The following is a 53378-nucleotide window of genomic DNA, read 5'->3' on the forward strand; positions in this document are numbered from 1 at the left end:
AAATTGTCACCGAAAACCAAAATGAAGCCTCGGGTTCGAACACTCGCGGGGAGAGTGGCCCGGGTCGTCTAGAAAGGTCATCGCCCGTCTCGAACGGGAGGTAACTTCTTGATCACCCACGAATCTCCTGTCAGTGGGTAATTGTGTGTTTTTGTGTGCCTAATTGCTTTGATCGGACTATTTAGTATAAGCATTCTAGTAAGGACAATAACCCAATTAAAGGATAGGTGACGGATTTCACCACCGTTCTCTTGCGCAAATAGGTAACGACATTCACGATCCTAAACCTCACCCAAAAACTAAAATCTGATTTAGACATTAGCCCCTAAGATTTCGAGCTCATAGGATCTTTGAAACAATTCAGGGACTCGATTTTTATTTGGGCATTCCTAAAAGGAAAATGTCACTCAATTCTTTAATAGGCCGCCTCGAGAAGAGGAAACGTTGCCGAAGGTAGGACGGTAATCACAACGTTCATCGTTGGCTGTCTCCAAGAATTGTTTGACCATAGTACTTTGACGGAGTAACCCTCATAACAGTCATAGTTCAAGCTTTGTAACGAAGTAGGAGCTGTCTAGATTTTAGGTGAATCTGACTAACTCATTCACTAAAACTAAGCCTAAATCAACTTGTTGCTAGATTTTGTTTAGGTTGCTTGGTGGAGTCAGCTTGATTGTGTTTGCTTTCCTCTAGGGTCTTCGTAGTGATTCTTATGGTTTTGAAAAAAAAAAAATTTGTTCAAGAGTTTCTTTGGTCATTGGGCTCTAGTTTATGCCCGATAGATATCGTGATAAGAGAGGTCGTTTCATTAGTAGAGAAACTCATCTACGTAATCTTCTAGCAAATTTCTCTTTCAGTGACAGTATGGGTGAAAATCAGAACCAAACCAGGGATGGAAATCCACCTATGACACTCAGGGATTAGAATCCTACTAGAACATGTCAACCATCAAGCATACGATTACCCCACTCCACGACTCACTTCGAGTTGACGCCGAGCATTATTCAAATGCTCCCGATGATGAGACATGAAAATGTCCCATCTGACTCTCTTAACTCGGGTTAGTTAGTCCAGTTCGAGCGGTTACTCTGATGATTTGTTTGATTTTCCTTCTCAGGTCTCATTTACGGAGTTCGATGCCAAAACATCGTGATAAAGACATACTTGAGGGGCATTTTGGTCATTTTAATGACAAGGGTATTCTGGTCAATATTAGTTCTCATGTGAAAGTAGAGTCCAATACGAATCCAACGGCGAAAGTGGAAGTGAAATCGGAGTCCGAGTGCGAAAATTATATCGAGTCAAAGTTTTGGTCAAGTTGGAGCTTTTCAGTGCCACGTGGCGGCACGCCTGACGATGAGGGATAAAATTCTCTGTACATCGGTGGGCACAATGGGTGATAATCGGGACCACTTCTAAGTTCTCATACTGTGTGACGCGACGCAAGATATTTGAATACTCCTGCGCTCCCAGTGCAACAACGGATGGACTGTGCATGACGGGCGAATGGATCAGCTAGATCAGCCGGTTGTCTCATCTCATTTGGCTACACCGTAATGCACATTATCATCCCTTATTGAGAACAAGAACACAACTGATTGGGCACCAAAGTTTTGGTAACTTCATCCCTCTAATTTCTTTCTATCTCTCAGCTTCATGCTAAAACAGGGACTTGCTAAAAACAGTGAAAGGAGATAGAAACCGAGAGAAGGAAAGATATGGGAAGTGAAGATAATATATTTCTTTGGAAATGGATAGAAACCGAGAAGGATACATTAGCTAGAGAGGGAAAGTTTAGAACCGAGAAGGAAAGAATCAGAAGAGATGGAAACAAATTTTAAAACCGAAAGACAGAGATGGTAAATTCGGTTGAAAATGGAAGTTAGAGAGAGAAGAGATCCTCAGATTAGACAATACAAAAAAAATTCAGAGAGCTATGGAATGGGATCTCCTCGACGGTTAAAGAAGAAGAAAAAGGTTTAGAGAGAGAGAGAAGGAGCTCGGCCATTAAAGAGTTAAAGCCGAGAGCTAGAGAGAGAGGGAAAGTGTAAGAGTTTCTGTTTCTGTTCTTCTTCTTCTCTTTGTGAAAGAGAGAAGATTGGATAGAAAGAGTTAAGAGAGAGAGAGAGAGATACTGTAGAGAGAGAGATATTTTTGAATTAATAAAACCGATCCTTAAAATCTCTTTATTTCTTTACAGTTTTGATTAGAGAGAGAAAGGGAGAGTTATATTACTTTTTTAGAGAGAGAAATAGAAAGTTTAGAGAGAGAAAGAAGGAGAAAACAATAGAGAGAGATAGAAAAACCAGGTGAGGAAAATAATTTTCCCACAGAGAAGTATTTTTCGAGCAGACGAGAAAATTATTTTCCCTAAGGGTCTGTTTGGCTGCACAGAGTGAAATTTCGTGAAAAAAGGTTGTTTCTTTGCCGATTCTTTCTCCCTCTCTTATTTTATTAATTTTTATTTATCCCACCATGATTATGATCTCTTTAGTGATGAGTAGCTAAGTTCTTTTAGTCTAGGGTTCGATGAAGTTAACATTTTACATGAATATTGACTTATTATCTTAATAGTTTGAAGGATAAATTCAATTGATAAATTTTCGAAATTATTCATAACTTCTTCGTCGTTTATATTTCTGATTTGATTAGTCATGTTTAGGTATATCTTTAATGACTAATGCTTCTTAGTTAATAGGCAAATGTTGAAAGTGTGTTTGAATCTTTCATTACCTATACTTCATACATCTTGATTCGTCATATTTAGGTTAGATTCTTTAATGACGAATACTTGATAGTTGATAGGCAATAGTTAGAATCGTAGAGAATCAATTGAGGTGAGACAAGAAAAATAAGATTTGAGTGAATATTTGTGTTTGATTGTAACGGATTCAAAACCCTAGGCTACTTCTCCCATAAATTCATTTACCATTATTATTTGTCTTTGTTAGTATTATTGTTTGAATTGCAAGAAAATCAAAATCGGAAAAATAATCCAAGTTAGTTTTAGGTTTAAGAGTGAGTTTGACTTGGTCTCCGCGGATCGACTCCGGTCTTACCGGGTTTACACTTGACACCCGTATACTTGCGGGTGGTGACCTTTTTAGGAAACTTTCTAGGCCCATCACCCGACCCTCCGTGGGGTTGAGAACGAGAACCCCTACCACCATGTTAGGGATTTTGAAGAAATCTGTGGGACTATGAATCTCCCCAATATGCCTGATAAAATTTTGAGACTTAGGTTATTCCCTTTCTCTTTGAAAGAGAAAGCAAAATCTTGGTTATATGCCTTACAACCTCATTCCATCACTACATGGGAAGAATCGAGCAGTTCGTTCCTTATAAAATTCTTTCTCAAGCACAAAATTACCTCTTTATGGCAAAGTCTTAACAATTTTGTGCAACAAGAAGGAGAATCTCTCTCTAAATATCTTGAGAGATTTAAAGAACTGGAACTACAATGTCCACACCATGGTTATGAAAAAAGCAATCTAGTCCAGATTCTTTATGATGGACTAGACTAGTCCAAACTTGCCGCCATGGTTAGAAGGATAGAAGCCATAGAGCTTGGTCAGCCTAAAGCATTTAGGGAGGATCCCACTCAGGTCATGAGTGTTGTAAATGAATCCACCTCTTATCCGTGCTCCGTCTGTGGAGACCCTTCTCATACGGGGCACAAGTGTACCTTCTTATTTGGTTTTGATGAAAAAGAGCAGGCTAATTTTCTGTATCACACCTCTAGGCCAATCGTCAGAAGTATAATCTGTATTCTAACACGTATAATCCAGGTTGTAGAAATCATCCCAACTTCTCTTGGTCCCAGTGTCAAAACCAGAGTCAACCTAGCAGTTCAATGAACCCTCCTGAGTTTAATGCCTCTAGGAACCCCTATGCTCAGCCTAGTGCACAATATCTTCCGGAGAACAAGAACTCTCTAGAGGAGGCCTTCATTAAACTAGCTAAAAGGCAAGTAGAGACCAACCAATCCTTGAATAGTCTGAAAATCCAGGTAGGTCAACTTTCAGAAGCCCTTAGCCAGATAGAAAAGGGTATGTTTCCTAGTCAAACTGAGCAAAACCCAAAAGGTACACTAGGTAAACAACCAATGGATCAAGCCAATGCAGTAACCACCCTTAGAAGTGGTAGGGTAATTGATAATAGGGTAGGAGTTCCCGACGATAGTGAAATATATCATGAACCCTCTTCTTTGCCAACTAGTGTCCTTCTTCTGACGATTGTCTTGCCTAGAGTTTTGGTAAAGAACATTAGCTTATTCTTTTTCAGTTGAACCAAAGAATAGGGTACACTTGTTTCTTGTTTGAGATGAGTCTCCACAGACGGAGCACAGATAAGAGATGGATTCATTTCCAACACTCATGACATTAGTGAGATCCTCCATGAATGTTTTAGGCTGACCAAGCTCCAGGGCTTCTATCCGTCTAGTCATGGCAGCAAATTTAACTTCTGAATCGTCAGCTCTATAAATGGCACCTCTATTCAGAGTAGGATTTGCCTTAGTAGGAGGTCCTTTAGAAGTTTCCCATTGCTGGGATTTTCCAGCTAGAACTTTTAGAAATGCCATGCAATCATCGACGGATTTATAAGCAAATTTAATTTCTTTTAATTTTTTTTAAATGATTTTTTTGAGGTCTTTAATTGTTTTGACCTATTTTTTTTTCCTTTTTTTTGTGTTTATCTTTTTGAAATTATCTCTCTCGAATGATATTACATTTTTATTCTGTATCGAAAACTAATAATTCATAGTCGAAAACTGAAATCAAAATTTCGCACACGTAATTCGCGCACGTACTTATTTAGATTTGGGAGCCCGACGTTGGTATTGAGAAAAGCCGGGGGCTCCCAAAATTGGGAGCCCGAGCCCCACGTTGGACTTGCTCTTAAGAAGTGATTTATCCACAAAAAATAATTTGAGTTTCATAGCAATAACTGCTTCTTTACAGTCTTCAATATTTTGTTATGAAAATTCTTAACTATTTTGAACATCTCTTATAAAATTATTAGATTTTGTTAAACGGGTGCATCAAAACCTCTTCAACGACGAGATTACTCATTCAAATTTGGTGTTTCTGGTAGAACCGGTTTAGATGTTGACAATGAGATCGATAACATGGAGATAAAAACATTGTTTAGAAGATGTTTCATTTCTTCATCAAAATGTTTTTATGTCATATATAGTAAGTACTATTAGGGGTTGAAATTGTTGCTTATTTCAATGTTGGCATTTGGGTTCTCCTCCGTCACAGTTAGAAATAACAACTTCCAAGAATGGAGTTAAGGGTTTATTTGACTATATTTATTCAATGCTATGATTAATAGTAAATCTTGAAAAATTGAAGTGAAACAATTTCATCAACGTTAGAGAGTGAAACAATTGAAGTGGATAATATAAAATCTTGAAAAATTATTCAAAAGACTGGAGTGACATGTTGAAAAGGCTTATTCTGACAACAAAGAAGGGTAATGTGGGAATATAAAATCTAACGTTAACGGACTTGTAATGGAAAAGTGGATAATGAGGTCATCTGGATATTTTTTATAAATTAGGGTCTAGGAGGGAAGCTGCCCTTAAACCAGGAGGCCTTTTGGAAAATATCTCTTGTTTTTTCTTACAAGCGAGTACCGGCCGGGTCAGGGTTTACCGTTCAATTGACCCGATATACCACCATCTGACCGCGTTTATTGTGTTGGAATCCAATGGTTCACGAAGAAGAAAATCGCAAACCCTAGAATTCAAGGGGAGGATTCAAATCTTATCAACACTATAAAATGAAAACCCTAATCACCATTGTCTAGTCTCTAACCACATTTTCAGAGAGAGGGAGGATTCGCAGAGAAGGTAAGCGAAAATGAAATTCAACCCTAGGGTTTCCAGTTCGAGGAGGAAGAGCAGGAAGGCTCATTTCACGGCGCCATCAAGTGTTCGTCGAGTTCTGATGAGTGCTCCTCTTTCCTCCGATCTTCGAACCAAATACAACGTCCGGTCAGTACCAGTTCGCAAAGACGATGAAGTTCAAGTCGTTCGAGGAACTTTCAAAGGAAGAGAAGGGAAAGTTGTTCAAGTTTACCGTCGCAAATGGATTATCCACATTGAAAGAATCACCAGAGAGAAAGTTAATGGATCAACTGTTAATGTCGGAATAAATCCATCAAAGGTCGTCGTCACCAAACTCAGACTTGACAAAGATCGTAAAGATCTTCTTGAACGCAAAGCAAAAGGAAGGGCAGCTGCTGATAAAGATAAGGGAACTAAGTTCACTACTGAAGATATCATGCAAAACGTCGATTAGTCGATAAGTTTTCTTCATCCTTTTTATCTTTAGAATGATTAAGTTCGAATTTTGAAACTTTTTTGGAATACGTAATGTTAGGGTTTGATCTTATTTGGGTAATTTTGATTTTGGTACTCTCTTATGTTTATGGAATCGAAATGGTTTTCTTTACTGATGGTATATTGTTATTTTGATGAATGGGTAGTTCTCTTTTATCTGATTTGATGTTTAATTTTGATATGTAATTATGTTTTTATATCTGCATATATGAATGAGGTTATGAAACTTGATTGATGTTTATTAGATTAGGGTTAATATAGATAGGTTCCGGTTTTGAGGATAAATTCAAGTTAGAATTGAACTCTAATTAGCTTATAATTGTGAAAATTTTGTCAAGTTGCTAATGATTTATGGTGAAAATGAAAATTTGTACTTCAAGTTATGGAAAAGGCTACAAAAGTAGACCTACCGTGATCCTAGATAGGAATCAACCTTCGGGAAAAAAAATCCATCTAGAAGGAGAGAGAGAGAGAGAGAGTTCACTCGAAAATGGAGACTGTTGATTTTGTATTGGTCTGGACTAGGCTTTGAGTTTATGGTGTTTGTAGAAGGAAATTGTATGGAACCACTATTTGTGTTGTTTGGTTAATTGTTCACAATATCGTTTCTTGCTAAGAAGTTGAGCCGGCCACTTAATGCAGAACGAGATATTCGCTTACTCCCCCCCTGCAGCCCTGCCCCCCCCTGGAACCATATTTTCAACATCTAAGAGGATTGAGATGGATTCGGTTAGGGTATACAAGATAAAGAGTATAAGTGGAAGAAGAATTTGTTGCCATTTACAGTAAGTACTGATTTTTGATTGTGAGAGGTAATCCTTCTTGGTAGTTGAAGATTAGAAGTAGAATATAAGAGTGCAGTGCTTGATATATGGGGAGAAATGTGAATTATGTTTAGGAATAGAAGTGTTCCAAGGCTCCGCAGTTGGGGGTGGAATTCGAAACATGATTTACTTGCGTGAATAGGCGGATCCTAATTAAATTTTTGGAGATTACTTTCATTGGAAAATCGTATGGATTGTATTGGTTTGACTTTGCTTATATTCCTATGGTAAATTTGATCTTCATTATCTTATATTTCTGTTGTTAGTTTATACTTATTTTCATCTTTTATATGCAAAGCTACTACTTAGGTTAAGAGTTCTACTATTATGGACATAACACGATTAAGTTTTGTTGTTGAAATGATTTACTGATTAGATATTGTCTGTTACAAATATTCTTGAATGAACACACCATCAAGAATTATAGTATGATCTTAAATATGATTTGCTGTATTCTCTCTGCTGTTCTGTTTACTTTCGAGGCCAGTGCTCTAAATTTCTTTCTGTGAAATCTCTCTGCAAGAAAGGCTAGTGGATCACCTCATTACAATTTTTTTTTCGAGAAATCGAATACGATCTACGTTAGTTGTTACAAGGCATTGATACATCTTGAAGATGTGATACGCCTAATTTAAACGATAATAAGAGAGGCCTAAAGCCCAACAACATGAAAGAGGCCTAAAGCCCAATAACATGAAAGAGGCCTATGACTCGATAAATTATTACATTATTTATTTTATTTATTGCCTAAATTACATGAGATAGATCTTGACGGCAAATTGCTTTGACGGAGATTCGATCTCACAACTTCATGGGCTTAAGAGGGGGTGTCGATTTGAAGGACTAAGGTTCTCTCTCTCTGCCTGTGTTTAGCTATGGCTCATGCTTTTAAACAGAAAGCTAAACATGCGGCATCTTTTGGGTATCCAAGATTTTCTCGAAAAAATCACCTGTTCACTACAAAATTTCAGTTTCAGTTTAGCCTCAAAAGTTCAGGTCCAGCCCTAGCCTTTACTAAGCTGAAAATTTGAATTTGTCCCAATTTACTTGATAAGGTCGATTAAACAACATTGATTACAACTAATAATTGATTGAAAATTTAAATCCACTTAAATACGACTAAACAACAATAAAAAAAATTAAAGGAAGGGTTTCTTGGGTCTCGTGGTTGATTAAATAAGCGTCTCGCGCTGCCTTAAGCATTCGTGCACCATATTCGTCGAGAGACTTAGCATCAACAAAAAAAAAAAAAAAACATCAATCATCATTAAGTTAATCCCATATTTTCGGTTATTGTATTCTCTATCTGATTGTAGAGCCTCTTGTTGAAACTGTATAGCATCTTGTTGAATCTGTATAGCTTCCTCCGTTGTTGTTGTTTTTCGTTGGGATTCTTCTACTCTCTGTTCCCAATATCCCTCCATCAGAGCTCTTGAAGAACTATTTTCTTTTTTGTTTTTAGCAGTAAAATGTATGGAATTTTCTCAAACTCTTGCATTTGCTTTGGCTTGTTTGCGGCTAGTTGGTCTTTCCTCTGACGAATTGGTACTAGAATCTTTTTTGCGTGATGTTGACTCTCCTGGCATGTCTAACATACACTTGTTGTGTGTCATCAAAATCTTGTAAATATGTTGGAATCTAAAACCTTTTCATTGGTGATTTTTTATACATTTCAAGTGCTCTTTCTAACTGAAATAAACAAAATTTATGTTAAGTTTATATTATGAAGTGAAAAGATAGAAATAAAGGAATTGAAAGTTTTAATAGTTACACAGTCATAATCGTTTTCCCTATTTTTTGGAATTATATTTACTAGCTTCAAAGTATAGATAAAACTTTGACATTTCAAGTGCGTTGATACTTTGCATGCGCGCTATATTCATCCGCTATTTTTTGCCAAAATACTTTATATTTTTGACAATTTTCGACAACCGCATTAAATGTGATTTTCAAATAACAATTAGCAAGTAAAATATTTTGATCTGGCTTATACGGTTCTCGTCTAGTTATCTTCGTTGAAGTCGTCCCTTCTTGCCCAGAAAATTCATCAAATACTTCATCATCATCAACCCCTAATTGAGGCGACGGAAAAGCAGAAGTAGGAGACAACGTTTCCATAAAACTTTAGCCGAATAATTCGTTAGTATCTAGTGGATCCATTATAGGAAGATCAAATGGGAAATATGGAAAGTAATTGAAAAAGATTAGAGAGAAAGAAATTGAAAGAGATTAAAAAGAGAAATTGAGAGAGATAGAGAGAAGTTGAGAGAAATGAGATGAATGAATGGGTTCAACCCCAATTTATAAGGGTTGAACCCATTTCTAGCTGTTGGAGCAAATCCAACGACTAGGATGGACCCCAACATAACCGTTGAGTCCCAACTCTCATGTTGGGGAGATTTCAGTCGTTGTATTATGTCGGACTCCAAAAATACAATTTTGAGCAATAAAAATCAACTTATAAATTTCACAAACAGAAATGAGATTGTATAAAGTGTTAGCAGACACTTGCAGTGACGAAATAACGACTATGAATTATATATTCTTTATATAAATCATGGATATCATCGCATATATAATTCAAACTGGCTATCGAAGATGGGAATCCCATTTGCAAACGAACCTTCATAATTTTGGTTATGGAAGGGTTGTACAATAATTAAGAGAGGTGTCTGTCTATCACAACCCTGATAGGGTGACTCCTCCTGACAAAGTGTATTTTAATCTTTTTATAGTCCAAAAAGACTGCAAAAAAAAAATATCTCTTTTCTTATTAATCCAATTCAACACTGAAATATGACAGGAGTACAAGAAAAATTCTCCTGTCATTTTTGTATTTACTATGCAATCACGAAGTTGTGTACATTTCAAGGGTAGTCATTGCCACCCTTGGTCCTTTGCCCTCCATATCCATCATTATTGATCTGCTAGTCAATTACTATATTTAGTATACTTGGGGTTCAGAAGTGTATTTCAATGGTCTAATCAACATTTTTATTTTTTGTTGAAAAGGCCTAATCAACATTTTTTTTTTGTTGCAAGAAGGCCTAATCAACATGGAATGGTAAATTCTTTCAACAAAAATAAGATTTTTCACTTGTTTGTTAATTATTTTAAGGAAACATAAATTTTCTATCACGTGATTGAACTTTCCCAATTTTCCACAAAATAAGGGAAAGTTGTTACTCTCCTCTACCTTAAGAATCTCTTTCCCAACCCAAAATCCTTCAAAAATATCTCAATTTTCTCCCCTTCAACCGTATTTCCAATCTTCTCTCCCTGAATCTACTCTTTTCACCCACTACACTATCTTCTTCAACCGACTAACATAAAGATCACAACAATATTATATTTGGTTTCACAATCTCTCTCTAAATAGGAGCTAAATAAGAGCAACAGGTTGAAGAAAACAAAAGCAAGACCAAGATAAGATTTAGGACTTTGATTAATTTATCATCAATAAATTTCAGAAATCAATTTTCATATATTTCCATCTTCCATCATCATCATCTCCACTTATGATGGTGATGAAGTAAACCCATGCATGAAATTATAAGCATTTTGATTAATTTGGATAGTTTGGTGTTGTATGAGACATTGATTTATTGTTGACGAAGTAACAATGGTGGTTGTAGGAGTCGGGATAGTTTCATCTTCCATCATCATCATCTTCACTGATGATGGTGATGAAGTAAACCCATGCATGGAATTATAACTGTTTTGGATAAGCAGTTGAAGTCCCATAAAAAAGAATGGTCGCAATAGAGCTACTCCCTTCTCCATTAATTAAAAGAATCAAATAATAGGAGTTTGGATTATAATAATAGTTTGGGTTGATAAGATTAAGAACACTAAGCATACAAGTAAAAACCCCACAAAAAGAAGAAAACACAACTTAATTTTCCTTTGCTAAACCAAATAGTAGAAACTTTGAAAATGTTTCATAGGAATCATTTTCTAGGAGAAATTGTTACTCCGAGAATTACTTTCCCATTTTTTTTTCCTTTCCCTAACTTAGAATCAAACACAACCTTACTTCATGTAAGAACTTTTATTGAAAATCTATGTTAATTTTAAGAGCACCATGCTTACTCTCGATATACACTTCAATCTATATAAAAAAGCAGAAGTATTTTATGTCTTCTGGGACAAACATTTTTTTTATTAAGAATATTATTTAGAAGTCCTTGAACATTTACAATATGGTCTTTTTCAATTTTAACTTCGGGTTTGATGGTCGAGATTAATTGGAACTGACTTAGAATATTTTGCAATTATGGGCAAGTATCAATTAGCATATCTTCGTCCATTAATCATATCCGTTCAACATATCATCCCAATCTTAATCATGTGTTTCTTTTTCCGCTCTTTCTTAAATTAGGTTTGATTAACGTCCTCTCACCCAAGCGTGAAGGACATTGATCTAAAGAGGGTTATGGTTATTCCTCACCTCATCTTCTTAAAGATTCCGGTTACAAATTCTTCTATCCCTAAAAGGACTCTTACAATTTAAGTCTTTATCCCTCTCTCTCTCTACAATCCTAAATCTTAGGTTATAATTAGATTTCGGTTTACAATTTCTAGAAAAGAAATCATTTATTAGAATATTGAATACAATGGTCACTACAAAGGCATTGATACACCGACACGATGTGATAAGGCCACAAAAATTACTTTATTTATACTCAAGTTCAATATCTTGGATTTACACTTCCATGGGATCGCACTCGGGACCTCCGCATTGCGAGTAGATGCACTTACCAACTTTCCTACCAGTTGTTGGTGCCTTCAATTACTTATTTTGATGTATTGCTTTTAAGGTTTTAGTTTCATCTTATTTTGATCAAATATTAATTGTTAATTGATTTTTGGTGTTTCTTCTACCATCCAGAACGCAGTATGATTGGTTTCTCAGATTTGATTGTCTTCAACAATTTGTATTTAAATTTCAAGTGGGTTTGATAGTCGATAAATCAATTAGATATTTTCTCAACAGTTGATGCAGTTTCTGTAATTGAATTTGTGTAGTTTCATTCCCATTCATCGGTTCCTTTCTGCCTATGAATTTCATGAAACCAAATTAACTCTCTTTTGTCTTTCATATTCTATTTTATTTTTCAGTTTTATTCTAAATAACTATAGAGAGGTAAAGTTCAGATTACCCAATCACTAGATGTAAATCATAAGTTGTTTTTCCTTTTAATGGTTAAGATTTTAATTAGGATTGAATATGATACTCAATTTCATTTTGAATATCAATGATCATGTCGGTATTAGTTGCATAATTCATGATCACAAAGCCAAATTCGTTTCTGCAAAAGCTTCTTCCATTAGAGCCAGAAATGCTGAAGAAAGCAAAAACATTGCAATCTTAGAAGGAATACCATGGGCAGCAAGTTGTAATCTCAAATTCATTCATATTGAAAGTGACAACCTGACAATCATAAAACATCTCCAAAACCCAACTCACGTGATCTGATGGCACCCAGAGATTCATGTTACGAAGATTAGGAAACTAATTCCAAACTTCTTTGGTGTCAAGTTCTCCTTCATCCCGCGGAAAGTTAACACTCCAACGGTTAGTCTCGCAAAATGCGTTAGAACCAATAAATGTGTTTGATTTAGTAATAGATTCAGTACTTGTAACAAAAAAAGAATCTCGAATGGATTTAATGCGATTCCCTAATTTAAAAACATCAAAACCACATTTTAGTCACTAATCTTTTTATATATAAAAACAGGTCAGCCGTTTATTTTGAATAAGTTTGACCGTCCATTTTTTCTGGGAGTTTGATAGAGATCAAATCCGACGGATGATATAAAATACTTATTATGTAAATAGACAAAAAAAGAAGGGTATTAGTGTCAAAATTGGTTATGATCTATTCCCTCATTTCTCTCCGCAATAGAAAAAAAAAAGATTAACAATATCTTCATCTTCTCCCTTTTGAATAGCGTCTGCCTCGTCCGTCGTCCGTAGGACGTGCGGACGTGGCTGAAACCTAGTCAATTATAATAAAATAGATTAGTCGGTTACATGACATATTTCTCTCGCTCCCTATATATATATATATATATATATATATATATATATATATATATATATATATATTTCTTCTCTGCAACTCTCTCTTGTTTATTAATTTTGAAATCCAATATATGAAGATTAGTGTTATATGACCTATGCCTACTCCCAGGGTGATAGTAAAATTGAAGCAGGAAAGGTGGAATATTTGCGTGTTGAGAGAGAAACGGTATCGAATTGTTTTTATCCAGAGTAGAGAGAGAGAGAGAGAGAGAGGGGAATCTACAAGTATTCCAAACACTTGCAGACAAATCAGTTTGATAAGTAGAAAAGTAATGTTGCTTTCGTGACCATAATAACCATAAGTCTAGGAAGTTGCGTGGTTAATGACCCATCTTTATCTGTCACTCCTCTCTCTCTCTCTCTCCCCTGCCTGCAACTCTTCTTGTTATTCTCTCTCTCTCTCTCTCTCTCTCTCTCTCTCTCTCTCTCTATATAGATATATATACTACTAAATAGTAGTGGTATTGGTGGTGAGGATGGTCAAACTCAATGAAACCCCCACATGTTTTGAGCAACCAAGCTACCCTTTTGTTTGTATTCTTTCTCTCTCATCATCACTTACATTCCCATTCAAAACGGAAACCAATTTTAGCACAACATTTGGTGAGTTTAGGAACTCAAAAGTAGGCAGTTGAGGTGAGGATGGAACTTGGAAGGAGCTAGGGGGTTTTTTCATGATCACCTTCTCTCTCTCTATTACTCTATATGTTTGTTTCATTTGCCAACTCAAAAGCTACCCTTCTCTCTTAGGCCTTAGCTGTTAGAGTTTGGTTGTTTTCTCAAACCAAAAGTATGGTATTTATTTGTGGTTTGTGTAATTGGGTCATGCACCCACTGGTTTAGTTATTGGATCACTTTTAAGTATGCGTATATATATATATATACACCCTACTAGTAGCCCCCATTTTATCATATCATCTGGACTTCAAATACTACTCTGTTGATATTGTAGAGCAGTATTTGTAGTCATATCCCCTATCTTCCTATCTCTTCTTCTACTACTTTTTTTTTTTTTGCTTTCTCTAGTTTCACTCTCTAGAACTCCAAGTATCCCTAATATTAATGTTATTTTCAATTATCACCAGTAGTTCTTAATGTGTATTGATGATATGTAGTGATGATGCCGATCGAAATTAAGATGTTGATGATAATGAGCATATATATACATGCGCAAAATGGTAAATGAATGGACATGTTTGGCAAAGCCGAGCTTAGTTGGGGTAATGTGTTTATCTTTTCACTAGATATATAGAGATGCCACAATTCGAATGTTACCATTACAAAAAAAAAAAAAATAGATATGCCTGGCTCCCTGTATGCCATTTCCAAAGTTTCATCAGGATGAGATGGTCTTCGAATATGGCATATGTGGAGCCAAGCATATAATTTATATGCATATCATTGTTATATGAATAAAGCTAGGCAGCCTGTCTTGGGCAAACTTCCACTTGAACCGTCTTGTCCACTACAACCTTGTAAAGCTGAAGTCTGCTTTTTAACTCATCCCCATATTAGTCATTATTTTATTCATTTTAATTATTATTTTATTTACCTCCTAATTAATTATTCTTTTAAATTCATGCCCATCTCCACTTAATACTATTTTATTCATCCCCAAATCTAGAACGTTTTTGGTCTGATATGGAGAACAGAAGTCCACTAATCTTATTTAACCCTAGTTTTGTTTCTCTGTTAAATTGAAGTCACTTAATTTCTCAGCAAAATAGTGCATTGAAAGTTCAAAGAAACCCAACCATACTAATTTCAAACAAGGTCAAAATACTAAATATTCAGAAAAATATCTCTCTATATAATCCAAATGCATCAAAATACAGACATCAAAAATAAGAAATTCTCCCTGTTAAATTGAGAGATGTAGAGAGACACAAGATCAGAGAAGTATGAATTCAAAGGTGAATTGTATTGACTTGAATATGAAGTATTTATAGGCTTTACATAGGTCCTATTTACATAATTAGAAGTGCAAATATGTTACATAAATATTGATAAATACAAAGTATTGGAAAGCTAAATATATGCAAGTATTGGTGATCCTTGGATCCTGACACATGATCCGTTTGATAGTCCTCAATCCTTTGAGATGATCTTCCTTCCCAATTGTGCTTTATTCAATATATTATTTCAATAGATATTGTAATAATATACAAATACAATGTATGTGTATATATGATTTGTATATTATTCCAATATTCTTTATATCATATATTATAATATGATGGGAATATTATCCCAATAGTATTGGTATATTCTCCAATATAATATAATGAATATATTATTCCAATACCCCCCCCCCCCCCCCCCCCCCCCCCCCCCCCCGCAAGTTGGAGCAGGTGAAGAAATTTGAGACAAGCCCAACTTGGATGCTAACCGGTGAAACTGGTCTGAACCAAGCGGCTTTGTGAAAATGTCAGCTACTTGTTCGGAAGAGCGGATGTGGGTCGTCTTAATAAGACCGGACTCAAGTTTCTCACGAACAAAGTGACAATCGAGCTCGATATGTTTAGTTCGTTCGTGAAAAACAGGATTTGTCGCAATGTGTATTGCCGCCATATTGTCGCAATAAACCTGAAATGGTTCAGGAATTGGAATGCGTAAGTCCTGAAATAGATATTTCAACCATTGAAGTTCTGCTGTTAGAGAAGCAAGGGCTCGATATTCTGCTTCTGCGGAGGAGCGAGAAACAGTCGGTTGTTTCTTGGATTTCCAAGATAATGGGATTGCACCTAACATAGTGAAGTAGCCGGTGGTAGAACGCCGAGTAATAGGACAACTGGCCCAATCAGAATCAGTGAAGGCAGAAATGGTGAGAGAGCTGGACGATGAAAGGAGAATCCCATGATCTAGGGTACCTTTTAAGTATCGTAGAACTCGAGTCGCTGCATCCATATGGGTAGTGCGGGGGTGTTGCATAAATTGACTAAGGTAGTTGACCGAAAATGCAATGTCAGGTCGCGTAACAGTGACATAAAGAAGTCGACCAATCAGACGACGAAATTGTGTGGGGTCATCTAAAGGTGTACCGTCTGTCGGTAGCAATTTCAAATGTTGTTCCATTGGGAATGAAACAGGTTTGGCTCCGAGGAGACCAGAGTCTCGAAGAATGTCTAAGGTGTACTTTCGTTGGCAGAGAAAGATACCCTTGGGCGAACGAGAAACTTCAATTCCAAGAAAGTATTGGAGGCGTCCTAGATTTTTAAGGGAAAATCGTTGTTCAAGACGCTGCCGAAGAGATTGAATCGCCTTGTCATTATTGCCCGTGAGGATGATATCATCAACATAGACAAGAATGTAAATTACAGTCGAACCATGAAAATAACAGAAAAGAGAATGGTCGGAGGAAGATTGGTTGAACCCTTCGGCCTTTAGACCGGTAGAAAATTTAGCAAACCATTGTCTGGAGGCTTGTTTCAAACCATAGAGAGATTTGTTCAAGCGACATACTTGATTATTGCCTGGTTTGCCAAAACCAGGTGGGATGTTCATGTACACCTCTTCATTTAAGTCACCTTGAAGAAATGCATTGTTGACATCCAATTGATGGAGTGGCCATCCTCGGATGGCAGCAAGAGAGAGTAAGACACGAACAGTGACCAATTTGGTGACTTGGGCGAAGGTGTCGTGATAGTCGATGCCCTCAACTTGGGTATAACCCTTGGCAACGAGTCGCGTTTTATGACGTTCAATTGAACCATCAGAGCGGTATTTTATTTTGTAAATCCACTTACAACCAATGGGTTTCTTCCCAGGTAGTAAAGGGGTCAGATCCCACGTGTTGTTCTGTTCGAGGGCTGAGATTTCTTTAGCCATAGCGTCACGCCATTCTGGAATTTCTTTGGCGGCCGTATAAGATTTTGGTTCTTCTGTAGCGATGATCGAAGTAAAAAATGCCTTATGAGAAGGGCTAAAACGCTCGAAACCAATGTAGTCTGTTAATGGATATGGTGTGTAGGAGGTCGGTGTAACAGTACACGAACAAAGATAGTCAGCTAAGTAAGGTGGCGGATTTCGGGTACGAAGTGGTCGAGAAGGAAGTGGTTGTTCATCCTCTGGTTGTGTCACTGGCGGAGAGCCGATGTCAGAGTGCGGAAGCGGTGAAGTAGTTGTGGGTTCAAGATTTTGATTAGTCGAAGAAGGCTCAATCGAAGGGGAAGATAAGGATGGTGAAGGGTCGTTCCCATCGTTGAGGTTTGGGTCGGAGGTAATCGGGGTGTAAGAAGTTGATGGAGATTCCACCATAGGGGAAATGGTGGAAGGAGTAGTGGCATTATAGGAAACCAGAGGCTCCATCCAAGATGGTGACTGATATTCGTCTTGACATGGTGAAAATATAGGCGTCGTTGGATGGAGGGTGTAATCGTCCAATTTAAAAGGAGGGAGAATCGAAGAGTCAGTAGACGAATGAACATTGTCCTTTATCATAAAGGGAAATTTGTCTTCAAAGAAGGTTACATTTCGGGAGTCGTAGAGTAATTTGGACTCTAGGTCGTAGATTGTGTATCCTTTCTTACCTAGAGGATAACCGACGAAAACACCTGGTTTTGCTCTAGGATCAAACTTATTTTTTATGTTGACATTGTGGCCAAAGCAGATGCAACCAAAAACGCGGAGGTTATTGTAATCTGGAATTGTCTCATATAAAATTTCATGAGGCGATTTATATGACAAAATGGGAGTTGGCATCTTATTAATCAAATAAGTTGCTGTTTTTAAACACTCACCCCAAAATGTGAGTGGAACATGTGCTTGAAAACGAAGAGCACGTGCCACATAAAGTAAGTGTCGGTGCTTGCGTTCAACTACCCCATTTTGTTGAGGAGTCGAGACACAACTACGATGGTGGATAATACCGTTTGAGTGAAACCAAGATTGTAAATCCTTACTAAGGAACTCGGTTCCATTATCAGAACGAAAAATTTCAATCGGACTTGAAGACATTGTAGTCTGATTGCAAGAAATAGACTTGATAGTCTTGTGATATTGTTTGGTACTGAATTTAAAAAAGAAATCTAAGTATTTCTTAGTTTCAGACTTGGATTCCATAAGAAATGTATCTGGAGAAATCGTCAACAAGGGTGAGAAAATACCGTTTGTTGGTTAAAGATGGGACAGAAAAGGGTCCCCAAATATCGGCATGGAATAATTGAAAACAAAATTTACTCAATGAAGTACTTTTATTAAATGGTAACTTTTGTTGCTTTGCCATAGGGCATACAAAACATTCATGCGATTTCTCATAAGAAATAAAATTAAATTGTTCAGCTAAAAATTTAAGGCGTCCTAAACTAGGGTGCCCAAGTCGACGATGCCAAATGTCGAGCGGCTTATTGAAAGCGAGTACTGAAAAATTTCTACGAAGGATGTAGAGGCCATCAATTTCATCAGCCAGACCAATCTGCCGAGTCGTCAAGTGTTCCTGGAAAACACAATGAGTTGGAGAAAAATTGACATCCAAATGTAAAGATTTACTTATTTGGCTAACAGAAATCAAGTTAAATTTAAAACTTGGAATGTAATAAACATTATCAATTGTGAGAGTGTTTGAAAAAACTACTCTGCCAATGTGTTTCACCAAATAGGTGGTCCCATAAGGTATTTGTACATAACATGATGGGGGGGCCAAGTTGTAAGAGCTGAAGGCACTTAGGGAAAAACTAACGTGGTTAGAGGCACCACTATCTACAATCCAAGAAGAAGGGTTAGACATTAAAATTGTACCTGACATTAAAGTCGCCTTAGAACCAGGGGCAGCACTGGCTTCGAGAAGTGTGATAAGTCGATCATAATGCTCTTGACTTAAGATCGGAGTTGCAGACGTGTTGTTGGTGGATGAACTGGATACAGCTAGAGTGCGGTGGGGAATGTTTTTACGTTCTGGATAGCCGTGTAGTTGGAAGCATTGTTCTTTTGTATGCCCTGGTTTGTGGCAATGATCACATAGTACACCCTTGTTGCAATTTTCAGTGGAGTGCCCGTGCATTTTGCAAGTACTACAATAAGGGCGTGGTCGTTTACCTCTTTGAGAATTCTGAGTATGTTGTTTGGCAGCAGCCGCGATCTTAGTAGTGAGAGCAGAATAGTCAAAGGGTGAACCAGCAGCAATATATTGTTGTTGCTCCTCTTGAGTAACCATATTATAAATTTTGGCCAAAGAGGGCAAGGGGTCCATAAGTAGGATCTGACTACGAATGGGTGAAAATCGTTCATGCAGTCCCATTAAAAATTCCATCGTACGGACAGAGTGATGGTACTCAATGGTTGCCTTCCCAATAACACAAGCGCATGATTGGGGAGGGAGGAGGGAATCTAACTCGTCCCAGTAAGTTTTCAGTTGGGAAAAGTAAGCAGAAATAGTCAAAGCTTCTTGACGAAGGGAAGCAATGGATTTTCGCAACTGATACATGTAAGGAGAGTTGGATTTGGCATACTTTTCTTTTAAACTTTTCCAAACTTCAAAAGCTGAAGTCGAATGCATAATGCTACTGCGGATGTCAGGGCTGACGGAGTTGAGGATCCAACTCTTAACCATTGTGTCACAGCGGATCCAAGCATGGAGATGGGTGGAATCCGTGGGTTTGGGCAAAGAGCCATCGATGAATCCTTGTTTGTTTTTAATGACAATGGCGTTGTGCATGCCATGAGCCCAAGTCGCGTAGTCATGTCCAGTGAGAGCCGGAGATTGGACAACGGAAGTACCAGTATCTGAAGGATGCACATAATATTCATCGCAAACTGGGTTAACAGTGCGTGATGTGTCAGAGGTGTTCATAGGACTCTGGGTAGTCGTGTCGAAGACATCGTTATTCGCCATTGTGGGGTTGTCAGTGGCCATGAAGGAACTGTGAAGAAAGAAAAAATAAGCTATTTGAAATTAATTTGTTTGCTTATTATATTGTTTTTTTTTTTTTTATAAGGAAATAAATATTATATTAAAGGTGACGGTAATTACCGTCAGAATATAACTCAGAGACGGTTGGGAACAGTCGCGATAGGTACGTCAGGAATACTTAGAACTACGGTTTCTGCCGCCGAAAAGAGAAAATCGACGACGAAAAAAAAACGTAGAAAACAACAAAGGGTTGGTCGGTCGTGGTTTTTAGATCATTTATAGTCTGATTTGGGAGACTAATTAGATTAGTACTAACCGATTATTGTTGATTTCTAGAGAGAGAAACAAATTTGAAACTCTCTGTAAAGTCGTTTTTTTGGATCCCAAATAAGCACCGAAATCATGTAATTAACTCATTAATATGTGATAAACACCTATAGATTGTTAACTAGTGCGATTAGAATTGAAAAAAAATGTCGGAAATTGGCCGGAGTGGTTGTTCTCGTCGGAGAAGAGAAGTTCTCCTGTGATGAGGTCGGGAACCAATTTGAGATTTTGGTTCTGGGTTTGTCCGTAAGTCTATCCTGGTATTAGAAGAAACCGGGATGGTGTTGTCTAGTTTTTAAAAAAATTGGATAAGGCTATTCCGGGTTTGAAAAACAAAACCGGGACAAAGTTATTCTAGTCTGGATGGGTTAGAACTCATTCTGGGTTAGGTTTAGTTAATTCCAGAACAGGGTGAAATTGATTTTCTGGCTTAATAAAAGCCTAATAAACCGAAAAAAAATCGAAAAAAAAAATAAAATGAAAAAAAATCAGTTTTTTTTTTTTTTTTTTGAATTTGTTACTGACCTTTGAGTGGTAATGAGTGAGTATAAAAAAGTGATAATCCTTTGCTTGATCGTAAGACAATCGAACCGAACAATAATGGAACTCCTTATAACTTGAGAGTAATATCCCACTAATAACCTTGCTCTTATACCATGTTAAATTGAGAGATGTAGAGAGACACAAGAGAGAAGTATGAATTCAAAGGTGAATTGTATTGACTTGAATATGAAGTATTTATAGGCTTTACATAGGTCCTATTTACATAATTAGAAGTGCAAATATGTTACATAAATATTGATAAATACAAAGTATTGGAAAGCTAAATATATGCAAGTATTGGTGATCGTTGGATCCTGACACACGATCCGTTTGATAGTCCTCAATCCTTTGAGATGATCTTCCTTCCCAATTGTGCTTTATTCAATATATTATTTCAATAGATATTGTAATAATATACAAATACAATATATGTGTATATATGATTTGTATATTATTCCAATATTCTTTATATCATATATTATAATATGATGGGAATATTATCCCAATAGTATTGGTATATTCTCCAATATAATATAATGAATATATTATTCCAATACTCCCTCAAACACCCTATTTGAGTGTCATGAACAATAGATTCAATTTTGCACTTGAAGATCCTTCAGTTTCTTCCTCTTAACATTCTTCAATCTAGTATCTGTTCTATAAAAAAAATGATTCAACTCATGACAAAAAGAACCAAAATGTGATATCTAATGATTCAAAACATAACAAAAGAATCTAGAGCTTTTGTCTTTTCTATTTAGGTTCCATTTGTTTTAGCAATGCTCCAAAATTGTAAGAAGGTGCTGCATACGACCCATTCTCATGTTGTTGACTGATATCATGATTCCCATTCATGTTCATCTGCATCAATTGCAACCCAACATATTAAATTAAAAACAACTTAAAAACTAAAGGTAATGAAAAAAATACGTACACTTCCATAACCGTAATCATAGTAATTATATGAATGACTTTCTTGAGTAGTATTGAACCCCACATCTTGTTGATCATAATGACGACTTTCTTGAGAAACAATGAATCCTACATCTCGTGGACCATCATAACGAGGGATTTCTTGTGTAGCATGAAATTCTGCATCATGTGATGATTCGCCCTCCTAAAACAAGTTTATTTTAATATACGGAGATGTTAAAAATACTTAACAATAATGAAAAAAAAGAGAGTCATATATATACAATAACTAACCTTGTTTTTCTTCTTACTTGACACATCATTTTTCTTCGATTTGGTAAAAAGTGTAGACTGTAACCGTTTCGTACGAGGTCGTCCCTTACGCTTAACACAATTTGGATCGAGCAAGGTTTCTTCATTAACATCAACACTTAAATGACTATCTATATTGGCTCTTGACATAGGAGGTGGATTACCATTTTTTTTAAACAAAGGTATAGATTTTTTCTCATTCTCTACTCACTCAATGTATTGTTCACAACGTCTATCATCATCACATGACAAATCTGCAAGTTCAGTAAAGTGGTAGGCCCAAAATAGGTCTATTCCCGCAAGTATACGGGGTCAAGTTATAGTATTTATAATAAGATCGTGAATCGTCCCAAGGGATAGGTAGGTAACTTCGGATATTGACGGCGAGTTTAGCCCAATAATCAAAATGTCAATAGCTAACTTAGACTAACACACACACACCACTCATAAATTTGATAATTGATTTTTAAGAAATAAGAAAACGAATAAATCTAAATAAACTATCTAAGAGAGAGGTGAGAGGATACCTAAGGTTATAAAATCCACCGCATAATTTCACTTTATAAACAAACACTTAATTACTTAAATCTCTTTTGTATTTACTCGGGATCCAATATAATGAACTATTTGGATTCCGGATGATGTTCTAGATAAAACAATTTTATAATTACTAATTCTAATTGTCTTCCTTATATAGATTCGGATCACTTAACTATTATTCATCATCTAAAAAGCATACTCCATCTAACAACTTAACGAAAGTATGAAATATCTAATTATGAGGCATGCGCAATGGAAAGAAAATCCAATCCATATAGATAAACAATCAATAGACATTAAAGCACATCAAAGGATTTAATTAATCAAGAACAAGTATTATAAAGATCCAAAATGGGTTTCATTTACAACCTTAGATGACTAAATTAACTATACATGGAATCTAGAATAACATTCATTGACATTGTAAAATAAATGAAAATACTAAGAAATTAATGGAAAGAAATCACCAAGAATGTCCAATTCCATATCCCCATGTATCTCCATTTTATCCAAGATTTGCTCCATTTATGTTCAAGAATTTTACTCCAAGAAATCCAAGTAATAACTATTTTATTGCCACCCAAATAAGAAAAAGAAAGAGAAGGAAGAAATTAGATGTAGAAAGAAGTTAGAAAGAAGAGATGAAAGGGGATAAAGATGATAGAAGAATATGGAAGAAAGAAGGAGATGACTATTAATGGAAGAATAATAGTGGTAGAGAAGAAGTAGTAGTGGTAGTAGAGAAAGATAGAAAAAGAATGGAAAAGATGGATTAGGTTGGAGAAAGAAATAGGTAATAGAGAAGAGGGATTAGGTAAGAAGAGGTGGTATGGGAATAGAGAAGAGGGATGAGAGGGTTTGCAAGTCTAGCTTCTAATGGAGGAGAAATGGATTTATTTATAGGGTTTGGGTTTTGGTTGGGTTAAATGGTAAAAAGATTTAAAAGATAGGGTCATTTTGGGAATTAATGGGTTAAATATGAAGAAAGGACAATTCTGGGCGGCTAGGGTTAGTTGTGGGAATTTCGGCTGATTTGGTGTAGCCGGAATTATAGTGTTAAGTTGAAAGAGATACAGCAGCCGTCGGATGAAGAAAACGCAGGATCTGGGAAGACAGGAAAGTGACACGCGTCCGGGATCACGTTAATAAACAGCTTCGGGTAACACGGGAATGGGATAAAGGAGCAAACCATCCGAAGCCGTCAGATCTTGAAAACGCGGAAGCGAGAGGTTAAGATTAAAACGTGGGATTGGGTGCACGGAGTTAAGTTGCAACGGGCTACACACAAGCATTAGATTGAGAAGGACGCTCAGCAACCGTCGATCTGGGACACGCGGAGAAGAACGGTCAAGATTAAAACGTTGAAGTGGTACTACCGTATCAACTTGCAACGCGCTACACCAGATCAGGCCTATAGGGGTCATTTCAATGTTAAGCGAAAACACGGGAATTAGATACAATGACCTCCGGAGCGCGCCACGTGTTCTTTGGTGTACCGCGGCCCAAATTAATGCCCGACATTGTACCGAAAGCTGACCAAATGTTGACCTGACTTTGACTTTGCATTTTTCACTCATCCGGACTCCGAATTGACTTCCGTTTTCTCCTACGGACTCGTCTCGACCTCTACTTTTCAACCACGCACTGACCTTGGCCAAATTACCAGATTGTCCTTGACTCCAAATGACCAAAATACCCTTCATGCGTCTTTTCCTCGTTTTTAACCGTTTTTCACATCTAACTCCGCAAAAGACACCTAATCAAGAAAACCAACCATTTTATTATAATAAAGACTCGAAACCGAGTAACTTGGCTAAATTAAACGACTTAGATGGGACATTTTCATGACCCATCATAAAGGCTCGACAAAGTCGATCATAAATACGAAGGTTTTCACTTAATGTCCAGTCATCGTATCCAATAGGCACCTTTGTATGTGCTCTCGTCACATCATTTCTCCATCTACGAAGAATGTATTTCTCAGGAATGAAGTCAATACCAAGATCAAGCAGCACTAATATAGAATGCCTACACAATAAACCCTTGGACTCAAACATAAAACAACTACAATGTATAGTACCACCTGTTTGATTGCAATAGACCTTATAAACCATTCTTTTCTTTACACCGTCTCCAATGATAATATCAGCTCGTACATCATGTACGGTAAGCATGCCGTCTCGGTGGGTATGAATTTCTTTGCAATATAACAATTCAACCAACTCATTTTGAAATACTTTAAATTTTTCAGTAGTGTACACTTGTTGGGCTTGTTTTTCCATGGAAAATCTAGTCACACAAGGTATTTTGTGTGCATATGACCTAAAGTCTGCCTCTGCTTCTTTTTCTGCTTTATCTCTTAGTGCACGACCATATTGTTCAACAAATTGCTTTAGAGTTGTTTTGTGATGAACATAACCATCAAAAAAGGCATTCAAACTTTCACTTCGTTGTGTAGTTGACATGCCTGCCCAAAAGCTGGTTTTAAGGTAAATTGGAACCCAACGATGTCTATCTTCGTATAATTTATTCAACCACTTATGTTGTTGCAAACCATACTTGTCAATCATTTCAATCCAACCTTCTTCGAACTCTCTAGGGTTTTGAGAATCATAAACCAAACATTGCAATCTCGAGCTGATTTGATCTCTTTGTTTATTAATACCAAACTTTAAAGGCAATTTCTTGAGAACATGCCATAAACACCATCTATGCCTAGTATTAGGAAAGACTTTTGCAATGGCATTTTGCATTGCCTTACATTGGTCCGTGATGATTCCTTGAGGATGACAATTATCCATGCAAGCGAGCCATGCCTGAAACAACCAAACAAATGTGTCTGTGTCTTCATTTGAAATGAGACCACACCCAAGTAATATTGTGTGACCATGATGATTTACCCCGACAAACGGAGCAAACGGCATTTCGTACTTATTAGTCAAGTAAGTGGTGTCAAACGTGACAACATCTCCAAATTCTCTATAAGATTTCCTACTCCTTCCATCTGCCCAAAACAAATTTTTCAATCTACCTTTTTCATCATGGTCCATACAATAGAAAAAATCTGCATTTTTTTATTGCATCTTCAAGAAATAACGTTGAACTGCAACTACATCACCTTCACCGAGGCGTAGTCGCCTAACTTTAGCTAGGTAATTCTGACAATCTTTTCGCGTTGAAGTTAAGTTTTCATAGCCATGCGCATCTTCAACAATCGTTCCAAAATTCTTACACACTCGAATTCCCGCTCTATCATTCAATTCTAAAGCTCTCTTTACTGATGGCTTGATATTTCTATTGCATTTATAAAATCTAGACTTGCTCGGACTGAGAGGATGGTTATGGTCAAGAAATGAAGACGTTACTTTCCATTTCTCATCGCCTTCAAGTGTTATTCTTATCTTAACTAAACAACTTGTCCTGGACGATGGTTTCGGATTTAAGCAATTAGAAGAAGTACTTTTAGGTCTTCCTTCTCTACCACATGAAAAAGTAACCCATCGAAGCAAACCACTATGATCTTTTTTACTAGTCCTTTTCTTTGCGGGAAATCCTGATAAAACAACATATCTCTTGAAAAGTTCAAACACAAATTCAACACTATCGTGTACTGTCCCTACCTTCTGTAATTCCAATAATTCTAATTTATTATATCTCGAACCATCGACATCCTCTTTACTTTCAACACATTCTTCGAGTCCACAATCATTTTCTTCAACAACATTCTCAGAACTAAGATCTTCATCAGAATCTACATCGATAAATTTTCCTTCCATATATGCTTTAAACAGAACAGTAAAAAAGTAAGAACAAAAGATCAAGACAAAGGCAAAACCAAATTATAATGCAAAAAAAAAACACAATGGTGATTGGTTGAGTTCTTCTAGTTTCTATAGTTTGATTCTTATAGTTTAAGTTCTTCTAGTTATAATTCTAAAGGCAAAATTCCTAACATCATACATTAGGGTTTCAAAAAAAAAAACAAGCATCTCATAAAATTCTTACCTTATAGTGAAATCTTGTGAGAGAAAAAAATCTGATGAGGGTGAATCGCAGTGAGAACTTTGGATGGGAGAAGAAGTTAATAGTCTAATTGATGAAGGTGAATGGCATTCATTAATTTCCCCTGCCTAGCTTTGAAGAGATGATACTTCTTCTTCAGCCTAGGGCACGAGTGGTGATGCTCTCAATTTGGGGATGATTAAAAGAATAATTGATTGGGAGATAAATAAAATAATAATTAACAGGGAATGAATAAAATAATGACTAACCTGGGCATGAGTTAAAAAAAGGCAAACTTCAGCTTTAGGAGTAAAGCTAGGCACTTCCACTTTGTCGTCTTGTCCAAGTGGACAAGACGGTTCAAGTGGAAGTTTGCCCAAGACGGGCTGCCTAGCTTTATTGTTGTTATATAGGTATGTTGTGTTAGGCAGCCTAATCCTTTAAAATAGTTGATTCCACTTCCTCTGTCTAAATCTCTGATGCAAGACACAAATGCATTACCGTTATACACATAGACAATGCGAATATACGTACGATTCTCATAAAAGTTCAGGTACATATTTTACTTTGGAATAGAAAACAGGTATTCATATATCGTCTTATTGGTTCAGAGAATGTTTCTTTTGTTCGTCGTTTTAAATTGTTCAATGCAAGGAATGAAACTTCGAAAAATTTCGGCCGACATGACCGAAATTTTTTTATTTTTCACCCTACCGAAGTGAAAATACACCTAAATGTTTTTCGTGTCAGATTTCGACCGAAATCTGACCGAAATTTCGAAAATTGAAAAAAACCCAGAAACCCTAGTGGATCTACTGTTCCCTTTAAAGAAAAGCAGAAATTATTGAGAGAACAACAGCCAAGAGATAAGATTCAAATTTATATTGTCGGGGTTGAGGATTGAGTTCTATTTATAAAGAAACTAACAGATTAGCAAGTTCAACTCATACCCTTAGTTTTTTCTTCTTCATCTTCTCTAGTTTTTACTTGTTCTTGATTTCTTCATTTAGTTCTTCATTTGGTTGATTGGAGGAAAATCTAGAGAGAGAGGAAAAAGGTCTCAAATTGCTTCTACACTAGGGTTAAATACTGATTCCTACACGAGCACCTCACATGCTGAAAATGTTAATCGTTTTTTTTTTTTTTTTAGAGGAAAATGTTAATCGTTTGATGGACACAAGTTCGTCAAGTACTAATTCACCTTCTAGGTCGTCAAGAGATAGTGGAAACGGGGATAGCAGACAGAATAATGAGAGTAACGATGTTGAGGAAGATAGTAACGAGAGAAATGAAGGATATGCCCCTTTCACGGAGGAACACAATCATGCAACGCAAGATCATGATCACGGAGTCCCACCGAGACCAGCTGAACCTGTATCATATTCTTGTCGAAGGAAAAACCAGTTGACTAGTATGAATGTCGCAGATACTTCTTGGGGCAATAATGTTGACGATGTTACAGATACTTTTAGTAGTATGGGTATCGACAATAGCTCCTATGGTATGATAGTTCATCTGCATCAGTTGGATATAACTACCCAAGTCATATTTCTTGGAACACTAGTGAAGATGAACGACCATCAATGTTTGTACCTCAACAACCAAGTTTTCATGTTTACCATCAATATCCCCTAATTGGACCACTATGCGGGATTCGTCAAGAGCAATACATGACACACATTGAACAATATCGGAATTGGTTCCGAAGCCGAATGTCATGGGATGAATATTGCAATGCTATGAGAAATGAATCTCATGTACGTCCAAACGACGGTGATGAAGGGGGTAGGAGATCATTTTGGTTTTAATGTCTTATCTATATAATAAGGGAGGAGGGTATCTTTGCCACTCCTCCCAATGGCCCAGATTTATCCTCATGAAGTTATATCAAGTGGTTCAGATTTGTTTTTTGATGGGCCTAAAAGGTTACCCTAAATAGGTCTCCACCCACAAGTATACGGGCGTCAAGTAATAACCCGGTAAGACCGGGATCGATCCTCAAGGATAGAGAGGTAATTCGGATATCGAGAGAGTCTAGCCACCGGTCTAGGTGTCACTCACTATCTTAGACTAAAATAAAAGGTGATAATTTGATTTTTGGATTGATTTATAAGAAACAATGAAAAATAAACTAAACTATATAAAAAGAGATGAGACAGATTCGGGAAAAAGGGTCGAGCAAGAATAAAGTGAGGGGGATACTTCGATCCACAAAATCGATAGGGACTAGTACTAATGATCTATAAGCATGAAAAGTTAGTTAACTTCACCCATTTACTTGGATTGGTCAACAAACTCTTGGTTTAACTCAGATTCCAGTCCATGAACGATCTAAAAATCCGGAAGATTTTATCATTAAAAGCAATAAAACTCTTGTCACATCAAAACATGTATCACGAGTATCCGACTACAAAAGCTAGCTAGACATGACGATACAAATAATAAAAGTAAGAAGATAAAGTAAGACAAAATTAAGATTGAAATCCCCCTTTTTCGATGATGGCGCGAGGCTAGGATAGTTGGAAAATATGAATATGTATGTGCTGCCTTTTTCGATGATGGCGCGACTTTTTGAAGAAGGTAAACAGTGAACTAACATGACGAATAAAAAAAATAGCTCGATTTTAATTTATGATCATTCCTATAGTTTACTCGATCTATAATGTGTTCGAAAAAACTATTTGTGTCCCATCTTTATGCACATTCACATAGTTTACCCGATATGTCTCAAGGTTTATTCACTGTAGTTTGCTCACTGTAGTTTTATCTTTTACTTTAATAGTTTTATCTTCTACTTTAACTTCCGTCCAGTGAAACTGAATATAAGTCGAAGTTTGCTCACTGTAGTTTTATCTTCGTAATGCCGATAGGTTAAATGCAATGGAAACAATATATAAGAAATCTTTTGTCTATTTTAATGCAATGCAACAATCTGTGAAGCCTAAACGACTTCATGTTTATAAATTCATGAAACATCCCCACGCTAAAACTTACGAAGTTGATGTCTGCATTGAAGGTTAAAGGTGTTTAAAGTTTTTGAAGTTAAAAAAATTTCACTTCCTGCAAGTGTTTCACTTCCATTTAGAATAGCTCTTCATACTTTATTTGTTTGTTTGATTTAAATGAGCTTGAGTTGATGAATGGAGAGCTAAGGTAATAATATTTTGTGACCGATGTGACATGTGCTTGAAAGAATTGTTGTAATCGATTGGTTGTTGATCTTGCTTAATATTTGTTGTTGTCCATCTTCCTCATTATATTATGCTCACATAATCTTACATTTTCTTTCTTAGGGTCTTCTAGATTTGGGATTAGGTTTTGTTTGGACAAACTTTAAACTTACGTTTTGTTCGAGAAATCCTAAGCTTTAAACAAATCCCTTAACTTACTGAATCTTGCTTTTGTGACCAGGTTCCTTTACTCAGCAGCTCAACTTGGGGTTAGTTCAAACAATTATTGAATGGATATATCAAACAAAGCACCTCCGGCAAAAGTACTCTTTGAAGTTCGAAGTCTAAGGAAGTTCGACAACTAAATATCTACACAAATATATCCACAAGGGTAAAGATCGTACAACCAAGGTTGCGGAAGGAATCAGAGAAGAAATGTCACATGAAAGTCAAGCAATAGATTTATCAAAGAAAGAACCTCCAGCAAAAGATCGTACAACTGTGGTTGTGGAAGCGACAAATGATATTCAGAAGAGTTCTGAATTCCGATATGGATGTTTGAACTTATGTTAAGAAAAGAGTTTGTAAAATCGTTTTTTGTTACACTAAGATCGACTTATTCTAATATGTTGACTTAATATTCTAAGTCAAATCTATTTTCTCATATGCACTTTACTTAACGCACATGACAAAACTGTCCGTGCTCGGCGGGCAAGGGTTATACCCTCGTGTAACAACATGGAAGTAATTTACAATTCTACATTATAAACTATTGTTCAAATGAAGATTACATCTTTTTATGCTTAGTTATGGTTAAAGAGACTTGTTATATACAATTTCATCATATTTCTAACGTTTCGGCAAAATTGTAAAATTTCCACACATACCGAAACGTTTTCATGAAACGTTTCCACATTTGGACCCACCGAAACTTTCACCGAAACCGAAGTTTCATTCCTTGGTTCATTGGACATCGTACAATTTTTATTTGGGCTAATGTTCTACAAACACGACTCCCTCTGCTCATACGAGGTATATGCACACACACATGGGACTCTAGATCGTTACAACCCATTCTTCATTCTGGACGGCGCTTTATGCTCACCGGTATTTATTAAACTCCCGAAATGGCTTGAAAAATGAGTTCTTCAAGAAATGTTGGGCTTTTTTCTCATGGAGGTACATAAATTCAATACCGCTGCTGGAGCTCTATATTGACTAACAATATTTTCATCTCCTTTATCCCCAAAAACCAATAGTCTCCCCGTACCAAAGAGTTCCACCAAAACAGTTTGATGAATGGAATTCTAAAAATGTTTTCTAAAGCTCTAACTAACATACTCAAACCTTCATAAAAAAAAATAACCTCGGCTTTGGCTATTGTTATTCATGATCACACAGGAACAGAAATCGGAAAGGAATCACTCCTCACCACCTCAAGATCAGTAAATGAGGGTGAAGGAAAGGCAGCCGAGCTAGGTTTTTTGTGGGCTCAGAAGTATGGGTTTAGGAAACTCATTTCAGAGGGAGATTCGATTAATGTCAACAACTTTTTGAATGGATTATCAAGCTCGGTGCATTGGACTGCCAAGCATGTACTAAGGAAAATCAAGCAATCCTTTTCCTCTTTTGACTTGTTACACTTTTTGTATGTACATAGAAACTTAAATGGGAAAGCTAACTCTTTAGCTGTTAGTACTAGGAAGAGTAGATCTAATGTTACTGGTTGTATCCCTACTCTCTTGCCTTCTCTTCGCAGCAACAATGTAACTCACTTTCATATGAATGAATAGTTGCTACGACTGTTATAATAAAAAAAAAACATACTCAAACCCATTATATTTTTTTTTATCATTTCCAAATCTCAAGGTGCATTGCTGTAGAAAGAAGATTAATTGATATCTTTTGGTGAAAAGTTTGTTCCAGAAAAATGTTTGATGAAGAAGTGTATTTCCTTACATGTATTTACGGACAACTAACTCAAAGAGTTATTAAATTCATTACATTGCGGTGATCATATCTTGACGCTATATTAATGTGCAATGTGAAGACTGGATGAACACATTTACCACCATAAATTGAAGCCTAAAGAATAACATTAAAAAAGTCTAGAGTCCGACAAATATATTACATTATTTATACCTTTAACAATCTAAATTCAATAAATCATGGATTTCATCTCCTCTGGATATCCAACCTGGGACCTCCAAAGTTTTGGAGTTTATGTCAACATGATATACGACTGTATATCATCCATTGGTTATTTTCTATTCATAAAAACGTGAAGTGCTAAAAATTAGTAGGCTATGGCTGAAAATGTATATACACCCCGTGAAATTGTATATGCTCCATAAATGACATATATGAATACCTCTTACAAGCATTTATTCACATTAGTGTATGATTTGCAGCAAAGTGCGAAACAAACTTCTTGAAGTTTTACTCAAAATCATAGTAAGAAGATTGATTGAACAAACCTTCCCATTATTTAATGAAAATTCTATGACACCACATCATTGTTCGTCCAAGACAAACATGAACGAAATAAACTCTAGCAAAAAGAAGCACTATTTGAATTTTGAAGAGATATGGTTTTCTTTGACCCTTATCGTTAAAGCATATGTTATTAAAATATTCAATGGCCCTAGATGTCTTGGGACCTCTGGGTGTACTAATTATTGTCTTTTCAAGGTTATTAAACTGAAACTGATATTGAAATAAGAAGGAAAGCATCTCAAGTGGGATTGCTTCTTTTATATTCAATGGTCATCAATATAGCCATGGCTCATTCCCTCACCTTCATCATTTTCAAAGGAATAAATTCTGTTTTGGTCTGTTTTTAGTGGTGTCTTTAAGCTAACACTACTAAAAAGGAAGTGGAAAAATTAAATAATCCCATTGGTACAAACATTCACACACAATGTATTTGCATACTCATAATGGAACATGTTCTTGCTCTCTACATTTACAAAAAGAAGATGGGAATATTGATATTCGACCCACTGAATACTCATTAATTGACTTTTTTCATATAGCACCATTTGCAGTTTGTTCTTAAAAGAAAGTCACTGTATGTCCTTTTTCTTTTTGTAAATTGCTTCTATACACTCTAATTTGTGATAGTTTTATCCTTCAATCTAGTGTTTAAAAGATTTTAGAAATGTTCGTACCATTGAAAACTGTTTATTGCCTGTTTTGGGTTGATTTCAGGTGTTTTTTTGAACCATTTGCAAGTCGTAATGACATTCTCCTATCTGAAACAGAACCGCTCCAAGACCAGTGCAAACCATCTTGGACTAGACCAGTTGGGGGGAACTTGCATACCCTTTCGAACGGTCTAGTCCAAAGGTGGTAGTGCCTAGAGAGAGGGCTAGTCAAACGCTGAGTGACTGCCAATGACTCAAACGGAGCGCCTACCGCAAGTAAGTTGTGCGCCTATAGACCTAGCTTGTAGTGATCCACTTCACCTCAATTATATTGTACATTATAGACCTAGCTTGTAGTGATCCACTTCACCTCAATTATATTTTTTTTTGCTGAAAGCACCTCAATTATATTGTACATTATACTCTCTGTCTCTTAAAAAAGTTTTTAGCCAAGTACCAAACCAGTCCTACCTGGCTTGTTGTGGGTCCTTAAAATGGGTGAAATCAATGATGAGGATGATGACTAGTTAGTTCGCGTGAAATGGGAAAGTGGTTCATTTTAGACAATAACGCCTTCTCGCCATTGTTAGTGGGAGTCTCGGAGATATACTTGTTTTTCCCTCCAGCCAAACTATTTCATATTCCCTCCAATCCCCTCAATCAATCCACTTCTTAAACCCTAATTCTATCTCTCTCTCACACAGAAGTGAAGAAGAACATCACAGCAAGGTTAATGTTTTCTCTTTTCCGTCTGAACTTTGATCAATTCTTACGTTATCGAATTGAATTAGTACTTAATTTTGATTTATACAAAACCAAGTGAATTCTACTTTCAAAGTTGGGTCTTGAAGGAATTTAATTTTGAATTGAAGGAAATAAAATTGAGAAAATGGGTAATGGAAGTAGCAGTAATAGGCGGAGAAATCATCACCGTCATCATCAACCTTCTCAACCCTTACCACCTCCTCCTCCTCCACCTCCTTCAAATCCTGAAATGACTGGAAATCGATATGTTTTTGCAGCAGCAACGCCTTATCCATCTCATTATCCAAACCCAAACCCAAACCCTAATCCTAATTACTACCAATATTCTGGGTATTACCCACCTCCACCACCACAACCACCATCAGTCCTTGTTCCACCGCCGACTTCATTTGATCACCAACGTGGTGTGGTTGGACCAAATGTTGATCCTGGCCATGTAAATTGGGTTGGTGGTAGATTTCCTTGCCTTGTTCCTCATGTTCCTCCTCCTTATGTTGAGCATCAAAAAGCTGTCACTATCCGAAATGATGTTAATATCAAGAAAGAGACTTTAAAAATGGAGCCTGATGAAGACAATCCTGGATTTTTCCTCACTACTTTCATCTTTGATGCCACAGTTGCTGGAAGGTACAAAATTTTTATTTCAAAAAGATAAAATCACTTGAGTTATTGATAGTGATATCATGATATTTAAGCTCTATTTTCTGTTTTTAGTTACAACTTGAATGCCCTTATAAGTTATATAATGGAAGTCAACTATATTGAATTATTAATATATGGTGTTCAACAATAGGTGATTTTTTGAAGTATGTCTGAGAGATGTTAAGCACTTGACTTTTTCTGCAAATATAGTTTCCTAAGAAGAAAAGCGAGAAGTTTCGGAATGGAATGAGTCATTAGCTTTGAGTTGATAAAAAGGGAACCCATGGGTATGTCACTTATGAGTGATGGAGCGGTATCCTTTAGAAAGCTGTCGGAATCTTGATCGGGGATTTCCTTTTCCTTGTCGAGTCAAACTGTATGTTTCTAGTAAGAGTTTTAGCACTGCAAAATAGGAGGGTATCTCTCTTATTTTGGTGATAAGATGAAGAACCTGGTTGGAAAGTTGTAGCACTTATTTCTGTCTTAAGCAACCAATACCATAGGATCTCCTCGTTGATTTATAGGACCAGCCTCATATCTTTTTGAAAAAAAGTCTATTATTTTCTCTTGCCTGCTTTATCTGTGAGTTAATCTAGAGTAATCTCGAGTTGTTAATTACTTAATTACAAGCATGAGACTTTATGTTTGTCCCTGTCGTGAAGGGTGTAAGTCATTGCTTCAATGCCATCCAGATCAGTGAGTCTTCTGGTTTTGGTTTGTATAATTGCACGGGATCTTAAATTCTTAATATCAACTGAAAGTCTTCCTTTCTTTGAAATTGGGCTTTATGTTTATATCTAAATTACAATCCTACTTGCTTTTTCATCCGTCTTTAAAGGACAATTTCATTTTATGTACCACCAGAATTACTCTTATATTCTTCGCAAAAGAAGGAGAAGATTGTAACCTGGCTCCAGTGAAGGATGGGATGCTTCAACCTATCACAGTATCCTTCCAACAAGGTCTGGGCCAGAGATTCAAGCAACCTTCGGGTACTGGAATCGACTTCTCAAAGTTTGAAGAGGCAGAGTTATTAAAAAAGGGTACTACGGAAATTTATCCTCTTGTTGTGAAGGCAGAAGGATTCACATCAGACCATAACCAGTCAGAAGGTGGAAATTCGACGACAGAAAATGGAACATCTCAGATCACACAGGCAGTGTTTGGGAAGGAGAATGGCGAGTACCAGGTGAGAGTTGTGAAGCAAATCCTTTGGGTCAATGGGATGAGGTATGAACTTCAGGAGATCTACGGTATTGGCAATTCAAGTGATACCGACTTTGATGGAAACGATCCAGGAAAGGAATGTGTCATCTGCCTCTCAGAACCTCGAGATACGACTGTGCTGCCATGCCGACACATGGTAATTAGACAAGCTTCCATTAGAAGTGTCCAAACTGTCGTTGTTGTTTATTTTGTGGTCATCTAACTCGAAACTATCTGGCAGTGGGTGGAGATACCCTAAATATTACATTCTTAGTCACGAGACTTCCCTTTGTCCATCTGGGACTATTCGGGGACCTCTGAGCATGTATTGGCCTAGCTTTCGTACCATGTTTAACTCTGTAGCCAATTAGCAACAAACTGAGAGACCCTAGATATTATATTCTTGGTCACGAGACTTCTCTATTCACTATTCTAACAGTTGTTCCGCTTTTTCTTGTTTTGCAATTTGCAGTGTATGTGCAGTGAATGCGCAAAGGTTCTAAGGTTCCAGACAGATCGATGCCCAATTTGTCGTCAGCCAGTGGAGCGGCTCTTGGAGATCAAAGTCAATGACAGACAAGAGGAATGATGAAAGAAATGACTATACAATTGAATTGCTGCAAAAACCCATAACAGATTCTTGTAAAGCTTTTATGTTGTTGAGTTTATATTTATCTCGTCTTTCACATGATATGAGACAGGATGAATATATGATGATAAAGAAGCATCCCAAGTACTGCGGCAACTTTGGCTTGATGCATCTGAGGGGACGTCCTCGGACATACTCTCTTCTAGCTTGTAACTTTTTATACATAATGGTCCTGTATACACAGACCTGTGAATGAGTTGATGTATTTGACCAATCTCAATCTTTTATAAGTGCATGAAAATTTGCTACAGACTATAGTTCTGTTTTGCTACAATATATGTTTGGACTTGGAATTGGATAATTAGGAACTTGTGATTAGGAGAAGGGGTTATATTTGTTGTTCTCCTGGTATTATGAAAACCAATAATCTGGTCTGTTGTTTTAGTAAAAAACAGTGATACACTTTAGATTGTCTTTCTGAAATAAATGCAGAGACAACTATATGTCTAAAAATTATTGCTGTATTTGAAACAGATTAAAAAGAAAACTAATATAATTTGAAACGGAGAATAATTAGACGGTTAGAGAGAGAAAGCTGAGTCGAGATGTCTCTTTCCTTAAGACAGTGAACACCCTGGTATTTGTACTAATAACCAATAAGATGTTTGTCTCACAGGATACAACGGCAACCTTTCAGGATGACGACTAAGAGTACTTCGTTTTTCTGAAAGCGTGCGAACTTCGAACAAGCAGTAAGAACGACAGATGAAATTGATTTCTTAAAACCCTAAATGTTCATGTTACTTTGAATGCTAAAATTTTCGTGTTTTGTTTGATGGATTCTGTTTCGTATGTATAAAAGAATTGGTGACACTTCAGACAAGTGCCTTAGACGAATGGATGCTTCCCAACAATCATATTTGACTGTTGGCTTTCGAGTACCATCTTGACCGTCAGATCTCAATGGATCTATCAAGATCTCGCGCCTTGAACGCCCACCGTTAGATCATCAACGGATTTATCTTAAGGGCACCAAACATCCTGACTGTCGGATCAAATCTATGACTATAAAATCAAAGTGCAAAGTGCGAGCGCCTCTAAAGTGCCCTAAACGCCCATGCCGCGGGTGTGTGGTTTGCTTGGTGCAAACCACGCGGAGCACCTTTCCATTTCAACGAACATACCATAAATATATGAAGAGTCTATATAAGGAAATAAAACTTCTCCAACATCATAAATGTGGTACTAACTCAAAATCCCGGTTTAGAGTTAATGTTATTCATACCAAACTAATTTGGTAATAACTCATTCATACATAATCAGATTGGGACTAAATTTAGGTCTAAATTCAAGTGCTCGACGAGAAGAATCCAACGAGACGTCTTTCTTGAGATTCTGATGAATATAGGTCCTTCAAATTCAGGAAAAACCAGTCCAGCTGCTTTTAAGCTAGATACTGATCCCAACAAAATTTAACCAGGTCATCTAGTCCAAATTTGAAGTCTGGTAATTTAAAATGACTCTTGGTTTTTTTTTTTTTTGATAAACCAGAATCCCATTCATATGAAGGAATTGAATCCTATACATTACATGGTTAAGAGACTTTGGACTCCTTTGAGTACAACATGAATTTACTAAAGTAAATTACAACATGAAACTTACCAACGTATAGGGCAACATGAAGGTAAAAGAGTACAATACTACAAAAACGAAATGAAAATACCTTAAAGGTCACAAAATGAAAAGATCCTAAAAATCGTTAATGAGAAGACCCTAAAGGTCGTAAACTTATTATACTAATTATGTATGAAAAAAAGCCAAGTATAGGTTGTTGATGGGATAATATGTTGTCCTCTTGATCGTAGAAGTTGTTGTTCTCCTGATTTTGATAGATGTTGTCCTCTTGTTTCACATTATTTCTCCAAACCCTACCTTCTCAATTCAATACAATGTGATGAAGGATTGAAACCCTAGATAGATGAATCCATACATTGACAAACCGCTAAATTGATGAAACCCTAGATCAATTAATGTTTTATTTGTATGGAATCATCATTAGGTCAAACCCAGAAAACAAATTTATCCAACGAAAGACGAACAAGAAGATGATGAACACTATGTACTAGACGAAGAAGAAGATTTCAATTCGATTTTCTCCTTCATTTGCTTCTGACGGTCCCAACAAATTCTTTGCAATTGGTGTTAAAAATTGTGAATCTTGGAATCCAAATTCCTAACCCAACCCATCAAACCTTCGTTCATCACGAACAGACCTCCGGGGAAGGGAAACCCCCCTCGCCGGAGTTTAGAGAGAGATAGAGGAAATTATTATTTTTTTATAGAGAGAGAGAATAAAAAAAAAATGAAGGTCGCCGACCGGTAATTTGGCCGGCCGGCGACCCCTGCCGGAGAAGATGATGATGTGGTGTGATAGGTGACTTGGCAGAAAGAGGAAATGAGATGGAGGAAAGAGAGTAACGAAAAGTTAAAGATAACGGAAAAAGGGGCCATACGAGAATTATTGCTAAAGTAGAGGGCGAGGCAGGAAGCTGGTCACAAAGTTGGGGGCCATTGGGGAAATAACCCAAATGTAAAAAAATAAAATACAATAAAAATTCACCTGCCGGAGAAGATGATGATGTGGTGTGATAGGTGACTTGGCAGAGAGAGGAGATGAGATGGAGGAGAGAGAGTAACGAAAAGTTAAAGATAACGGAAAAAGGGGCCATACGAGAATTATTGCTAAAGTAGAGGGCGAGGCAGGAAGCTGGTCACAAAGTTGGGGGCCATTGGGGAAATAACCCAAATGTAAAAAAATAAAATACAATAAAAATTCACCTGCTACTAGCGCGCCAGGTAGGGGTCGAACCTACGACTTTCTGCTTAGGAAACAGACGCTCTATCCACTGAGCTACAGGCGCTTAGTGTTTATTGTGTGAAATCAAATCTATATTAAGGTTAGCAACTCGTACATTTACTACGTTTGGTACGCAATCGCGGTAACGGTTCGGGTAATCGTCAAAATGTACTGCTAGGTTTCGAATTTAGTAGTCAGGGAGAGAAGAAGGTTTTGTGAGTGAAAGTAGTGAGAGAAAAAAAGAGGAAGAGAGAATGGCGGGAAAGATGAATATCGAAGAGGTGCAGTCTACCACTAAGAAGCAAAGAATAGCTACTCATACTCACATCAAAGGCCTTGGTCTTGAGGTATTCCCTCTCTTTCTCTCTCTAGTGTCTACAAACTAGTTTTTCTCCCAAATATTGCTCACTCTTAGAGTTTCAGCCATTTCTAGGGTTTCTGGGATTCTGTTTAAACGTTTGGGTTTGGTGCTTTGTTATTTCTCGGTTTATCTTTGTTTCGATGTATCTATTTCTTTTCGTCTCCTCCTCTAGTAGTTTCTTAAAACTTAGAACTGAACTGGGTTTTGGGGTTTAAGTGTCAATTTATGTGCTTTTGTTCTTGTAAGTTCAAATTGTGCTTTGTGATTTCTCTTCTCAAATACAACTTATGTTCTTGTTGATACTGGGGTTAAGGGTTTATGGTATACATAATCATTTGGTCAATGTTGTTTTCTGGCGCAATTGGTTTCAGCCCACTGGCAGAGCTATTCCAATGGCAGCTGGATTTGTGGGTCAGATTAGTGCTAGAGAAGCAGCAGGTCTTGTCGTCGATATGATAAGGCAGAAGAAAATGGCTGGCCGTGCTCTTCTACTTGCTGGACCTCCTGGTACTGGGAAGACTGCATTGGCTCTTGGAATATCTCAGGAGCTTGGAAGCAAGGTATTTTCTAAACCTTTATGCCATACTCATTGACCTGTATCATAATGCTTACAATTTTTCCCAAGTTTATAATTTTGGCGATTCAGGACCGGGTAATGCTTCCATGGTATTAGTCTTTGTAGAAGTTCTTGTGTGATGGGGCCATATAATTGAACTTCTTATTTGCAGGTTCCATTTTGTCCAATGGTTGGGTCGGAAGTATATTCATCAGAAGTAAAGAAAACTGAGGTTTTAATGGAAAATTTTCGGAGGGCTATTGGTCTTCGTATAAAGGAAAAGAAGGAGGTTTATGAAGGAGAGGTAAGATAATCAATTTGAGCTTGTAAGCTTTGGAAGATTATTGTTATGCTAAAACACATGTGTAATGTGTTTAGGTAACTGAACTCTCACCAGAAGAAACTGAGAGTGTAACTGGTGGTTATGGGAAAAGCATTAGCCATGTAACTATTGGGCTGAAAACTGTCCGGGGAACAAAGCAACTGAAGCTGGATCCAACAATTTATGATGCTTTAATCAAGGAAAAGGTAATGAATTTTGGTTTTGTAGTTGTACTCATTCTGTCGTTCAGACAAATCTCGTATTAATATTTTCCGAAGCTACATATGCCCATCTATGAAGCCTAAGCAATTGTTTTCAATTTTGGTTTATGATGTTTCATTGTTGTTCCGATCCAATCACCTATTCACCTTGTTATCAGGTTGCTGTTGGAGATGTTATATACATAGAGGCCAATAGTGGAGCGGTAAAACGGGTTGGTAGAAGTGATGCTTATGCTACAGAGTTTGACCTTGAGGCAGAGGAATATGTTCCACTTCCTAAAGGGGAGGTTCACAAGAAGAAAGAGATAGTTCAGGTTGGTTGTCTATCAATCCTAGCATCTAGAACCTCTTTCATGTTATAACAAGAAAGGAACGGAAAAAATTATCAGTATACCATGATCGACTTTTTTCTTGTTATCTTCAATAGTATTTCAGTTGGTATGCAATGTGTTAGTTATTTCTTGTTTCGAGAGTTTAGTTCTGAAACCATCTTGTCTATTTGCTTTAGATGATAGACAATAAGTTATAAGTGATACCACTAGACGTTCTTTGTCACCCAATTTTATTGATAACATTAGGGATGGTTGGTGTCATGTTACTGATACTTTTTCATTGTTTTTTTCTGCATCTTTTAATAAATCTCTCAGGATGTGACGCTGCATGACCTTGATGCGGCCAATGCTCGCCCACAAGGTGGACAAGATATATTATCTTTAATGGGTCAGATGATGAAACCCAGGAAAACTGAGATCACTGATAAGCTACGCCAGGAAATAAATAAGGTTTTTCTCTGAACATCTTCCTCTTTCAAAATTCTCTGTTTTCGTTCATTTCTCTTTTGCAGTTTAATCTATGTCTGTCTTCAACTAAAAAAACGAATTTGATGACAGGTTGTTAACCGCTACATCGATGAAGGAGTAGCAGAACTTGTTCCTGGAGTTCTATTTCTCGATGAGGTACTCTCTCTTTGATCTCTATTGAAAGTTCAAACTTTTGGTGTTTGAAGACTGGGTTGGATTTGGTGTTTTCTCTAATTTACAAATCTTATGTGCAGGTTCACATGCTGGATATGGAATGTTTTTCCTACATGAACCGTGCTTTAGAGAGCTCTTTGTCTCCAATAGTAATTTTTGCTACAAATCGAGGAATATGTAATGTCAGGTATGAAATTTGAGTATTTCTCTCGTGTCCAGAAACTCAAACTTGAGTCTAAATTTTATGATACTCTATTTTCAGGGGAACTGATATTAGTAGTCCTCATGGCATACCTGTTGATTTACTAGACCGTCTGGTTATTATAAGAACAGAAACATATGGTCCTGCGGACATGATACAGGTTCGTCGTTCTATCATTGATCCACCTGAATCAGAAGTTCAGAACTGCGCAAAAACATAAATTATGTTATCACATTCTAATTTTATTTTGTTACTGGCCAGATATTAGCTATACGTGCCCAGGTGGAGGAACTGATTGTCGACGAAGAGAGTCTAGCGTATCTGGGAGAGATCGGGCAACAAGCATCGCTAAGGTATATTTTGAATTTAAGATGTCAATGTACCCTATACACCACTGATGCATCTATATCTATACAAACATCTGGCATATCATACACGTATTTAGGTATGAAACATGAAACCAAGAATTTCTGTAGAGGGGATACTCCTATGGTTGAACGGACCTGGACCAGCCTACTAGTTGTTCCCATCGTTCGACAGCATGCAAGTTGTTCTGACCCGGGCCAGCTTACTAGTTTTTCCTACCCGGGCCAGGTTCTATATGGTTTTGAAGAAATATAACATCTGTGTAATTGGACTATTCTTATTGTTTTTTTCTCCTCTCAGACACGCAGTTCAGTTGTTATCGCCCGCTAGCATTGTGGCTAAAATGAATGGTCGTGATACCATCTGCAAGGTATGACTTAAAATTACAGATTTGTTACTTGACATAAACCAGAAGCTTTCCATTCTCCATTTACTGATTCATATAATGTTTTTTCATCTGTTCCTTTTGAATTGAAAGGCGGATCTTGAGGAAGTATGTTCTCTCTATCTTGATGCAAAATCTTCGGCGAAGCTCCTTCAAGAGCAGCAAGAAAGATACATTACCTAAGCAAACTCAGATTCATACAGAAAAATCCTCACTTCAAGGGACTGCAGAAAGAATCAGTTGTATCTGCTACAATTGTGGGAGAGAAAGGAGAACTCCACCGAGGCTGTTGGTGGTTTTAGCTTTTGGCATGCGGATATTTAAAACACGGTCCGATGGTTTTGGGATTGCTATTTATTGGAAGTAAAAGATTACTGTTGTGTAATTAAACTTATTTTTGGTTAATGATGTTCTAAAACCTAAATCAAGTTCAATCATATCTCTATTTGTAGTAGAGGTTCAATACGGAGAAATGATAGTATGATACCATCAGTTTTCGCTATTTTCTGCTCTTTTCCTTTTTGTTTGTTACTTTCTCAAGATTTCCCATCTCTTATTCCAGCCTCATATTTCTAATCTTCTCTTCATTACCTTGCATATAAAGAATCTTCTATCTCTAGTCTAATTTGAAGAGATTCTTCAGGGCACATGAATCTTTTCCATGAATGGGCCCCAGCTTGTGCAAGACATGTCCTTGATTGCAGTTACCCCCTCCATGATATTTTGAAGTACTTGTCTTCTCTCTCTCTCTCCCTCTCTCTCTCTCTCTCTCTCTCACACACACACAGAGAGGCAGACACAGACATCAAATCTGTATCATGGACATCAAGATGAAGTTAATGTCTTGCTCATTTCAAAGACGAAGAAGTCGGAATTCACTCTCCTGGTCTCACAACCCGGCGACCAGTTTCAGAGTCAATATGTATGATGTAAACTCCTCTCTGCACAACCTAACTGTTTTCTGATCAATTCTTCTGTTCTTCATCTTAACTAGAATTTGATTTCTCTGCCAGTAACTACTGTATATACACTACCCATGAAGCTTCAAACCAAAGAAAGATTGCTTCAGTGAGACCAGATCATCAATTCTTTAGAACAAGAGCTTCAAAGAATTCACAACAATCCCAGTTTTTCAGGACAAGAGCTTCAAAGAATTCACAACAATCCATAGACGTCCCCTCAGATCAATCGAAGAGTAAAAGGGGAAGTATAGTTGGTGCTGTAGCTCTAATAATTGGTACCAGTATTGGCACTGGTATTCTCGAACTCCCGAAAACGACTTCGCCTGCAGTACTCTCTCTCTCTCTCTCTCACACACACACACACACACACACACACATAAGGATCCCACTTTACATGATTTTTTGTACCTTCTAATGAACAATTGCAGGGAATCATCCCCAGTTCTGTATCAATGATACTCTGTTGGTTATTTCTCCTGATTGAAGCTCTCATACTAGCTGAAATCAATGTGGGTTTGCTGAAAAATAAGCAGATAGAAAGAGAAACAGAAGAACTTCAAGTTATCTCCATTAGAACAATGGCTCAAGAGACTCTTGGAGACTTGGGTGGGACTCTAACCACTGTCATTTATATCTTCTTAGGTACAACCACCATGGTTGCTTACATATCCAAATCCGGTGTTCTCATTCATAATCTGATTAATATTCCGACATCCGTCGCTGGCTTCTTCTTCACTGGTCTCTTCACTGTTCTAGTCTCCGTTGGAGGCACCCGTGTCACTGACCAAGTCAATCAATTGTTGACTTCAACTATGATAGGTCTGGTTTTAAGTAAGTCAAATCTAAGTTTATAAACAACCCATTGTTTTCTTATCCCCTAACATTATAATATCAAAATCTATAACAGGAATACTAGTCGTTATTGAGGTATCGGCTGTTCTATATGGAGGATGCTCTGGATTAGACGGATCGAGCAACTGGGGAAAGGTTTCTGCAACTTTACCTGTCATAATCTTTTCTTTGGTTTATCATGATCTATTACCAGGTAAAGTTTCAAATTCTTGAGATTTGAATATATTGATTCTTCCCTTAAGAGTAGTGATATCTAATTCCGAATGAATCTTGCAGTTATTTGTGCATATTTGGGAGGTGATCTCGTTCGTATAAGAGTGTCTCTTATTATAGGTAGCTTAGTTCCATTACTTGCGTTGCTTGTTTGGGATGCAGTTGCTTTAGGCCTTCTATCCGATTCTGGTCAAGTTCTTGATCCTTTAGACTTGCTCATGAGGTACTTACTTTGTACTTAACAACTATGGAACTTGTTAACCTGCGGACGATGATTTAGAGAGAGGGAGAGAACCACATATAACGACGACACATCTGAAAGGCTGACCTATCACCTATGATCACCAGATACCTTGATACAATATCGATAATCTAACTCCCAAAGCACGTTCCGTTAATTGGAGGACTAGTACAGAAAATATGATAGGATCTAGGATCAAATTCACAGTAAATGTCATTTTTTGGGGTAAGATATCTAAAGGGGTTGCTCTGTTTCAGTATGAGATGGAGTGGGATTTCAGAGATGGTTGAAGCTTTCTCACTCCTGGCAGTTGCTACATCTTTAATTGGTACTCTATTGGGCTTCTCTCAGTTCTTCATAGAGCAACTTAGTAACCTTTCCAATAGCCCTTTTTCCTTGACTGAAAAACTGGTAAGTTCCTTCCCTTCTTTTCCTGTCTTCTTTGATTCATTATACGGATATCTCCAAATGTGTTTTCTCTTACCAGAATTTCGACAAAACGATTAAGAATAACGAGTTAAGTAGCTTAAAACAATGGCGGGGAGGTAATTACCTTAGCTTTATTGGAACAACAATGGCAGTTGCTCCAGCTCTTTTTATATCAAGTACAGTTCCTGATGCATTCTCGGCCGCTACAGATTTCGCTGTAAGAACTACGAGTACCATCTCTCTCTTTCTGTCTTTCTGACTTGTTCAAGTAGTAATTAGACAATGCTTTTTTTTTTTTTTTATTGTTGTGTCGCAATTTAGGGAGGTTATTGTATGACAATGTTATTTGGAGTTCTTCCCCCAGCAATGGCATGGGCAGTAATGCATAATTTATCATCCGATAATGATTATAGCGACGGAGACGAAGAAGATGATGGACCAAAGGGACTGTCTAAAGTGAAGCCTGCAGTTATTTGTGCAGGACTATTTTCTTGTGGGGTAGTAATTGATCAACTTTTTGAAGATCTCCCAACGTTTCATCCTTAAGAAGATTTTAATAAATCCCCAAGCTTGTTTTCTTGTTACATTGAGAGAAGATGAATTCTTCCTTGTACATGTTTTATTTAAAGGTTATTTCCCTAATGGCCCCCAACTTTGTGACCAGCTTCCCGCCTGGCCCCCTTCCGTTATAACACCGTCACTCTCTCTCCTCCATCATGTTTTCTCTCTCTGCCAACTCACGCCACATCATCTGTTACGCCACCTCATCACCATCTCCCTTCGCCGGAGTAATTTTAGAGAGAGAGAGAGGAAGAGAGAAAAAAAAAAAAATTTAGTTTAAAGGTCGCCGGCCGGAATTTTGGCCGGCGACCTTTGCCGGAGATGGTGATGAGGTGGCGTAACAGATGATGTGGCGTGAGTTGGCAGAGAGAGAAAACATGATGGAGGAGAGAGAGTGACAGTGTTATAACGGAAGGGGACCATATGGGTATTTTTCGTAAAGTAGGGGGCCAGGCGGGAAGCTGGTCACAAAGTTGGGGGCCATTAGGGAAATAACCCTTTATTTAATCATATCTAGATAAAAAGGTCTAAATGTAATTCTTAATTACTAAAGATAAATTTTCTTATGCAACAAAAATTACCATCCAACTTCTATATTTGTGACTTCCGTACATGTATAACTATGCATCAAAATAAAGTGCGATTGTGACGCTCTGAGTCTTAATAGTTCTCCATATTGTTTCTGTTTTTAACACTTATCGACCTAAATCCGTGGTTCCTGGCGAAGGCTCAACTAGCCCGCCCGAAAAGCTTAGACACTTACTGAACTTGAAAATGGCGGTTGAATACTCTGTAAGTTTACTCACTATCAATCGCCATTTCAACTCAATTTAAGTTCGATTGGCGGTCTCTAACCAATGCATCAGACATTAGGAGACAGTATACTGTCCTTGTCGTGTAATGTGTATACCCACTACCCCTAAGTTTAACAAAAATGATTGGGGGGCTCCTATGGCATACTCCATAGTTGAGTTAGCTAATAAGACAAGGGGTATTTTGGTCTTTCCACAGTGTAAAAGACTAAAATATTCCTTGTTCTATTAGGGGGCTTATCACCTTTTAATTTTAAAGGGAGTGCTACAATGACAAAATCATTGACTTAATGACTCACTTTCACTAAAAGACAAAGTTTTTTTCAAGTTTGACTTTAAGCTAGACTGTTCTTTTACATACGTTATAAATTTTTTTAATTTATGTTTTAAATTTTCTTTCATGATCTTTTTTTGAAAATTTATAAGAGTTTTCCAAAACACCCCTATTAGAGGACGTTTTTTGCAGGGGGATTTTGATTTATACACGGTATAAGAGCATCTCCAATGCAACACTCAACTTCAAAAACTCAAATTGGCAACTAGGATTACTTTAGCTTTTAGCAAAAAATACTCTCCAATGCAACACTCAACTAGAATCTCAATATGATGTGGCAACAATAAATGTTGAGATACTAAAAAGAAAACTCAATTGTATGACATCATCATTTTATATATTAAAATAAAAAACAAGAGTAAATCTAAAGTAAATATTGAGTTTTTTGAGTGTTGCATTGGAAAAGTATTTTGAATTGAGTATCTCAATAGTGTCACTTAAGAAAGAAAATCTTTATTCATACTTGACACATTGGATTAGTTGAGTTTTTGTCGAATGTTACAATAGAGATGCTGTAAACGAAAAATGTTCTCATTCCCAACAACCATAAACCGGCTATTACCAAGATAACTCCCATTTGAATTTGAATTTGGAAAAACAAGGAGAAAGAAATCCTTCCTTGGGGTCGTTCTGTTGAGGTCATTTTGTCAGATTTGACAGGTGACTGTCACAAACGTCAGGTTTCGAACTAGGCGTGGCTCGAAAGACGCGAATCCCAAACCTCAAGTTTGGCATGACACGGTTGCCATACCAGGCAGCCCTATTTTCTAGGACTTCAAAAAGGGCAACGACCTGTCACATGTTTCACAGCACAACCATTGAGTATATGGAATTCTACCTTGTGATCTCAGTATATGGTTGAAGTTTGAAAATGAAAATTCTTTCTTAAACTAGTCAGTCAATACACAAATGGCGGCTAGAGAGTCGTTGTATAGACCCACATCGTGAAACTTCGGACACACTACTAACCAGCGTGATTGACGGGATCAAAATCCTCAATTGACCTTCGCCACGACAAGTACCAAAGTCTTCACTCCAAGTCTTCTGGGTCGTGAATAATATTACCGCCTTGTATTTAAAACAACCCTTTCCTAACATCAACTCTCTCTACTCTACTCTTTTTGACAATCAAGCAAGCAATCCGAAAATGACGAAACTGATAATCAAATTATCATTCTCTTTCATCTTACTGCTTCTTTTTTTAGACCTTAGTTCCTCTGCAGATTCACCAAGTCCTTCTCCTCAAATCAAACGGGTTCCTCCTCCACATTCTCCGCCCGTATCTTCTCCTTTTTATCCGCCACGGCATTCACCGTCTAATCCTTCTCCATCACCAAACCCACAATTGACTCCTCAGCCACCGGCACAGCCACCAAAAGATGCTCCTGGTACATCTCCATCGAAACAAGAATCCCCTGCTCCATCACCACGTTCTAATTCAACCGATGTTAACCACGAAACAAAAGACGATCAGAAAATTGGAGATGGAAAATCAAAGGGATTTAAAGTTGGAAAGAAAGTAGGAATTGTAATTGGTGTTTTGATTGGTGCTTTTCTTGCTGTTTTGGGAGGATTTGTTTACAAGAAACGCCTAGATAATGTTAGACGATCAGAACATGCATTTGCAGCAACAAGATGAGAGGATTAATCAGTTTCTTTTATTACAATTTCATACTCATCTAGTCATCTCCATTTCTCAATATGGATCCTTCTATTTCATTCACAATCTTCTATGAGTTCTGTTGTCAACCTTGTTGAGAATGTTAGGACTCAAAAACCTCTATTGTTTGAGAGCATTTTACTAAATACTGGGGTTTATACAAAAGACCATGTTATAGTTATTGTCAAAGTGACTTACCCCCTTTTTCATGTTAGAAGTTCACAAACTCGAAATGTTCTTGCTTACATGTATCTAATATTATATTGTTTTTTTCTAGAGAAGTCTGCTATGATCTACGTTAGTCGTTCGTTACAAGGCACTGATACATCATGAATATGTGACAAGTACGATAACTGCCTAAGTTAAACCACTAATGAAAGAGGCTCAAAACCCAACAATATGAAAGAGGCCTAAAGCCCAATCAATTTATTACATTATTTATACCTTTAATAACCCAAGTTCAATAAACCATGAACTCTACCTCCTTTGAAATCGAACCTGGAATCTCCAGGATTTTGGAGTTTATGTCAACACTTGAGCAAGCAAGTGTTGGCTATCCAATATTATATTGGAGAACACCACGGGCCGTGCCTAGTCCGAGGTCGGACCAATTTATAGAAAAAAGAATCAATCGGGTTCGACAGGCTTTTAAACGAAGGTAAGTTAGATTTGACTCTAAAAGGATAATTTAGACATATAAAAAGTTTATAACTTATTTGTGACCGTTGATGAAGGAAAGTTTTGAGAATATCTATTATCTATTATATAAAACAGAAGGGAAAACGATGACTGGGACAAACATCCTTTATTAATAAAGCATATTGTCTGGGAGCCCTTTTCAAAATTTAAGATATAGTCCTTCGTGTAGAAATAAAGTTACCTATTTAAAAATCTATTATATAAAATAGAAGGGAAAACGATGAATGGGACAAACATCCTTTATTAATAAAACATATTGTCTGGGAGCCCTTTTCAAAATTTAGGATATAGTCCTTCGTAGAAATAAAGTTACCTATTTCAAAAAGGGTTATTTCCCATATGGCCCCCAACTTTGTGACCAGCTTCCCGCCTGGCCCCCTACTTTACGAGAAATATCCATATGGCCCCCTATTACCGTTAACTTTAACTTTCCGTCTCTCTCTCTCCTTCATCTCTTTTTCTCTCTCTGCCATGTCACGCCACCTCATCACCTTCTCCAGCAGAGGTCGCCGGCCGGCGACTTTCAAACTAAAAAAAAATTATTTTTTTTAGTTTGAAGGTCGCCGGCCGGAAATTTGTTCGGTCGGCGACCTCTGCCGGAGAAGGTGATGAGGTGGCCTAACAGATGAGGTGGCGTGACATGGCAGAGAGAGAAAAAGAGATAGAGGAGAGAGAGTGACGGAAAGTTAAAGTTAACGGTAATAGGGGGCCATATGGGTATTTCTCGTAAAGTAGGGGGCCAGGCGGGAAGCTGGTCACAAAGTTGGGGGCCATTAGGGAAATAACCCTTTAAAAAACAATAATCTTTTCTTTCTGAAGGGAAAACGATGACTGGGACAAACATTTTTTTTTTTAATAAAGCATATTGTTTAGAAGTCCTTCTCAAAATTTAAGATATAGTCCTTCGTAGAAATAAAGTTACCTATTTAAAAATCAATAATCATTTCTTTCTTAGAAATAAAACAACTAATCTAAGAAAAAAAAGAAACAAAATAAATTTCAAGGGTTAAAAAAAGAAATTAAAATCTCTCTCTCTCTCTTTCTCAATAAAATAATAACTTATTTAAGAGAAAAGAAACAAAAAAAGTAATAACTAATAAAAATCTCTCTCTATCAATAAAATATCTATATAATAAAACAGAAGGGAAAACGATGACTGGGACAAACATCATTTTTTAATAAAGGATATTGTCTAGAAACCCTTCCCAAAATTTAAAGTATAGTCCTTCCTAGAAATAAAGTTACCTATTTAAAAAATCTTTCTTAGAAATAAAATATCTAATTTGAGAAAAAAAAAGAAACAAAAGTATTGCAAGGGTTAAAACAAGAAATTGAAATCTCTCTCATAAAATAATTAATTTAAGAAAAAAAATAAAATAAAAGAAAATAAATAATAAGTAGAATACTAAAAAATTATGGTATCCACTATATATCAATAATAAATATTGAAAGTCGTCAAATTTAATTGATACGATTGTTCGTGCCCTAAGGCACGGGGTATACCCTAGTATATTTTATAAAAGAGAGCTCGTGAGGTGATAAGTTTGGATTACTTACTACCTAGAACTTTATTTCGCCTCTTCAGTATCAATGATACTCTATTGGTTATTTCTCCTGATTAAAGCTCTCATACTAGCTGAAATCAATGTGGGTTTGCTGAAAAATAAGCAGATAGAACGAGAAACAGAAGAACTTGAAGTTATCTCCATTAGAACAATGGCTCAAGAGACTCTTGGAGATTTGGGTGGGACTTTAACCACGGTCATTTATATCTTCTTAGGTACAACCACCATGGTTGCTTACATATCAAAATCCGGCGTGATCTTATTCATAATCTGATTAACATTCCAACACTCCGTCGTTGGCTTCTTCTTCACCATTCTAGTCTCCGTTGGAGGCGCCCGTGTCACTGACCAAGTCAATTAATTGTTGACTTCCACTATGATAAGTCTAGTTTTTAAGTAAATGAAATCTAAGTTTATAAACAACCCATTGTTTTCTTATCACCTGACATTATGATATCGAAATCTACGTAACATGAATACTAGTCGATATCGAGCTATCGGTTGTTCTATACGTAGGATGGTCTGGATTAGAAGGATCGGGTAACTGGGGAAAGGTTTCTGCCACTTTACCTGTGATAATATTTTCTTTGGTTTGTCATGATCTATTACCAAGTAAAGTTGTTGTTTCTGTGGTTAGAAGTCGATTTTTCTCTGTCTTGATTAAGACAAAGTTTCCTTTCTCTAATTTATAAAGAGATAGACGACAAACGAATAATGATTTAGCAATATTCCTTCTTTCGGATTAACCGAGTTAGACAAAAAATTAATGGAGTCGAGGCGAGAATAAATTATCTTTCCTTAAAACATTTTACAACCCCGTAACAGTACCAAACATTCATTAGTTTATAATTTTAAGGTAGTACTTCTATATTTTGAAAGCGAACGAACCTTCGTAAATATTATGAGCTCTTAGACTGATGCGAATGGATCTTCTAAACTAATGAATGTTAAAAATTCACTTGGTACTTCTCTCTTCAGAATTCCAGACAGACCACAATATTTCTAAAATCAGATTTATATTCCAGACTCACCACAATACTGATTTTTAGAAGAGAAGAAGATAACAAAAAATGAAGTGGGTTTAGGTTGTTTATATAGGAATCGAGCAGACACTTGATTTTGGGACTTATCTCTTGATTTTTGGGGACAAGTCCTTTAGTTTTTGGGACACAACTCTTGATAAAAGTTTGTTAATAAACTGGTTTTGTCGGTAGGCTTAAAGATCGTCAGATCTGGCTTCAAAACGTGGAACAAACATCATCCATTTGATGGAGATTGTTAAGGCCCGGAATCTGCCTAACGATTGAGCGAAATGATCGTTGGATGGAAAGATTAGGCGTAGCCCACTTGCTGCCCGACGCGGAGTTGGATCTCGCTGATATCTGGATACGTCCCAACGTTGTTCCGCAGATTTTAAGGCGCGGCCGTTAGATCTCGCAAAATCCCTCATAGTGAAGGCGAGCCGTCTAGATTTGGACGTGCTTGCTTCGCTCAAATGGCCCCCAATTTAACTTGTTCCTTTTGACATTTTTGTCCCTCACTAATTTGATTTTCGTCCAAACTTTAAATTTGAATTTCTCATTCATCCGGAATCAAATTTGAGTGAATCAAATCGGCAGAGAAACTAAGGTCTAACAAAAGAGCAGTAAGATGAAAGATATTGATAATTTGGTTACCAGTTTCGCCATTTCTGTCGTCGAATTCCTTGATTTTCAAAAAGAGTAGTCAGAGATGTTACCAAAGGGTAGTTATAAATACAAGGCGTTATTATTACAGATGAATCTGAAAAGAATCTCACTCACGGCTCACTGGTAAGAGAGAAAAAAATTGAAGTGGGGAGTGGAAACTAGAAAGCGGAGGTGAGACAAAGGAAGTGTTTGTGAAGACTTAGAGACTTGGATTTCTAATTTCTTGATGAGACTTTCGTCTGGTCTTCGATTAATACTTCACTTTGACGAAGGTCAATTGAGGAGGTTTGATCCCGTCGCTCACTTAGGTAGTGGGTTGAAACATGGAAGTTTCACGATTGGGGCGCCAAGGAGGATTTTCCATTTGTGTAGTAGCAAAACTGATTATCGAAGCGTTTTTTGTTTGAGTTTTGACCGTGAGACGCTGCGCAAGTATAAAGTTGAGTGTTGTATTGGAGATGTTCTTACAAAAGAAAAAGATATTTATACTTGAAACACCCTTTTTTTGTTGCAAAGTACTTGAAACACCCTTTTTTTGTTGCAAAGTACTTGAAACACCTTGACTTGACCCTCTTGATAGGACTTCTTAGGCACAGGAAGAACTCTATAGAGGACTTACTACTACTAAAATCTTATAATCAGAGTATATGCTCGTGTTTGACGCGATATGGTTGTCGAAGAAGAATAAGATGCTGTCTTCTGTGTGCCAACCCTTAAATGAAGCGAACCAAAATGTAAGCAAGGAAAACATGCCTAAAGTCTCAATTGTAACTCGATGTTTCCGTGGAAATGCCGGGAACGCCATAAATATAAGAATGAAGGAGGCAAATTATCGTGTGCTTGAAAGTAAGGT

At 36.9% G+C, this 53378-nt stretch overlaps 4 protein-coding genes, 1 long non-coding RNA gene, 1 other non-coding gene and 1 pseudogene across 7 annotated transcripts; 5 read left to right on the forward strand and 2 right to left on the reverse strand.

The window, feature by feature from the left end:
- The first annotated feature begins 5801 nt into the window (after positions 1-5801).
- On the forward strand, positions 5802-6507 carry LOC147550127 (large ribosomal subunit protein uL24z pseudogene; annotated as a pseudogene).
- A 7143-nt stretch (positions 6508-13650) lies between these two features.
- Positions 13651-30581, forward strand: LOC147550128 (uncharacterized). Its single transcript, XR_015237905.1, has 2 exons — positions 13651-14481; positions 30159-30581. It is a non-coding gene; the product is annotated as an uncharacterized LOC147550128 (long non-coding RNA).
- Positions 15045-27019, reverse strand: LOC147550129 (protein FAR-RED IMPAIRED RESPONSE 1-like). Its single transcript, XM_086670236.1, has 5 exons — positions 26751-27019; positions 24599-26526; positions 22188-22470; positions 21536-22098; positions 15045-15119 (listed from the first exon to the last, which is right to left on the reverse strand). The coding sequence occupies exons 2-3, from the start codon at positions 25793-25795 to the stop codon at positions 22468-22470; spliced, it is 1200 nt and encodes a 399-aa protein (XP_086526362.1). The 5' UTR covers positions 25796-26526; positions 26751-27019; the 3' UTR covers positions 15045-15119; positions 21536-22098; positions 22188-22467.
- Positions 30582-33611: 3030 nt separating the features above from the next.
- Positions 33612-36575, forward strand: LOC147550130 (putative E3 ubiquitin-protein ligase LUL2). Its single transcript, XM_086671007.1, has 4 exons — positions 33612-33792; positions 33936-34455; positions 35335-35833; positions 36149-36575. Exons 2-4 carry the CDS (start codon positions 33953-33955, stop codon positions 36263-36265), a joined length of 1119 nt encoding a protein of 372 aa, XP_086527133.1. The 5' UTR covers positions 33612-33792; positions 33936-33952; the 3' UTR covers positions 36266-36575.
- A 2538-nt stretch (positions 36576-39113) lies between these two features.
- Positions 39114-39186, reverse strand: TRNAR-CCU (transfer RNA arginine (anticodon CCU)). The gene has a single exon. It is a non-coding gene; the product is annotated as a tRNA-Arg (tRNA).
- Positions 39124-43011, forward strand: LOC147550132 (ruvB-like protein 1). The gene is made up of 12 exons (XM_086667114.1): positions 39124-39469; positions 39855-40043; positions 40212-40343; positions 40418-40567; positions 40741-40896; positions 41230-41364; positions 41473-41538; positions 41637-41743; positions 41819-41918; positions 42020-42111; positions 42425-42494; positions 42603-43011. Exons 1-12 carry the CDS (start codon positions 39377-39379, stop codon positions 42690-42692), a joined length of 1380 nt encoding a protein of 459 aa, XP_086523240.1. The 5' UTR covers positions 39124-39376; the 3' UTR covers positions 42693-43011.
- Positions 43012-43137: 126 nt separating this feature from the next.
- LOC147550133 (Tryptophan/tyrosine permease) lies at positions 43138-45848 on the forward strand. Of its 2 annotated transcripts, none has more exons than XM_086667111.1 (8): positions 43138-43431; positions 43523-43799; positions 43900-44290; positions 44379-44516; positions 44600-44759; positions 45035-45188; positions 45265-45423; positions 45528-45848. In XM_086667111.1, the coding sequence occupies exons 1-8, from the start codon at positions 43328-43330 to the stop codon at positions 45750-45752; spliced, it is 1608 nt and encodes a 535-aa protein (XP_086523237.1). In that variant the 5' UTR covers positions 43138-43327; the 3' UTR covers positions 45753-45848. The 2 variants fall into 2 exon arrangements, with proteins under 2 accessions (XP_086523237.1, XP_086523238.1); XM_086667112.1 differs by having other exon boundaries at positions 43300-43438.
- The last annotated feature ends 7530 nt before the right edge of the window (positions 45849-53378 follow it).

Source organism: Eschscholzia californica, unplaced genomic scaffold (assembly GCF_041429995.1).
Source record: "Eschscholzia californica isolate CP2 unplaced genomic scaffold, dmEscCali1.0.p SCAF_3, whole genome shotgun sequence".
Taxonomy (NCBI): Eukaryota; Viridiplantae; Streptophyta; class Magnoliopsida; order Ranunculales; family Papaveraceae; genus Eschscholzia; species Eschscholzia californica.

Excerpts from the sequence above, each read along its gene's own strand:
- LOC147550130 (XM_086671007.1), top strand. The coding sequence starts at position 33,953 with ATGGGTAATGGAAGTAGCAGTAATAGGCGGAGAAATCATCACCGTCAT. Across the intron at positions 34,456-35,334 it reads GATGCCACAGTTGCTGGAAG|AATTACTCTTATATTCTTCG; the intron begins GTACAAAATTTT and ends ATGTACCACCAG. Across the intron at positions 35,834-36,148 it reads TGCTGCCATGCCGACACATG|TGTATGTGCAGTGAATGCGC; the intron begins GTAATTAGACAA and ends TGCAATTTGCAG.
- LOC147550129 (XM_086670236.1), bottom strand. The coding sequence starts at position 25,795 with ATGGACCATGATGAAAAAGGTAGATTGAAAAATTTGTTTTGGGCAGAT.
- LOC147550133 (XM_086667111.1), top strand. The coding sequence starts at position 43,328 with ATGGACATCAAGATGAAGTTAATGTCTTGCTCATTTCAAAGACGAAGA. Across the intron at positions 43,800-43,899 it reads CGAAAACGACTTCGCCTGCA|GGAATCATCCCCAGTTCTGT; the intron begins GTACTCTCTCTC and ends GAACAATTGCAG. Across the intron at positions 44,517-44,599 it reads TTATCATGATCTATTACCAG|TTATTTGTGCATATTTGGGA; the intron begins GTAAAGTTTCAA and ends TGAATCTTGCAG.
- LOC147550132 (XM_086667114.1), top strand. The coding sequence starts at position 39,377 with ATGGCGGGAAAGATGAATATCGAAGAGGTGCAGTCTACCACTAAGAAG. Across the intron at positions 40,568-40,740 it reads ATGCTTTAATCAAGGAAAAG|GTTGCTGTTGGAGATGTTAT; the intron begins GTAATGAATTTT and ends CCTTGTTATCAG. Across the intron at positions 42,495-42,602 it reads GTCGTGATACCATCTGCAAG|GCGGATCTTGAGGAAGTATG; the intron begins GTATGACTTAAA and ends TTGAATTGAAAG.